This window comes from Notamacropus eugenii, chromosome X (assembly GCF_028372415.1).
Source record: "Notamacropus eugenii isolate mMacEug1 chromosome X, mMacEug1.pri_v2, whole genome shotgun sequence".
Lineage (NCBI taxonomy): Eukaryota > Metazoa > Chordata > Mammalia > Diprotodontia > Macropodidae > Notamacropus > Notamacropus eugenii.
The window spans coordinates 37508878-37580966 of record NC_092879.1 but is presented as its reverse complement, the minus strand read 5'-3'; the positions used below and the strand labels follow the sequence as shown (position 1 = coordinate 37580966).

The 72089-nt window shown below is 39.4% G+C and overlaps 1 pseudogene; it reads right to left on the bottom strand.

Moving 5' to 3' along the window:
• Nucleotides 1-47357: 47357 nt before the first annotated feature.
• Nucleotides 47358-48209, bottom strand: LOC140515401 (small ribosomal subunit protein eS6-like; annotated as a pseudogene).
• Nucleotides 48210-72089: the final 23880 nt, after the last annotated feature.

Here is a 72089-nt window from a genome sequence, read left to right as displayed (position 1 = left end):
GCGTGGCTGAATCAGTTCATAATTCCACCAACAATTCATTAGTGTTCCAATTTTCCCACATCTTCTCCAGCATTTATAATTTTCCTATTTTGTCATGTTAGTCAGTCTCACAAGTGTGATGTGGTACCTGAAAGATGTTCTGATTAACATTTTTCTAACAAATGTTTTAAACAATTTCCTCTTTTTCTTCTACCTGATTTCAAAACAAAATGCATTAAATGCCTCCTGTATGCCAGTAGTCAAGTAATTTCGCTTCAGTCTCTGTTGCACCAATCATCACTCTCCCAACGTCAATTTTCTATTATATGCAGTCACTACTGCAATGGATGATGTCCTTTGTTTTCAAAGAGGATCAAAATCACATCACCATGAAAAAGCGAAGTGTCAGTGTGTCTGGCTTTGCCTGACCAGACCAATACGAGCCCAGAATGCTCTATCACAAGTTGGGCACAGAAAATCCGTGTGAATATTTGGAGAGAATACTCCAAATTTGCGCAATCTACTTTACTTTCTGTTATATCAATTCTGCTTTGCTCCTAGAGCACAGGACCCTTTCTGATGTGAGCACATCATACTGACTGGTCCTGTGCCAGTGACTCCCTTGTTGCACAGTCAAATCCAAAATTCTAGAGACACTGAGAGTGTCCTTGTGTCCCTTCTTCTCACCTTTATGTGATCTTCTGCCCTATGTGAGTTCTCTATAAAATAGCCTTTCCATCATCAGTGATGATGGTGCCACATTGATTACAAACTGTTGCGAGGGTTGGTTGAACCTTAACTCCAGAGCCAGAACTTGATCCAATCTCAAGCTCACTCCTTGTGACTCTCATCTGCACTAGGGACATTAGCATCATTTGACCTAAGTGACATCATATTGGAGCCCACTCTCTCTTCCTAGGACATAGAACTACATAAACTTTAGAGTGACCATAATCATCCCTCTTGGCTCCAAAGACTGTCAAAGTGACAGTAACTGGATAATGAGTTTCCCTAAGGATTTCAGTCAGAAACTTGGCGGCGATGGTCCACAAAACCACCCTAATGACTGTCTCTAGCAGACCACCAGCACAGTGGTCCAACCTCATCCATCCCTCCCCAGCAAGCAGGATCCCGGGAAACAGACACTAATCGGGGGACAGAGCCAGGGATGAGATCATTGGAACTGTGTCAAACCCATCCAGTCCTTACTTTGTGTGATCCGGTCCAAAATTCCGAGTGTTTGCGCGCTCCATGATTCAGCAGGCAGTCTGCAATACCCCAGCAGAGAGGGCCTCAGTCCTGGTTATGCGTGGACCTCTCAAAGTAATCCTCAACGCCCCCTCCCAAGCTCGGACCTGTCCCTCAACACGGACCCCTTCTGCCAAGAGCCTCCCTGACAGTACCGAACCTGGACTGGTAACCCTAGGAGCGAACCACCCAACTTACCCATGGTCTTAGTCATGAGTATGGCTAAGGCTGACTGGACCCTCCCGCCACCCTCTTCCACCTCGGGGTCAGCAGAAGGACGGTCACACGCTCCCCAGTCTCACTTCCCTCAGCAGGCTGGGGCTGGGGTCAGCAGTGCTCCCTTTGCCCCATCTGGGCTCCCTACTCAGTGGTGGCTCAGATTCCCTCCCCTTGGCTCCAAACTAGATCCAAGTGCCGGGGAAAGGGCAGGTCTGGGGCGTGGGGAGAGTCCAGGGAAAGTCCGTCAGACAGGAAGCGGGGTGCACCAAAGAGGGTGGGGCTGGGGGGCAAAAAGGGTCATTCTCTTGTCCAGAGAAAAGGAGGGGCCAGAGCTAGCCTTTCCGACGCTGACAGGACAGACTTGAGTTCCCGGGACTTTCTGTAGTCCTTAGCGGGTCTGGTGGCCACCTGGTCAATTGTCAAACTCACTGCACTCTACAGAAGCTCCGGGAAGTTTGCCTCCTTGGGGCCAGGAGAGCCTGGGAAGGAGACTTGCAGAGGCCAGGAGGGCCAGGCAGAGTATCTAAGGATGGCGGTATCCATTTTGATGGGAAGGGCGGGAGCAGGGCGAGTCCTGCTTCCCTTTGTCTGAACTGAGTCGGGAACGTTGAATCCACCAATCCCAGCACCTCTGGTGGTCTCTATGACAACCACAGGCGCAGGGGCGGGGTGAGAGGAAAGTGGAGTCCAGGTTGGACTGTGGAGGCGGAGTTTCGGCTTCCAATCAGCACTCAGGAAGGCTGACTGGCAAGCCTCCTCAACTTGGAGCCCCTGAGTCTGCAGACAGTATCCGAAGAGGAAGAGCTTGTGGCTTGGAGGGGCATGGCCTCATCGGGCCAGTCGGCTGTGCCCAGGCATCGGGAGGGCTTTGAGAACTCACCAGTCTGGAGAGAGGGATTCGCAGTCTGCCCTTGTGGAGGTTTTCCCGAGGCTGCTCTCTCCTGCTTCAGTCAGACAGAGAGACATCCTTAGTTTGTTGACACCCTCCCTGAATGCAAAAGTAGGCAGGAAATTCATCCCAGTCGTGCTCTCTAAAATCGTGGGTGTTCCAGAGGTGCTCCCACCACCCACTGGAGCCATTCAGCAGGATAGGAACAGAGGGCAGTGTATCGTCAATGCTATATGAGCTACTGCTCTAAATTTCTTCAGACATTTGTGTATGTGTGTATGTATATATATTATATATAATATTATATGGGCACATTTATTAAGGATCTAATAGCTTAGTATAGTAAGCAATCTTCACTCAAAACCAAACCATCACATCATTTATTCTGCACCCAAGGACAATATAAAACCTCAATATAGAAATATAGAAAAACAAAGCTTAACAGAATAATGCAAATATTTACATACATCACCTGATCTGGGCACCTACTTCTGAGTTCTCCTTCACAGGAGAGGAATAAGTAGAGGAGGAATCTTGATACTGGCTACTAAGTGTTCCTAATAAGGTAAATCGAAAAGATTTCAGGTGAAGCACCCTTCCCCTCTGTGAGCCCCCAGCAAAATCAATCTTCAAGAATATATACAGTTTTCAAAGAAAGACTTGGCACCTGATTGGCTCAGTGCAGAAAGACTTGAAAATCTACTTATCCTGGCACCCATTTTGCTTAATGCCAAAAAAGTGCAAGTGCCTACCTGACTCAGTGCCTAATTGACTCAAATTGACTCAGCACCTGATGTGTAACAACTGTGAACTAGACCAGAGGTCAAAGGACTAAGACTTCTGTGATTGATGGGGCAAAATACCTGTGTACCTTTACGCCTGGGAACACACAAGGGAAGATATGGAGTCACACAGGCCCATTAATGTATAGGGAAGATCTTTATATTCCATTAACCTTTCACCCAGTCCTGGCCAGTGCACAGCCTCCACTGGTACCCTGGGCGTTCCTGCAAGGATCACTTGGTACCAGTGGTTCCCCTCAATGCTATCCTGGAGCAACCATAGCATTCAGAGTATGAGCAATCATAGGAGGACCAAGATGGAAAAAAAAAACAAAAAAGTTGTCAGGGGAGGCTGGAGAATAAAGTATTGGAATGCTTCCAAAGGCACAGTTAGGTACCACACCTCGTCCATGCCTGGCCTAGAGGGCATTAGCTGAGATGAGCCCAGAGGTAGGGTATGAGAGGTATTACAAAAGTCCTTTCCCTTCTATTTATCCAGCCTGAATTAAGACTGACAAAGAAGAGTTAGGGTGGGAACTTAGTGTAAATGACTGGGCTAACAGGGACACACATTCCTTCCTTTGTTCTAATATCGATCTTCTGCCTTCTCCTCCTAATACTTACGCTTTGCAAGAAGCCATCTTACACCCACACGTCAGAGAAAATGTTCACAAGCATCAAGAGCAAGAGCCGTTTTGGGAACTATAGATGTAACTGGATTTTATTTATCCTATACTTGTCTCTGAGTATACCTAATAAGGAAGAGAGAAACACTGGTTTTTTCGTGTTTTATTTTTCTCTAAGATATTTCACAAATGCATTCAAATTGATGAATGTCATTTGCATGGCAATAAGTTTTTGTTTGCTATGTTTAAAATTCGTACTATTATGATAGTATTATGATTGATTTCTTCCAATATTATTTTGGAAAGCGTTATATAAGAAATAGAACTAACTGGAGAGAACGGTACCTGGAGTGAAATGGCTTTTTTGGAGGTTAGCTGCTGTTTGGATCTGAATGCTGAATACACAGTTGTAGTTCAAGGTTATCCTTAAAGTAGAAAGGGTATGCTCTGGTCTGTATATTTGAGTAGAACTGGTAAATCTTTTATCTAGATAGCCAGGTTCTCCCCTTACCTCCATCACATAGCAACCTCTCCTCCTTTGAGATTAATGAAATATTATAATATATATATAAATTGAATAAATAATCAAAATCCTCTTACCTATTGTCTATAGTCATGCCCTTGGGTCTAACACCCCAACTAGGTCATTCCACTTCCTTCCTCATTTCAGTTCACTATCTGCTTCATAGTCTTACTCTCCTCACCAACTTCTGCCCTAATTCTATGGGACTTTCCTATGCGTGTGTCTGTCTGAGTCTGAGTGTGCATGAGTAAAATTATTATTTGTTTTCTTTTTCTCTCAAAAACTCTACCCATAGAAGGAGGACACTTTCCATGACTCCACCCCACTTCAGCCATACACAAAGATGATCAAACTTGTGATATTGCCATCACCCACAAATACATGACCTCCCTATTCAACAATTCTGAAATGTCCTTATCTTTCACCCCTCCCACTACCTTCCTTTACAAAACCCTACTCTTGTTCCGCACCATGACCTTTATTTCCTTAATTATCTCCGAAACCATTTCCTTTGCTCTGGCCATTGCATCTTGACCCCTTGGAAAACCAATTCAACCATACATTCTTCTTTTCTCTTGAGTCCCTAGCCTGGATCATCCTTCAAATATTCCCATCAACCACTGCTGCTGAATGAAGTTAGAGAATATCTGGAAATCATTTTGACTGGGGCTACTGTAAATGTGTTACCAACTTCCACTAAGCTAGGTGACCCTTTGACCCCTTCTTTATTAACTCAGTCTCACTCTCTCCACAGTGGCTCTTCCAAAGAATACCTCTTCAACCCTCCCAAGGCTCCCCCTCCTCTACCCTATCAACTCAGAATGTAGCTTCATATTTTACATAAAAAATAGAAGCCATTTGCCATCATCTCCACCTTTTTCTCTCTTTCCATGGCCTATCACACAGATGCTTTCTGCTATTATCTCTTCCTTTACTCCTATCTCACACGAAGAGACAAGAACAACCTTCTACCTTCCTTCTGTGTATCCTTCCATACCATCTCCTCCAACATATTGCTCCCTCTCTGTCACTTACGTTCAATCTCTCTGTCTACTGGCACATTTCCTAATGCCTACAAAGGTGTCATGTATGAAGTCAAGTAAGTTATGAAATCCTCCAGAGTCAATATGAAATCACACCAAATCATCCACATCAAAACTGCCAGTTGTGTTATTGTCACTGTCAAATCCGATGTAGGATTTGGCTCCAAACCAGTGGAAATGATACTGAGCTGATTCCTGTCTGATGTGAAGCAAAATTATAACAGAAATATGTCAAGTTTGACTGAGACTTAGCCAGTGTTAGAGCAGACATGGAGGGGAACATTTTTCTAGTTGTGCAAAACTTATCAAAATTTTTACCTCGCTTTATTTTGGAATACTCCAGGATGCAAAGTAACATATTAAGTGAGGTTACTGCTATAGCCATTGTCCTTGGTAGTCAATTTAGGTTTCTCCTCTGGTGAGAACATTCTTCATTTTCATCGAAGAAAGAAGAAAGCACTATACACTCTCTGACATTTTAAATTCATTGACCTATGGGCAACTCAATCTTCACAAGTTCAAAACAGAATTCATTATCTTTTCCCCATATCAATTCTCTTTGGACTTTTCCTCTCAAGGATACTCCATCCTTCCATTCAACCAGTATCGCAGTCTCAAAGTCATCTTCCGATGGATGACATACTCTCACTTAGTCTTGCATGAAATCAAATCTTTGCCTCATTTCCCAGTCGCCAGCTCTAAACCACCCTGCTTCTCTTCCCCATTTCTAGCTTCTCTTTACGCATTCCCCTCACTGACTAGAGAGTGAACTCTTTGCGGGTGGACACTTTCTCCTCTTACTTGTTTGCATTTTTGTTCTCAGTGCTTAGCAGAGCATCTGGCATGCAGTAAAGAGTTAATCAATGTGCACTGCTGTATTAATTCCCTCTCCTTCCCCCGTCCTTCCTCTCCTTCTTTTGATCATTCCATCACTTGCACCTCCTCCCCATATTCAATCAGTTGCCAACCCCTATCATTGCCATCCACACAATATCTCTGACATCTCTGGCATTCTCTCCACTCACACAACCTCATCACTTTTCATCTGGCATACTGGGTATTCCTGGTGACCTCCCTGCCTCTGCTTCTCCCTCTCTAATCCATATTACTCTCAGCTGCAAAAGGGATGTTCTTAGAGCCCATGTCTGACTGTGTCCATTCCCTGCTCAGTGAGCTCCAGAGGCTATCTAATAATATATCCAAGATCACATAAAAACTCCTCAGTCCTTTAATATGATCCAAATCCTGGCTATGCCCTTCCTTTCTAGCCCTGTCCAATATTATTCCCCTGCATGCAGTCTGTAATTCAGCCATATTGGTCTTTTTCCCTGTTTCAAATGCAAAAAAAGAAAAACTGCCATTTAGCGGCCTTGGCAAAGGCTGTCCCCTATGCTTGGAAGGCATTCCATCCTCATTTCTGACTACGAAAGTCCTGAATTTCCTCAGTGCCACCACTTATGTGAAGCTTTTTCTAACACGCCAACACCCAGTGGTTGGATCTCTCCTACTTCACATCTGCCTTCCCTCCACCTTGCATTTTGTTTATGTTTTGGATCTGTTTCTACATGTACCTGCCGCATCCAACACTGGGATGTAAACTCCTTGAGGACCAGGGCATTTTGCTTTTTGGCTGTGTGTCCCCAGCACCTATGACAGGGCTTGACATGTACTAGGGGTTTAATAAATATTCTTTGACCAAGTCTCACAAATACTGGAGTATTTGGTCGATATCTAGAGGCTATACTGGATATTGCAGTTTGAGTTTTTCCCTCATCTCATTCAAGAACTGCAGAATCCCACAACTAGAAAAGATTTCCAAGGCCACTACTTCTATCTAAATGAGAATCTCCTCTAGGCTATCCCCTAGGAAGTGGTCAAACAGCTTTCGTTTGAGGACCTCTAGTGATGGGAACACTTACCCCCGTCTCCCAAGATAGCTAATTCCCCTTTGAGACTGGTTACTAGGTATGTGACTCTCAGAAAGTCACTTCACCCTGTTTGCCTAAGTTTCCTCATCTATAAAATGAGCTAGAGAAGGAAATGGCAAAACACTCCAGTATCTTTGTCAAGAAAACCCTAAAAGGGGTCAAAGAGAGTTGGATACAACTGAAAATGAATAAAGAATAACAAACTTTATAAGGTAGTTTGAGGTCTGGAAGGATTTTTACCCATTTTCCATTAACCCTTATCATCTGTTCCCTTGGTGTTCTCCATCCCTTTTTCCAAAAAAACGGGTTTGTGTTATTATTTGCCAAGGTTTTTTTGAGGGGTCAACAACCACTTTAAACAAGCACATTTATCATTGATTTAGGTCATGGTAAAAAGGCGGCACCCTGAACTTCAGAGAAAATACAGCGAAATAAAGATAACAGACTAGGCTTCCAACTGTGTGACCATAAGCAATACATATATAGTTAACAGAAAGAGAAGCACCAACCTTTTGGTTATCAAAGACAGGGGACTCCTTAGCTGCCTCCCAGAGTCTCATATGGCCAAATCCTTGCAATGTCTAAGCTAAAAAACACAGCCTTACCTCAGAGTATTTATACACTCTGACTTAGGGTGCCATTAGAAATTTTTCTTATCATTTTTTATTATTATTTCTACTTTATTTTTTAAATTTATTTTCAATGTTCTACAATCACTACCATGTAGCTTAGATTTTTTCCCTCCCTTCCTCTTCTTCCCCCCTACCTCCACCCTCCCTCCCAAGACTGCATACAATTTTATGTAGCTTCTACACATGCATTCCTATTAAATACATTTTCACCACAGTCATGTTGCACAGAAGAATTAAAATGAATGGGAGAAATCATATAACAAACCAAAACATAATACAAAGGAAAATGTTCTGCTACATTCTGCAATTGAATTCCACAGTTCTTTCTCTGAATATGGAAGGCATTTTGCCTTAAAAGACTATTGGGAATTTTTAAAGTCCTTGCATTGCAATGAAGTTCTAAGACTACCAAAAAAAAAAATCCTCGAACATTGTGGTTGTTGGTGTGTACAAAGTTCTCCTGGCTCTGCTATTTTTACTCACCATCAGATCATATAAGTTTTTCTAGGCCTCTCTGAAGTCTTCCTGTTCATTTTTTCTTGTAGCACAATAGTATTGATTGCATTCATATAGCACAATTTACTTAGACATTCCCCAGTTGATGGGCATCCTCTTTTCCAGTTTTTGGCCAACACAAAGAGTGCTCCTATAAATAATTTTGTACCTGTGCTTGGGGACATAGTCCTAGAAGCTGTATTGTTGGGTCAAAGAATATGCACATTTTTGTAACCCTTTGGGCATAGTTCCAAATTGCTCTCCAGAATGGCTGGATCAGCTCACAGCTCCACCAACAATGAATTAGTGTTCAAACTCTCCCACATGTTCTCCAACATTTATCATCTTCCTGCTTTGTCTTGTTCGCCAATCTAACAGGTATGATGTGGTACCTTAGAGTTGTTTGGATTTAAATCTCTCTAATCCATAGTGATTTAGAGCATTATTACATATGACTATAGATATCTTTAATTTCTTCCTCTGAAAAGTGCCTCTTCATATACTTTGACCATTTGTCAATTGGGGAATTTGCCAAGGTTTTAAAGCATGCCTGTGATAATTTGATCGACATACTATTAAAAGTACAAATTGACTTTGGTACTACATCGAGGATCTGACTAGTGTGAAAAATGAATGTCAGGCAGTTGTGTGTCTTGGAATTTGCACCATTTGAAAGTACAGTGATGTAAAGTATGTTTAACTGGTCCCAGCTCAATCAAATATGCGATGCAAATTCACAGAATATGACCACTTGACCAAATTCTTTCTTTGTAATAATCTGGACCTAAGTTACATTGTCATTTTTTTAGACTGCTATAGGTCAGCCATGAGCATGGAAAGTTTCTCCAATTATTTCCCCTCGTTCTTTATATCTTCAAGGATCATTTTGTAATTAAATCTATACAAATCTTTCCTGTGCTTTGGCAGATTGATTTTCAGACATTTTATACTTCTTGAAGATATCTGGAAGGAGATTTCCTTGAAATGGCCTCCGAATTATTATTACTATTTTAAAATGTTGCTCATATTTGAGTGTATATTGTGTAGTCCACATCTTTGCTGAAGCTATTAATGGTCTCTTTTTGTATCTTTGCTGATTCTCTAGGATTTTACAAAGAAACTGTATGGTCATCAATTCTCTGTTCTGGCTCAGAAGGAAGTCATGGGCTCCTTTTCCTCACATGTCAAGGGACCAGAAGGAGTCAGAATAGCTGCAAGCAGAACGCTTTCATTGCATGTCATCACGCCTTTCTATAAGGAGTCTCTCCAGGCTCTCCCACATGTACTGACAGCAGGCAGAACATGTTGCCCTAGGTTTTGGAAGGAGTTGCCACTGGCTACCACCCCGGTACGCTAAGATGGAAGATTAAGAACAATTGATTTTTCAAAATCCATATCCATATCTCCTTATATTGTGGTTGTTAAGTCATTTTTCAGTCTTATCCAATTATCCCCATGACCCCATTTGCGGTTTTATTCGGTGACATAATGGAGTCGTTTTCCATTTCGTTCTCCAGCATACATATGACTGTGTGTGTGTGTGTGTGTGTGTGTGTGTGTGTGTGTGGGGAGAGACAGCGAGAGAAGTCAGAGGTGGAGATATGTATTTGTATGGATAAATATGTATATATGCGCATACATGCTTCCTGACCAGAAACACGTTCTCTCGTGAGTATATGCAGAGGCAGTGGAATGAGGGCTGCAGGTTAGATAGTACGTGTGACAAAATGAGTCATTACTCCCAGCTCTTGGTTGCTGGAAGTTTTTTCTTCCCATTCGTAGGAGCCTAACAAATTTTCCTGTGGGAATTCTATAGCTTTCTGCTGGGATCTTTGTAGATTCTTGAAAGTGCTTTTTTGTAGAGTATCTACTCTGTCTTCAATATGATTTCATATACACTTCATAAGGTTTCAGGGCAGATGTGGTTTTGGGCACAAATCTTTCCTGACCTTGAAATAAGGTAAAAGGTCGTATCTGATCTATCAAATATGAGGGTAGGAATGAGATATAGAGTCTCTCTGCCCCCACAAACACTTCCCTCTTAGAACTTTAGCTGAACATTCTCTACCAGCAGGCTGCCTTACCACTGGTATGCTGGGTTCCATACTATCTTGCTGCTTTTATCCAACCTCCATAGGGCGGGATCAACTTTTCTATCAGTTCCACTTTCCCCTCCCTAGCTTTGCATCTACCTTAAATGTTTGATTGACTGGTTCAATGGAGTTCTGGAGCTTGTTCATGCCTCTGACTGATTGGCTCAGTGGAGAAGCGTTGTCCTTCTACATTTGACTGGAGCAGGGCGTGTGGAAACCTTTATAAGAATATAGTGAAGAAAATCAGACTTATTTCGCGTTGTTCACTCCCGAAAATATTTCCTCTTTCTGGATGTATAGGACATTACTTCTTTGGCAAGAGGCAGAAAGCATATTTTATCATCAGTCTTCTGGAGTTATCATTGACCATTGTAATACATATGTGCAATGGGTTTGAATTTTGTTGCCAATTTTGGGGTAGGAGATGGGGTAGGAGGAGGGAGAGAGAACTTCGAACAGTTAAAAAAAAAAGAATACAAGAAAGTCTCAATGCTTTAAAAATAAATGTATAAAAATATAATGCAATGTATTTTAAAAGGAATTTCTAATAAGGTCAAGGATGAAACAAGGATGTTCATTATCACCTTTGTTTTTCAATATAGTACTAGAAATGTTAGCTTTAGAAATAATAGAAGAAAAAGTAATTGACAGAATTAGAATAAGCAAAGAAGAAACTAACTTATCACTCTTTGCAGATGACATGATGAGATACACAGGGAGACCAGAGAATGAAATAAAAACTAATAGAAATAATAAACAACTTTGCCAAAGTTACAAAATGAACTCACATAAATCATCTGTATTTGTATCTAACAAAGCCCAGTAGCAAGAGATAGAAAGAGAAATCCCATTTAAAGCTGTGGTAGAAACAGAAAAATATCTGGAAAACTGCCAGCCAAAACAAAGCCAAGGACTATATGAACACAATTACAAAACGCTTTTTGCACAAAAAAGTGAGATCTAAGTAAGTGGAAAAACATCAGTTGCTCGTGGATAGGCCAAGCCAATATAATAAAAATGACAATTCTACCTAAATAACTTACTTATTCATTGCCATATCAATCATACTACTAAAAAATATTTTCTAGATCTAGAAAAAAATAATATCAAAATTCATCTGGAAGAACAAAAGATTCAGACTATCAAGGAAAGTAATGAAAAGAAATGCTAGGGAAGGTGGCCTAGTAGCACTACCAGATCTCAAATTGTATTATAAAGCAGCAATCATCCAAACCACTTGGTACTGGTTGAGAAACAGATGAGTAGATTAGTGGAATGGGATAGGTACTTAAGACACAATAGTCAATGAATATAGCAGTCTCCTGTTTGATAAATTTTGGACTCCAGCTTCTGGGATAAGAATTCACTCTTTGACACAAATTGCTGGGAAAACTCGATCATAGTTTGGTGGAAAATGGTCACAGATCAATGCCTGACACCATACACAAGAATAAAGTCCAAATGCATACATGATCTAGGTATAAAAATTTATACTATAAACACATTAGGCAAGCAAGGAATAGCGTATTTGCCAGATTTAATGAAAATGGAGAAACAGAAGACTAAAAAGGGATAGAGAACATTAAGAAATGCAAAATGGATAATTTTGATTACATTAAAATGAAAAGATTTCACACAAAGTAACTCAATGCAAGAACGATTAGGAGGGAAGCAGAAAACTGGAAAAGCATTTTTGCAACTAGTGTCTGTGATAAAGGTCTCATTTCTAAAACATATTGCGTTCATCCTTCCTTTTCAAAGAAGACCATGATATCAGAGAAATTATAGTATGACTTGGACTTGACTTGGTTTTAAGTGAGGGAGTACTATGCAAGGTCACTAGCCTCACTTTCTCTTCCTGAGTCATCTGGATCCAGTGACAAGATATTCATCACAATGACTGGCGACAGCCCAGGATACAACGAGAGACTAAAATATCTATCCCTGTCTTCCAGAATTTCACAATTTAAAGAGGAAGGTAGCATGGAAGTGAGTATGTAAAGAGAAGACACATAAAAAATAAGTTAAAGATAATCAACGGTAGGAAAACCCAAGAATTAAGCAGGAATGAGAAATGCTTTCTGTACAACGGAAAATTTTAGATGGCACTCCAGGGAATCGTGCAGGTGAGAATGAAGCAGAGAATTGCAGCCATGGGGAACAACCTGATAAAATGGCCAGGGAAACATATATGATATATAGATAGTATACAGAGAGAAATATTTTTTGGCTTGCTCTCTCAAGATATTTCAATATTTCTTTTACAAACTAGATGTCAATGAAGAGCTGCAATTGTCCTCAATGGCAAAAAAAAAAATGCCAGTTTTAGGTACAGAGGTAGATATGTGTTAAAATTGTATTTTATTCTGGTCCCCTGACCACCATCCCTTTTCTACTCAGTATAGTAAGTTTCAGCGAGAAATTACATGGCAAAGAAGATCCCAGAAGTCACATACAAATCATCCCAAAGATAAAAGGAACATAATCTACAAACTTTTTTCACATATTAACTAAGTTTCACATCCTGGTGAGATGCACTGAATCATGGGAACCCATCGAAGTTTTCCTTGTCATGGCTTCTAGTCCCAAGATAGGTAAATTCCTGACAAAATATAGAACTCAGCTTCAGACCAGCAGTAGTTTCAGACCCTCATGACACCAAGAAAGTGCTGATAACTTTGGAAGGATGACTTTAAAATTTTACTGATGACTGAGACGATTTAGAGATGATGCCCTAAGCCCAAGGTGGCACAGGAAGGTATTGTTATGTTTCCATAAAAAGGTTTATAAAGGTGAGACTTAATTTTATCCCCCTTCCCTCCCCCAACACTCTTCCATCTCCATCAGGTCCATGATGCCCAGTGGTCTCAACTCTAGTTCCATGGCTGATATTCTCTGCCTCTCTTCCTCCCTATCCAATTCCCCACGCTGCCTGCTTTCTTCACTATCCCATTCCCTGTCCTCTGCTGCTGCCTTTCTCTGTACTGCTTTTTGTCTCTGTTTCTGGCCATTTTTAAAGGGTGATTGCCACTCAGCTTCCCAATACCAACAGTGATCTTTTTGAGCAAATAACCAAAGAACCAGGAGTGTTGATCCTATTCCATAATTTAATTATCAGCTCAGGTGGACAGATAAAAATGTAGTGTTTTGGAATTTATTGAGTGCTTAAGTTCTGTAAACAAAATGCTGAGTTTAAAAATACAAGAAAGAAAAAAACAGTTCCTCCCTAAGTGAATTTTTATTCTAGTGAGGAAGACACAACTCAGTAGCACTTCTACTAAGAGAAGAGAAGGGTTTAGAGCTGGTGATTGGAAGGTGAAGTGGAGGCTTGGTTCCAGGCAAGATGAAGTGTAATCTCCTCTATCAGAAGACATCTTTGAAAGCACAGCTCTGGGTGGATAGAAGGGTGCTGCTGTCGTGGACAGTGACAGGGAAGTTCAGGAGAGGGATGAGCATTAGGGGAAAGATAATAAGTTCTCTTGTGAATATGTTGAGTTTGACGCATTAATTTCAAACTAGCAAGCAGTCATTTCTTTCTTCTTAACCTTCTTTCCTTCCATTTATAAGGAAGTGAAGGAATTGTTCATATTATAGAACATTCTCATATTGAGCAAAGTTAGTGATATCATCCTAAATATGATATGAAAAGCAAGCTCAGTTCTAGGCAGAATGAGCATCCCATGGGAAGGTGGTCTTCTCCAGGATCACTTTGAATTGGTATGAAGGGCTTATTTCAATTAAGACTAGATCCATGTAAGTAATAACATTGATAATATTAATACCAACAGTAGTCATAGGTGTAGTAGGAGTAGTAGCAGCAGAAGCAGTAGCAGCAGCAGTAGTAGTAGTAGTAGTAAGAGGAGGAGGAGGAGGAGGAGAAGTGGCAGTAGTAAAGGCGGCAGCAGCAGTAGTATGGTGAGTGAAAGATTAAACGACTCAGGAAACAAAGGTTCAAGCTCCTAAGAATATCAACTCATTAATCACTACATTATAATTACTTAGCAGATGAGTACCAGTTATTCTTTATCTTTGGCAGTGGGCCCTGAATACAGGGGAAGACAGATTTTTATGAATTAAAAAGAATTAGTAAAATTAGACCAGTTAATTAATAGAAAACAGTTCACAAGGACACAAAATTAGGTAATCTAATTTCTAATTGGAGGAAAAGGTATGGACTTTGAAAGTTTGGAGGGAGAGACTGAACAAGTATATTCCCTCAAATCAGAAAAAAAGTGGTGTTCTACTCCACCCCCCTTCAATTCTACCAAGTGTCTGTATTCAATCAAAGGAATGATGGATTGCGGGCCAGTTTTCAAATAAGATATATGGGTTGCTTGAGGTTTATAACTGTGAGAAAACTCCTTGCAGCAGCATAACCTAGTTCCATGGTTAAGGGCCCCTAAGCATCAGCTAAAGGTGGTCCAGCTTCCCAGTCATGTAGGATTTAGTTCAAATAATGCAATAACGTTTTCTGACAGTTCACATAATTGAATAAACTTTTCTCAGAAGACACAAATTCTCTAGACCCAAGAGAACTGAGTCACTGTGGAATGTGTTCAAAGGTGGAGTCAATGTGGTTTACTTAATTTCCACTGTCACTTGCTATTCTAATAGTAGTAGTAGTAGTAGTAGTAGTAGTAGTAGTAGTAGTAGTAGTAGTAGTAGTAGTAGTAGTTGTTGTTGTTGTTGTTGTTGTTGTTGTTGTTGTTGTTGTTGTTGTTGTTGTTGTTGTTGTCATAGTAGAAGTGGTACTGATAATAATGATGGTAGTGGTGAAGGTTCTAGTGGCAGTAGTTATGAAAATGTTTGTGGTTCATATTTGCATAGCATTTTAATATACATAAAGCTCTTTGCATGGTAACTCTTTTGGTCCTGACAAAAATCCTCTCATTCAGAGGATTTTATTGCCCCTATTTTATAGATGACTAAACTGAGGCACAGAGAATTCAGGTGATATCCCCTTGTTTGAACAGTTAGGTTGTGCCTGAAACAGGACTCCAGCTTAACTTTTTCTGATTCAAAGTCCTATGCCCTATGCATTCTACAGTTTAGCTGCTTCCTGTGTTTTAGAAATCTAGACATACCTAGTGATTTATTATTAGTATAGCATTCATACATGTGGGTGTTCCAAATTAGATTTGCATCTCCTTTTCCCACATTTTTTGTCCCACTTTATGCTTCATTCCTCAATGAAGGCAGACTATGAGTCTCCTTAACTTTTCAACGAATCTTGATGAAGACCAGCACTACTCATATCAAACCACCAAATTTTCTCTGATTATACCTAGATCCTGAACATATATACAAGACTGTGCAGGGAGAGGGAAACGTGTAATCCTAACTAGAAAGAAAATGGCAAAAATGAACTTTGACAGTTTTCACTATATCTGGTGACTTCAGACCTCTCTCTCTCCTCTTCCTTTCTGCTATGTTCCTCCATGTTCAGTGAAAACAGCAGAATGAGTAGCAAGCATCCCATCATTTCTGACTTCCATCCTCCTCCAACTGCATTGTGCCAGAGTCCCAGAAGGATAGGAGAGTCAAGATGTACAAATCAGAGTTGGCTCTATCCTGCCAGGGGAACTCCATCCTGCATGGTGCAAGAGGCAGGACACAGATCTTTCTTCTGATATTTAATTCCAAAATCAGGACCCTCTATCTTTCAGCTCCTGGCATTTCTCTGGCTGTCCCCCATCCTTTCAATGATCCCCTTTTTCATCTCTGTCTACTCACGTCCCTGGCTTTCCTTAAGTCTCAACTAAAATCCCATTTTCTGTAAGAAGCCTTTCGTAATCCGTCTTAATTCCTTTGATTAATTCTTTCCTACTTATTCTGTACATAAGTTTGTTTGTGTGTATTGATTTGGTGTCTCTCCCTTTAGAGTTGGAGCTACCTGAGGTCAGGAATGGTCTTTTGTTTCTTTTTGTATCCCCAGCTCTTAGCACAGTGCCTGCCACATTGTAGGCAATAAATGTTTGCTGACTAACTGGATTATTATTGAATAATACAAAGTAAAGGTAGGATGTAGGCGGGGTTGGAAGGACTTTAAGTGAAAAGCAGAGGTGTCTGTATTTGATCCTAGATGTACTGGGGAGCCACTGGAACAGATTGAATGACTGTTGGAATATCCTTTTGGCTGGTGAGGGAATGATGGATCAGTGAAGCGAGAAATCCTAATAGAAGTCCAATTAGGGGATTATAGTCCAGGTGAGAAATGATGAGGTGACTGACTGGATATGGGGTTTGAGGAGAGTGAGGATCATGAAACAGAGGTAGAGGCCAGCAGGGAGGTGGAGGCTGGTGTCATGCAAAATTGGAGCAGACGTGGGGTGATTCTTTGCACTGCATAATGCATTCAGCAACTCCAGAATGTCTCAAAATGTTCTGTTGACTCTCTTAAACAAATAGGGCATGGGAGGACATGGACAGATGAACAACAACCCAGACAGGGATAGAGTCCCATGGGAACATAGACCAGGAACAAAAGAGAGGTCCCTCAGCATTAACCAAGGAGGTCTACACAAGAAGGTGGTATTAGAACTCTGACTCACTGGCAAACTTCTGGGACAGTGTCAGCAGCCTATCCTTATTACAAGTGGAAATAATTAAGCCTTAAATCTACCAGCCTTGAATAACAGGAACCATTCCAGCTTTGGAGCTGGGAGGGAATGCTAGTACAGCACAAGGATAGCATCGAAATTCTGGTGCTAATTTTCCCCAAGTATGTGCTCAAATCTCACCTTCTTTCCAGTTCACCTTTCACTCTCCACCATCAGGGTGTTCCCTCCGTGATTTCCTGCCATTTGTATGCAGTGCCTATATTTTCTATGGCCATGGTAATTTGCCTCTTGTCTCTCCCACCAAAATGTGAGCATCTGAGGGAAGGGATCCTCTTTTCCATTTTCTTTTTGTCCTGAGTGCTTAGCACAGTGACTGGTATGTGGCAGATCATGGAAGATAAATACCTGTTGACTGACTGCCTGATGAAGGGCAAACACAGAAACCTTTTCAGCCACAGCCTCCTTTTCTGTAAACGGGGTTTACAAAAGCACCTACTTGTCAGGATTGTAGTAAGGATCCAACTGAGATAGGGCTTACACAGTTCTTTGACATCTTCAAGAGCTCTATAAATGATGGTTGTTTTGATTATTGATAACAACAATAAAACAGAAATAGCAGCATTTGAAACACCACTTTTGGGGGTTGGTGAGGGCAACACAATCCTTCCTATGCCCCTCCAAGATGCTTTCAGGTTTTTCTCATGAGTGTCACATCTAACCCTCCTGCTTCCTCTTCAAAGGGCAGGGGCATGTTGATTGGTCTTTTCTCACAAAACCGTCCCTTCTGGCCTTAAAACTAGCCCCTCACCAACCCCAGCCCTTCCCCTTGGTGACCTTAGTCCTTAGAAGGGAAACTGGCATTCTAAGAGCTGGAGCTGATGTAGGAGGGCATTCTAGATTTGGGGACTTTGTTTGTGCCAAGGCATAGAAGACAGAGAAGAGACATGTGTGGGGAGTAGCCAGAATAGGAGTTTAACTGGAATGGAGAGCATATGAAAATAGGCTCCAGCTTGCGGAGAGCTTTACTTGCCAAGCTCATGGTTGTGTAGTTAATCCCAGAGGCCACAGGGAACCAATGAAGGTTTGTGAGTAAGGGAGAGACAGTCATCAGATCTGGCTAAGGAATGATCAGTTTGGGATCTGGGTAGAAGGTAGATTGGAGGCTGGAAGACTTGAGACTGAGAGATCAATTAAGAAGGAATTGGAAGAATCTGGGTATGAGAAGCGGTTAGGGCTTGAATCAGCGTGATTTCCATGGGAGTGGAAGAACTGATGCAAGATAGGTTTTGCTGGTAGAATCAAAAGGACTTGTGAACTGACTGGAATTGGGCCTGGGGTGTGAGGAAGGAGGAAGAACTGAGGATGATCCTGAGGGTCAGACAGTGCTGAGGTGGGAGTAACAGGACCTGAGTTTGAATCTGGGATCTGGTACCACTGTGACACTGGGTGAGTCACCTCCACTGCCTGGGCCTCGCTTCCCACAAACGTAAGATAAGACGGTTGCTACAGGGATGCTGAGGACTGTTTGAGCAGTTCTGCCTTCTCAGTACCAGCTGTCAGTGTCCCACGTGGGCCCCTTTGAGCATTCTTGTGCGCATTCAGCTCAGATCAATGTCTTTACAGAGACACACAATAGAGTCATGTGTCCTAGAATTTTGTTGACAGTCAAAGCCATGCTCAGTGGCTTGGGGTTTAAAGATGTTATTCCCTCGCCTTTGTACAAAATCACGAGGACCTGTGGCCTTCTCTAGTCCTGGGGTATCTCTCCTTTTCTCCAGGAGCTTTTCGACATGACTGACACTTGGCTGTTAAGCCATCACATCTGCTCATTCTTTCAGTACAGAAGGGCAAAGAATGCCCTGTGGAGTAACTGGCCCTTGTGGATCCCTAGTGCCTCAGTCTCTCAGCTCTTTTTCCTTCCCTGCCATCTTCTCCACCCCACCCCATGCCACCCCTCTCCTCTGACAGCAGCCCACATCTGGCAGTGCTTTCCCTAACTATATTATGGAGTTTACTTGGGCCAAGTGACCTGACTTCATCAAGAACTCCTTGACACTCTTACCATCTTCTCACTTGGTTTTCTTTGCTGCCCCTTAGAACCATTTTTGGTCTGTGCTTCCCTGACCAAAGGCTATGTTCCTGGGCAGAGAAAATGGAATAACAGTCAAGGAGTAACTTCTGCATCTTCCCTTAATTATCACTATTCTATTTGTACTGGGCTGAGGTCTTGGCTTTTCTTGTTCTTCCTTTTTGCATAACAGAGGGTAAGGAGATTTTATTCACAATTTCTTAATTATCTGATCAGCCTCAGCTCCTTCTGAACTCTAGGGGGTCTGCCACTGTTGTGACAGTATGCTGACAAGCTTTGACACTCATCAGACAGTGTGGGAAGTCAGAAATTGCGCTGGACCTGAGATCAGAAGAAAGGTGTGTCTGAATCTTACCACAGACACATTGTCTTTTGAACTTTTTGGGCTGCAGTTTCCATACATGTAAGATGAAGCTAACAATATAGTAGCTGCTAACTTCGTGGATTTTTGTGAGGCCCTCAATCAGAGAAAGTCTGTAGATAGTTTAGATACATAACCCCTGACATACCTTGTAGCTTTGAATCTAAAATCTTGTGCATGGGGGAGGGTGGGGTGGTGGCGGGACTAAGATGGCAGAGTAGAAAAACTAACATGTAGAAGATTCCCCACATAGAGTGCAAAATACTTGTAAAAAATGACTTTAAACCAATTCTACAGCAGCAGAAGGCAGAACACGACAGTATGAAAAAGATTGTATATGTATATACGTATACATACACATATTTACATGTTGCACATATACACATATACTTAGACAGATAGACAGAGAGATTGACAGACAGTAGAGAGAAAATTAGATAGGTAGATAGAAAGATAGAACAGACAGACAGACAGACAGACAGACAGACAGACAGACAGACAGACAGACAGACAGATAGATAGATAGATAGATAGATAGATAGATAGATAGATAGATAGATAGATAGATAGATAGATAGATAGATAGATATACATAGAGGTCACAGGGTGAGCTGAATATGAAGGTAGTATAGCTAAAAAAATTAAGTGTTGAAAGGAATGCACGGGGAGAAAGAAAAAGGGGAGAAGTAGAATCAAGTGAATAATCTCACATAAAAGAGGCAACAAAGAGCTTTTACAATGGAGGGGAAGAGAGGAGAGAGGAAAAGTGAGCTTTATTCTCATCGAATTGGGCTTAAGTAGGGAATAACACACATTCAGTTGGGTGTGTAAATCAATCTTAACTTGCAGGAAGTCAGGGCAGAAGGGGACAGGAGAGGGAAGATAATAGAATTGACAGCAGATTGGAGAAAGGGACAATCAGGTGCAAAATCTATTGTGAGGGAACAGGTCAACTGAAAGAATGAAATAAATGGAGGACAGGATAGGAGAGAGGGAAATGTGGTTAATCTTTCATAATGTAATTACCATGATATGTTTTGCAAGGCTACACATAGTGAGAGAATGTGGAGCTCCAAGTCTTAAAAATGAATGTTAAAAATTATTTTTCACGCAACTGAGAAATAAGTGCTACAGGCAATGGGGTATCCATATATGTCTTGCCCTACAGGAAAGTAGAGAGGAGGGGGTTGGGAGAAGGTGGGATGATAGAAGGGAGGGCAGATTGGGGAAAGGGGTGTTTGGGATACACGCTGTTCTGGCATGACGGGAAGGAAGAAATGGGGGAAAATTTGGATTTAAAATCATATAGAAGTGAATGTTGAAAGCGGAAAATAAAGTATATTTTAAAAAGTGCTGGGAAAACTGGAAAATAGTATGGCAGAAACTAGGCATAGACCAACATTTACATCATATACCAAGATGAAGTCAAAATTAGTACAAGATTTAGACATAAAGGGTTATAATATGAGCAATTTATGACCAAGCAAGAGAAAGAGAACATTATGAAATGCATAATGGATTATTTTGAATCCATTAAATAGAAAGCAATTGCACAAACAAAGCCAATACTACCAAGATTAGAAGGAAAGCAGAAAGGTGGAAAACAATTTTTTCAGCCAGTGTCTCTGATAAAGGCCTCATTTCTAAAGCACATGGAGAACTGGGCCGAATTTATACGAGTACAAGTCATTCTCCAATTATAATTAATGGTGAAAGAATATGAAGCGGCAGTTTTCAAAGGAAGAAGTTAAAGCTATCTATAGTTATATGAAAAAATGCTCTAAATCACTACTGATTAGAGAAATGCAAATCAAAAGCACTCTGAGATCTCACATCACATCTATCAGGTGGCTAACATGACAAAACAGGAAACTGGTAAGCTTTAGAGAAGGTGTGGGAAAATTGGAACAGTAATGCAATGTTGCTGGAGTTGTGAAGTGATCCAACCATTTTGGAGAGAAATTTGGAAATATGCCCAAAGAACTATAAAATTGGACATACCCATTTACCAAGCAATACCACGTCTAAGTCTGTATCCAAAAGAGATCATTAAAATGGGAAAAGGACCCACATGTACAAATATAATTATAGCAGTTCTTTTTGTGGCAGCAAAGAATTGGAAATTCTGGGGATGTCCATCAATTATGGAATGGCTGAAAAAGTTCTGGTTTATGAATGTAACGGAATACTACTGTGCTGTAAGAAATGATGAGAAGCTGGACTTTAGAAAAACCTGGAAAGATATACCTAAACTGATGCAGAGTGAAATGAGCAGAAACAGGAGAACATCGTACACAGTTACAGCCACATTGTGCGATGACTGACCTTGATAAGTTTATTAACCATTCTAAGCAATGCAAGTATCTAAGACAACTCCAAATGACTAATGAAGGAAAATGCTGTGCACATCCAGAGAAAGAACTTTAGAGTCTGAATGCCGATGCAAGCATACTGTTTGGTCTCTTTTGTGGTTTTGTTTTGCTTCTTCTTTCTCACGTTTCTTCCCATGAGTTCTAACGCTTCTTTATAGTATGATTAATGTGAAAATATATTTAAAATGAGCGAGTAAGTAGAACTTATGTTAGATTGCACTTACTAATTTACTTATTCAGTGCCACACCAATCAAACCATCAAAAATTTCTTTTTTGGACTTAAAAAATAAATCATAACAAATTCATCTGGAAGAACAAAAGGTCAAGAATATTAAGAGAATTGATGAAAAGAAATGTGAAGGAAAGTGGTCTGGCTGTATGAGGTCTAAAACTATTTCATGAAAGCACAACCATCTGAGCTGTTTGGTATTGGCTAAGAAATCAAATGACGTACCAGTGGAATAGGAGAGGTATACAAGCCACTATATATAGTTATTGGCTATAGTAATCTACTCTTTGATAAAGCCAAAGCCTGTAGCTTTTGGAATAACAACTCAGAATCTAACAAAAACTGCTGGAAAAGCTGAAAAACTGTACAGCAGAAAGTAGGTATAGTGTATACAAAGATAAGGTCAAAATGGGTAGATGATTTAGACGTAAAGCGTGATACCATTACCAAATTAAAAGAGCAAGAAACAATGTATTTGTCATATCTATGAAAAAGGAAAGAATTAATGATCAAAGATGAGATAGAGTGTTACTGAATGAAAAATGGATAATTTTGTTTAGGTCAAATAAAAAAAGGATTTGCAGAAACAAAACCAATGCAACCAAAATTGGAAGGAAAGCAGAAAGCTCTAAAACATTTTTTACAGCCAGTGTTTCTGATAAAGACCTCATTTGTAAAATATATGGAACTAAGGACAAATTAAAAACAAAAGTAAAAATATGATTTTTACTTGTAATTGGGGGAAAATAAAATACTTAGTAAAAACTGTAAAACAATATAAGTGGACCACTCTTCAAAATCTTTATTAATATGAATTTACCCATGGATGTGGAAACAGGCAGGAGGGAGGAGGAAAGGGACTGCACTAGCATGAGAGCGGGACTGGCACATGGTTGAAAGACACATGGGGGCTGAGCACAGAGAAGCAAGAACAGAACAAGGCTGTTGGGGCCAGGCGCATGAAAGTCTGGCTGGAACTGAAAGGAAGAACACTCCAGCAGGCAGACGCACGAAGGCAGGGCACAGTAACATTCAGAAGACGACACACACATGGTACCCCAATATGCAAGTGCCAAAATGCCAAAAAGCAGGGACCAAACTCTCTGGTGCGTAGGCGTCTGACACCAAGGTCTCTTCTCTCAGCACTGGACTGCTCAAGCCAAGCCCTGATCCAACAGTAGTGGTGGCTGTTTCTCTGCAGTTCAGTTCCTCTACTTTCACTTGGAGGATTTTTAAAAAGTTTTTTTCTGGGGGTTGAGGGCAGAAACAGGAAGAGATCCCAGTACAGCATGATAAAGTTTACATCGGTGTTTTTTGCGAAATACAGATTTCTTATGGAATTTCTTACGCTAAGTTCAATTTGCAAAATGTGCATTTACATAAACCAAGATTAAGAGGGAAGCAGAAAACTGGGAAAGAATTTTTGCAACTAGTGTCTGTGATAAACGCCCCATTTCTAAAATACATACGGAACTGAGTCAAATGTACAAGAATGCAAGTTATTCCCCAATCGATAAAGGGTCAAAGGCAATGAACAGGCAATTTTCAGAGGAAGAAATTAAAGATATCTACAGTCATATGAAAAAATGCTCTAAATTACTACTGATTAGAGAGATGCAAATCAAAACAACTCTGAAATGCCACATCACACCTATCGGATTGACTAACATGACAAAACAGGAAGATGATTAATGTTGGAGAAGATGTAGGAGAGTTGGATCACTAATACATTGTTGGTGGAGCTGTGAGCTGATCCAATCATTCTGGAGAAGAATTTGGGAATATGCTCAAAGAGGTATAAAGCTGTACATGCCCTTCAATTCAGCAATACCACTCCTAAGCCTATATCCCAAGGAGATCACAAAAAAAGCAGCAGAAGGACTTATTTGTACAAAAATACTTGTAACAGCTCTTTTGTGGTGGCAAAGAACTGGAAATTGAGGGGTAGAGCATCAATTGCGGAATGGCAGAAAAAGTTATGATTTATGATTATAATGGAATGTTACCATGTAATTTGAAACGATAAACACCCACAATATTAAATCTATTAAATAAGAGATTGATAGTGGAACATCTCTGAGTTACCATACTAAGCCTAGTTATATATTTCTCTATAAGTTAAGGTGGTTTATTTACTCATAATGGCGTGGGAATTATTAGGTGAAAGCCTTATGAAACCAAGATACGATTCTGTTAATTTAGTTAATGTCACAGCCTTCTCAATTGTGTTACATTTAATTGTCTTAGAAGAAGAATGGCTTGTGGTCTATCTTGTAAATGCCTTAAAAGAAGCATCCACCTTAATTAAAGGCTATTTATTTGAATATGGCTAGAAGCTGGAAATATTTTATTAGAAATAACTTACTTGATATGCACTGCTTTAAAACTGATTACTCAAAGTAAGTATGTATACCACTGCTGAATCTTTTGCAACACGAGTTAATCTGGCAAATTTTAAATGAATTCATTTATGTATTGGAGTCCATCTTCATATAAAAAGTTTTATAGTGGAGTCTCATCCTCCTCATGGAGGAATGAATAATGCTAAGGACAAAAACTGGGTTCTGATTTTTCTGTTTTTCTTTGAGTTTCTTAGGTATACCAACATGACAAGTAGCCAATATAAAAATGTAGACAATCTGGCCTCAAAGTTTCCAAATTTGACTTTATAACAATGGACACGTAAGACTTGACTGTGTTCTAAGACTTTAATTCTCATTTTTTTTGTCCTACAATTTTGGTTCAAATTTTGAGACCTGAGACCAATTCTAATTCTGTGACCAAGACTTTAATTCCAGTTCTGTGTTCGAGGACTAATTTCTCTTGGCTTGTTCCACAACTTTAATTCTAATTCTGAATTCTAAGACGAAGTCTAACTCTGTGTTCTAAGATGATTTCTAATTCTGTATTCTATGACTTTAATTGTAACTCTGTGTTCTCAGACTAAGTCTAAGTATGTGTTCTAAGACTAACTTCAGATCTGTGTTTCAAGTCTCTAATTCTAATTCTGTGTTCTAAGATTTTAATTCAAATGTTTCTTAAAACTTGAATCCTAATTCTGTGTTCAAAGACACTAATTCTACTTCTGCATTCCATGATTAACTCTAATTCTGTATTCCAAATCTTTAATTCGAATTCTGTGTTCTAAGACTTAAATACTAGTTCTGCTTTTTTAGACTATTTTAATTCCGTGTTCTAAGATTTTAAATCTAATTATGCGTTTTAACGCTTTAATTTTAATTCTGTGTTCTAATATTTGAATTCTAATTCCGTGTTCTAAGACTTTAATTCTAATTCGGTGTTCTAAGACTAATTGCAATTCCATATTATAAGATTTTAATTCTAATTGTGTCTTAAGACTTTAATCTTAATTTTGTTTTTGAAGAAGACATTAATTTTATTTCTGCATTCTATGATTAACTCTAATTTTGTGTTACAACACTTTAATTCTAATTCTGTGTTCTAAGACTTTAATCCTAATTCTGCTTTTAGACTACTTTTAATTCCATGTTCTAAGATATTAAATCTAATTCTGTGTTTTAAGGTTTTAATTCTAATTCTGTGTTCTACGACTTTAATTCTGACTCTGTATTCTAAGTCTTTAATTCTAATTCTGTGTTCTAAGATTAATTCTAATTCCATGTTCAAAGACTGAAATTCTAATACTGTGTTCTAAGATTTTAAATCATTTTCTGCGTTCTAAGACCTTAATTCTATTTCTGTGTTTTAAGATTTAAATTCTAATTCTGTCCTCTAATACTTTAATTGTAATTCTGTGTTCTATGACTAATTCTAATTATGTTTTCTAGGACTTATTCTGATTCTGTGTTCTAAGAATTTAATTCAGTTTCTGTGTTCTAAGACTTTCATTCTAATTCTGTGTTCTAAGTGTAGTTCTCCTTCTGTGTTCCCTGATTTCAATTCTAAATATGTATTTTAAAGCTCTAATCCTAATTCTGTGTTCTAAAACTTTAATTTTCGTTCTGTGTTGGAAGACTAATTCCGATTCTGAGTTTGAAGACTAGTTCTAAATCTGTTTTCCAAGATTTTAATTCTAATTCTGTGTTTTTAGATCTTAATTCCAGTTCTATATTGTAAGACTTCAGTTTTAAATCTGCTTTCTAGGATTTTAATTCTAATTCTGTGCTCTGAGAATTTAATTCTAATTCTCTCTTTAAGGATAATTCTAATTCTGTGTTCTAAAACCAATTCGAATTCTAATTTCCTCCATATTATGCATGTAAACAAGCATCCCTGAGCAGAAATCAGTTTTGTCTAAGTGACGCAGCTTATATCATTTGACAGGTCTGCCATGCAGTTAGAAAATAATTCCGTTATACCATCATTATGGTTTTATATTGGATATACAATAGAGGTTTCCACTTTCCACATGATTAAACAAAAGAAAATACATTTTATCTTGATATGCATAATCACAGTCATAATTCCACCTGTTCTAAGAGAGGACAGCCAGGTTTCAGTAACATTTGTGTCCTAATCACCACAACGCTCTCTTGTTCTGGTAAATTATGTGACTAAAAAGGTTGAAACAAAAATGAAATATTTATAAAAGTTATTCTCAATGGAAATACATATTACTAGTGAAATTCTTTATCACCTTCCACCCCAAAATATAGAATACACTGTGACACAAATTCATAAATTTCTCCAATGGTTAGAAAGCTTTCATAATATATTTCATACCTCTCACTCATACACCCTGATGGTATACTTTGGAAGGTTGAAAATTAATGAATTTTATAGAAAGGAGAAAGTATATTTGAGCAAACAAGTAAATATTTTTCATAACACAGATCTCGGTTTCATGGCCTGACATGAATTTCTTCTAAAAATATTACTCTAATATTACATCCAGTGTGCAGATGAAATCCTAGACGTATTCGTTGAATAAGGAGGGGCTTTCTCCATTAAAGTCCTGCTTCCATAATGCATCATGTCACAGAAGTGACCTGGATTCTTGAAAGTTACATCAGCAGAGAGTACGTTCTGACAGGTCCTACAACCAAGCAAGAAAAGCTTCTAGTTCAGCCCCTGCGATGCACTGTCATCACCATGAGGCCCAGCCTAGCTATCTGAAAGGCTCATCATCAGAAAATCAGCCACCAGGTGATGACCTTCTTGGCCACAGCAAGTCAAGAAGCCATCTACTGGACATGAAAGAGTTGAATAATGGACATACTCACACTGATGAAATCACAGCTCTTTTGATGTACTGAAAAAAACAGCATTCCATTACACAGACCTCTTGTTAATCTATCAGTCCCGTCCAAAGCCTGCCTTTATAAAGATGAGCAAAACTGAAAATACACACTATTTTCCACCTAAATAGATTGTTTTCAAATTCATCCTCACAACACTCCTGAGAGGTAGGCACATTTTACAGATGAGAGGACTGAGGCACAGCATAATTCAATGACTTGCTCCATGTTTTACTGTGATTTACTGGCAAAACAGTTATGTTCTTACCATCCATGGTCATATGGGTCAACGGTATTGTTCATGAAACTGGCTTTGATTTTTAATATGTATCTTAATTGCAAGTATCTAAACAAAGGATAAATTTTACAACTCTACAGAAGGCAATATGTATTTTTTAAAGACAGAAAACCCTTAATTAAATTAAATCTGCGATCTTATGATCTTAAGTAAAACAAAAAACAAAAAAAAAACCTCAAAGATCCTAAAATATGATTTACTTTTCATTAGTTATCCACTGGATTGGTTTAGAATTTGGATAGTTTTCCTGAAAAAGAAAATGAAACAAAGAGAGCCAGAAAACAAAAATAGTGGCAAAATCCCACCATGCTATTCAACTAACATTTATTAAGTGCCTAGATGTGGAGATTTATTAAACCTGAATCAATGAAGCCACAAATGGATTTGTTTTGATAGGAAACACGTGCTACCTGTGTGCTTTTAAACAAGAAAATTCTATCTACTACAATACTAATTTCTCTTGTATAGGATTATCATGAGCAATAGTAAATTGTAACACATGTCATTCTATAAAAATTAAGGTAACCTGAAACCAGAGTCTAGGTAATAAGGTTTCAGAACAAAGTTGGTCCAAAATGTTATTCAGTAAGATACATTCCAAAAACAGAATTCAATGTGATTTTATGCAGCAGGTTCAAAAATTGAATTACATGTCATTTACCATACTTAAGTTTTTAGCAACTTCTTCATTTCAGTAAATTTATCTTGATATGTTGGGTTATTTAAAAGAAAGAGTAGCATCTGTTCATGTTTGTCCACCTATAAGTATAAAGGACAAAATTATATTCACTATTACTCAAATCTTGTGAAGGTCTTTTTCACTTTAATGGGATTTAGCTTCATGTTTCCTTAACTCTATGGGGCAACAATTAGTCTGTCCTATCAGGAAATACAAGAAATACGAGAAACTATTGGCAAACCAATAAAATGTGCTGTAATAGCAAAAATAAAATACTCTGAACACAGATACATCTTCCACTTCAACTATTTCTACATTTAAAAAAAGTTCTGAGAGGTATTCAACTTAATTTTTCCTAACAAATGAATCTCAAAGTACAATTTGAAGCTTGGGGGACAATTACTTTCTGTGTTTGGCCAGACTTTCCATCTCTAGCTCATTAGGTATGATAATAGTACCATTTTCAGAGTGTTTTTCAACCGACATTGCATGGATCGTCTTAATGATATCTTGTACTGAAACCATGACATTCTGATTCAGCATGAGGTTTTTTTTTTTAATTGCTCTATTACTAATGGAGACCACCCCCCATCCAATTCCATTATTCCTGTAAAACAATATAGTTACAATAATTAGGTGACAAAAACGACAGCCTTTCTACATTCTCTTATTCTCTGAAGCACGATCCTGATTATAAAACTGATGAAATCTGGGTAATTTTCTGAATCTACTCATGATGTTTAAAATAAATTGACATCTTTTCAGCTGATTTTATAAAGCTGCCTCCATGTACTATATTCTTGCTTAAGAAAATGTATTAATTAATTTAACTTCTTTCAAAAAAAATTGTACTCTGAACCAGCCTAATTTTATATAACTGGATTCATAACTAGAATGTCAAAAATAATGAATTTTACTTGTGTGCATGAAATAAAAAAAAACTTTATTTGTCTCATTCAAATGTTCACTGGCAAGGCAAGTGCCTTATTATAACATACTGTATGTAACACTAACACGTCTGGAAGATTCGAAGAACATCAGTTCTAACATGTCAACAATGTGGAATAAACTTGCAAAAATTTGCATTTGGAAAAGAGCTATTATAACCTTACCTTCAAATGAGCACCTCATTATTAGAAAAGGAAGTTCCAGGAAGCTGGTGTTGATTGACTGAACCTGAGAAACAGGCAAGGTTTCAATGTTACCATAGTCAGCATAGAGCACTTTTATCTCTGATTCTGAGACCTTCAGGATGAGAATAGAGTACTAATAATTGTCCTCTAAAAGATGAAACCTCAAATAAGAAATTACATTTAATATTCTCATCCCTTGAAAGCTGGCCAGTACTAAGTTTAAATCACTCAAAATTTTTCAGTCCATACATATGAAGAAAGGAAAAGTGCTACGTATCTTCTTACTCTTAATTTGCCATACTAAAACAGTTTCATCCTCTGTAATATTACCAAATTTGTAGCCTGCTATGGCAGACAATAGGAAGTTGAACCAATAGGCATACAAGACTTTTTGCCCGTACTAAAGTTTGAGAGATTAGCCAATCTCTGTGTTTCTGTACAAATACATCTATAGCTCAGAAGTTTAAAGATTACACTCATTTTATTCCAAATTGTTTATTTTATTTAAAAAAACAAATTTAAGCATAACAATCATGGACTTCTATTGTTATCAAGCCACTAGGTTTTTTTTTTATCATCATTTTAAACAATAACACCAAATACAGTCAACAAGCAACAGTGTAACTTAGAATGCACTATCCACTTATTAAAAACATCAGCATCATTTTGATTGTCATGCTACAACATTTGTGATACCCAACACATTTGCTCATGTAAATATGGTTATTTAGATTTGTTTATATGTCTCTACTTTTTCAATCTTTTTAAATAAGATCAACTACTTTCCATTGTGCACAGTATGACATGGAACATAATTCATTGTTTACATGCACATAACTTGATATACAAATATGATATTTCTCATCTACTATAAACAGGGCATGGACAAATTACATTTCTAGGCATTTTGATGGGTTTGTACAAATCACCTTATATTCTTGCCCAACGTCCAACCGTGACCAAAGGCACAGGTTTCTGCAACAGCAAGCCACAAAACAGAGATAAAAAATTTTGCAAAATTAGAGCCACACCCATGACCTTGACCTTGTTAATACTCGTCAAAAGAACCTGTGTATAAGTGGATGGACACAGAGTCCCTTACCTTCAAAAGCACAGCACTTAAAATATTTCAAATCTCTACTTATATATAAAAAGAAACATGCATCTACTGCTTTAATGAAAAGATCCTTACTTGTCAATCTGGCACAGCACACATCTCGTGTTCTTGATTTAAAGAGTACTCTACTTTTCTGAGAGTTGCAATGTTTGGTTAAGCTAACGGCCATCAAAATTAATTTTTCTTGATCTGTTTAGAATATATAAAAAGTTATTCTGTGAGCTGGTTTAACTTGTACACACTACATTTTAATAAAGAGTAACAGGAATAGAAGTTAATCTATCATTTAAATTGTATTTAAACAAATATATATATACATATATATATATTTACATGTATATATATATATGTGTGTGTGTGTGTGTGTGTGTGTGTGTGTGTACCTGTGTGAATCTATGTTGTGCTCTGTAGTTTCTTTTAAGATATTCATTCTTATTTCGACTTCTGTTACTTCCAGGGCTGTCAGAATTCTTGGTCTCTAGATGTTTTGGTACAGTTGTCTATACAAAGTTAACATCAGTATTAGTTAAAAATATGAAATCAGGTACAGAGAAGATTTTACCTTTCAGGATGCTTCTAAACTTAAATTATATATGTTTTTTTAAAAAGGCCTTATTTGAGGCCTATTCTATGGCATTTTGAAAACAGCTCCGTACAACTTATAATTGTCTAACTACTGTTGACAATTTATTACCTCTTAATCAAATACTCAATTCTTCCAAACACAAATTTCCATGCAGAAAGGCATGAGTAGTAGTAAAATTTTCATGGCTAAATTAGAAAACATTGGCTTGAAACACCTAGATGCACTAAAAACCTTGATTAATCAGGAATCTTTGGCAAATGTCTTTTGATTAATTAGAAAATCCTTTCCATTTCAACCCTCATTGCTGAAAATATTTTTGAGATATACACCTGCCTTTCTTAGCATATTGAAAATAATTTAAAGTTTTTTTGATGAACTGAGTTTTCTGAACATTACTACTAAATGATATCATAATATACTACACAAAAACAAAGTTAATATGTTGATTCAGACAAAACCACAAGAGTTTGTTTTGCTCTATTTTGTAAACGAAACTACTGACAGGCAAATCAAAGGCAAATTTCTCTCCAAAAATCCAGGGCACAGCAAAGTTTTAAATAAGGAAAACAAAATAACTCAGGTTTTACTATGTGTGTGTGTGTGTGTGTGTGTGTGTGTTTTTAAGCAAACTTTCAGAAATACTAGGCTTTAAAATTTAGTTTCTTTCCTCTAGTCTCAATTGGTAATGCATAAAAAAAGCTTGAACTTATTTTATCTAGTATGTAAGCTGGTAGAATTTCGTCAACTAGAAATCCTATTGTCTTCCACTGCTCAGAGAAGAGGTAGCTAATAGGATAGAAAATGTAGTTCTTGAATTAAATCTATACAAAATGGGAATAAGAATGCAATTTATCAAAGGGGCTGTTGTTAGATGCTTAATGGCAAACATTTTGTAAGTACTGAGAATACAAAGAAAAAAAGACTAAAGGAGACTCTACTCTTATGGAGTTATATGCTGTAGTGTGAGAGAAACCAAGTACTTACTTTACAAGCTACTTGGAATACTCTCTGCTTCTAGATTGAGAGCCAATAGACTAGAAGCATATTTTCTTTGCTTCCTTGGGACAGGGGGAGATACGATGCAAACTGGAATTAATTTTGCCTGATTATACACATTTTAATGGGTTTTGGTTTTGTCTTCTGAATAGGTGGAGAAGGGAGAGAAAAGAGGAAGAGAATTTGAAACTGAAAACTAAAGAAAATGGAATATATATATATATATATATATATATATATATATATATATATATATATGCACATATATATATATATGTATATATGCATATTCCATTCCATTCCATGCCTCCAAAAGATCTCTCACCCTATATCACCCCCATTGTGTCACATATCTTTAATCTCTCCCAGTCTCCTGAAAGTTTCCTTATGGCTTACAGACACATCCATCCTTAAAAAACCCTCACTGGATTCAACCATTTCCAGAAATCATCATCGTCTGCCTTTCCTGTTTTATGGCTAAAGCCCTTGACAAATCCATATACAATCAATGTTTCCTGTTCCTTTCCTCCCATTCTCTTAACTCTTTGCAGTCTGACATCTGACCTTTCCATCCAACTGCAACTTTTTTCTCCAAGGTTAGGAATGAATTATTAATTGTAAAATCTAATGGCCTTTTCTCAATCCTTATTCTTCCTGACCTCTATGCAACCTTTGACACTGTCAATCTCCTTCATTTATATGATACTCTGTTCTCTCTAGGTTTACACTCACCTGGTTTTCCTTTTTTCTGACATCTCCTTCTTGGTCTCCTTTTGTTTCATCTTTATCAAAGAGATGATCACAAAGGTTCCCCCCTCCAAGCCTCTGTCTTGGGCCCTCTTCTCCTTCTATACTATTTCACTTGGTAATCTTATTAGTTCTCATAATTCCAATCATCTCTATAAAGATGATTCTCAGGTCTATTTCTCCCGTCCTAATCTGTCTCTTGACCTTTAATATCACATCTCCAGTTGCTGACTAGATATGTCAAACTGTATGTCCCATAGACATCTTAAACCCAACATGTCCAAAACTGAATATATTATCTTTCCCCCAAAAGTTCCTTCATCCTAACTTTTGTATTACTGTCGCAGGTACTACTAGCCTCATGATCACCTAAGCTTCAACCTATTCTCAACTCCTTTTTATCTCACCCAATATCCGCAATCAGTTCCCATGTCCTGTCGTTTCTAGCTTTGTAACAAATCTTGTATACACCATCTTTCTGCCTCTGACACTTCCACCAGCCCAGTGAAGACCCTCATCATCTCATGCCTGGAATAATACAATAGTGTTTGCGTTGAACTCCCTGTCTTAAGTCTCCTGACTCCAGGTGATCCTCCACTCAACTCTCAAACTGAAGTTCCTAAAACCCAAGTCTGATTGTTTTCTCTTTATTTCCATTCAGTAAAATCTAGGGGTTCCCTACTGCCTCTGTGAATAAATATACAATCCTCTATTTGGTTTTTAAAGCCCCCCATAACCCAAACTTGTCCCACCTTTCCAATCTTCTTACATTACTCCCACCCCTCTGGCATTATATGATCCAATAATGCTAGTCTCTTTGCTTTTCTTCATATATGAGGTGAATTCATCTCCCAACTTTAGGCATTTTCACTGGTTATCCCTGAAACCAGAATTCTCTCTCTGTTCATTTCTGCCTCCTAGCTTCCCTGTCTAAACTCTCACCTAAGAATAAGAGTGCTTTCTTAGTCCTTAATTTTAGTGCCTTTGCTCTGAGATCATCTCCAATATACCCTTTACATATCCTATTAATACATAGTTGTTTGCGTGTTGGCTCCCCTATTATATTGCTATTTCGTTGAGGACAAGGGCTGGGTTGGGTTTCTTTTTTTTTAACTTTGTTTGTATCCCAGTGCTCAACGCACTGCCTGGCACATAGTAGATGCTTAATAAATGCTTGGTGACTGATTGGAGGGATGAATATATAGATCTAGAATGATGACTGGACCCATGACAGCTGATGAAATAATCAAGTGAGAATATATGGATAAAAAGAAGTCCTAGGACACGGACTTCAGAGAATAACCACAGCTAGTGAGGGTGACATGGGCGAAAATGTAGCGAGTAAGGAGAATGATAAGTGGCCAGATAGGCATAGGAGGAGAACTAAAAATCTGTGTCACAAAAACCCAGAAAGGAGAAATTATCAACATTATAAAACGATGTCAAAAAGGATGAGATTTTGAAAAGATCATTAGGTTTGGTAGTTAAGAAAACTTCACTAGTAACTCTGAAGAAAGTAGTTTCAGATGAGTGGGAGATCAGAAACCATGTCGCAGACAGTTGATAAGTGAATGAGAAAAGTAGTGACAGAACTCACTACTTCTAACAGATGTTTTTTTGAGGTCAGCTGAAAAAGGAAAGGGATAATAGATGATTATCTTGTGGGCATAGTAAAGTCCAGTAAGCACAAAAATGCATTGTTCAAATACCATGAGAATCACACAGATTTTAGTTCATGATTCTGAAGACCTGTGTTACCTTTATAAAAATACTAATTACCATTATTTGATACTGTAAAAGAAAAAAAGTTCTGGTTATCTAAGCACTTTGGTCTTCCCTAAAATAGAAATTGACCATATTAGTATTTTTCAGTCTTACAGCATGAAAAAAAGATTGTATCTGGTACTTTCAAGCTTCTGGACCTTTATACAATGAAAGTTTTAATTCAGTTTAAAATACTTTGTTTATTTCAAAAGAGAATTCAGGAAATTTAATTATTACGTATAAAAATAAGACAATAACTCCATAATTCAATGCCATATTTTGACAAACAGGTGACTCTAGGTTTCCAAAAACTATTTCAGCAGAACACAACCAGGCAGATTCTTTTATACTTAAGAGACATTTGATTGACTATTTCAAATATAACTAAAATACTCTAACCCTCTTTGCTAATGTATGCCTCCCATTCGCCAACTCTCCATTTTACCTTTTATCTCTCTTTTGCATATATGCATGTTTGCCCCATTAGAATACAAGCTCCATAAAGACAGGAGTTGTTTCACTTTTATCTTTCTGTTCTCAGCACCCACCACAGCATTTTGTTAGATAGTCATAGTGAGAAAGCAAATATCAAAAGACATAAGAATATAAAAGACCGAGTAAGAGAAAGTAAGAGACATGTACATGTTAGGAGCCTCTTATGTAAAATTATAGATATGGGTAGCTTCATAATCTTATAAGGCCCATGAAAAAGATAAATATAATAATGTATTTCTTTTTTTAAAGGAACCAACCGCAGGCAAAGTCCCTCAGTCCTAAGCAGTTGGCATACCCAGAAGTTCTAAAGTATAGTCTGAGAAAAATGAAGTAGAGGTAATGCTTCAAAACAAAAGTATAAAAGGGAAGAAATAACACAGTTGGACTGTATCCATTTTTTCCTCCATATTCTTGTGCTTTTCCATCAGGCCCAAGAGGTGTGTCCTCTGCAGCAGTAGTGTAAAACACAAGTAGAAACAGACTCCTGTGGGCTATATGTTGACTCTGAAAAACCACATATTAACATTATCTATGTTATACTGTATTTTTATTTATTTTGATACACATTTTTCAATTGCACCATGATTAGGTTCAGAGTTTGACACCACTGCTCTGGAGAATTTGAACTGTAGACCTTGAGTAATCACAGGCAACTATGGCCCCTCATCAGGACAAGGCAAATATAGGACTTCTATTCTCGCAGAGACATTCTAGGCTGTGTCATTATTTTTGTGCTTTCCATTCTGTTTATATGGAAATCCAAACTGCTCAGAAAAAATAATATCTACCTATGGTATAGATCTCAAAAGTAACAGGGATTACCCTCTTCACCTTAGTGAAGACAGTGCTTATCACTAGCCAGATACTATGAATAAGACTATTTTAAAACAAGATGGTAACCTTGGTGGAATGAGTACTTTGGGGATGAGGTCAAGCATTCATTAGCTGTCTATATGACAGACAATAATGACTTGTGCAATGACTAGAAAGAACTAGGAGTGTGTGTGTCTGTGAAACCGACAATTATTAACCATCACAAACATCTCAAACAAAATAGGTAAGGGAACCATAAAAGAAATTATGATCTGATCACACACACGATAGGGAGATAATAACAAAACGCTTAATTTACCCCGATAAGTTTAAATCCCTAACGTAGATATCTACATCTTAGAGTACTGAAACAACTAGAGAATCACAACATTAAGCTAAAATGGTCATTATAGCCACTAGAGAGTAAACAGTGGCAGGACTTTTGTTGAATCATGTTGGGAATATCTAAAAGATCAGGGAGAAAGGAAGAAATCTGTGAGATTGGATAAGTGCAAATGGAAAGATGGGGTAGCCCTCTACAGTAATAGGGGAGGCCTATTTATTAATGTATTGTAGAAATTGTCTTGAAATTGAAAGCACACTCATTGGTTTTTATTATCCTTTGTTGACCATTAAGACATTGCTTCAGTACCTAAGATGGAGATCTCAAAGGGAGAATAGAATTAAAAGGAGGAGGAAATAAATGCTGAGAATTTGAAAAATGTACCTAGAGAGTGATGTTATTGTGTTTTTAGAAAATTAACTTCTACTATAATTTGGATGCTGATAGATTATTAATTGAGCTGTTAGAAAATTTGGGCATAACTTGAAAGTTAAGATTTTTTTTTGGTTAACATTTTAACTGTGAAGCTCCTTGGGGACTTATCAGGTTCCTTGGGAGTTTCTGTTTGGGTAGGATCATAAAATTCCATCAGCCTTTCTGACAGCATGTTGTAAAATTCTAAACAGGGATGAGGAACCCGCAACCTCGAGGTCACATGTGGCCTTCTAGGATCTCAGATGCATCCTTTTGACTTGGACTGCAAGTTTGACAGAACAAATCCTTTCATTAAGGGGATTTGTTCTGTGAGGTTTGGATTAAGTCAAAGGGCCGCAATTGGTGTCCGAGAGGGCCACCTGTCACCTCAAGGCCACAACTTCCCCACCCCTGTAAAGCAATGAAGTGGGTTAATGAGAAATTAGGACCTCTCACAATTGATATGAGAGGACTTACAAATTTGATTTCTAACAAGAAATTTTTATCTGAGAGACTGGCCATTGCTTATACAAATTATGAAATTGTATCTAGAACAGTATATATTAAAGCAAACTAAATCTTAGTAGACCCCACATATAAAGATTTTATATTTACCTTATTAGGGGTTAGTATGTAATCTCTTCAGATATGAATATGTGTCAGCATGACAGCTCGTAGGAGGTCGTAGTATTTTTGAGTTTTGAGCGAACTCTCAAGTGCGTAATTATACACACTGTATGTGTGTAATTACAGAACGTGACTACTTTCTTAATTTCTAATGATTATGCTTCAGGATGGATTTAAACTGGAAAGGATGAATGTATGTCCTTATATGAGTAAAATAATGGTAATTGTACCCAATCCTAATTTGGAATGAGATAAAATCTTTTGAAAATATATTTTGTTATATTTTTCTGAGTTTTGATTTCGGGTATGATCGTCTGAATTTTCATTAAGTCAATAATCTATCACTCAAGGGAAAAGACATGGGCTGCTCAAAGGGAAATCAGAGAAATGCTACAGCTATGTGCCTGGTGAACACTGAGAGGATGACTTTGCATAGGCAAATGTAAGAGCGTTATGACTCAGTTTGCCCATCTTGCTATTTCTTTTCTGAAGAGGAAATTTTTCCACCTGGTTAATCCTGAGATGGGCTGTAGCCGGGGAAGATACTACATTTCATATATATTATATATTCTGTGAATAATGTAGAATTTTGCTACATGATTCACTGATTCAATGTTATCTATGACTCTTCCACAGAAACAAAAAGCGTTAAAGAAATTTTATCCTGCTATGTTTATGTCAGGTCAGTTTGTGCCCTCAAAGGGATAGTTTTGATTTTCTTATAACCATGTCCTTCTCCCTTCCTTTCACAGCAAATTTCCATAACTAGGGCAGGTGACTTGCACAAATTGTTGTTGTTTCTATATGATTCATCTTATTGTTGCAATACTCAAACATCTCTCAGTGAGTATAATAGGATGTAAGTATGAAAAAGATGAACGTTTTTCATTTTCCTATTCTGAATCTGTGGTCACTAATTTCTTTCCACTTCCTAACCTAAGCAGCTAGATAAAAATCCTTAGGCTTGCAGGCCATCCCTTGGTTATTGATTATGCATTAGGATCAGGTCTGCACAATATCACCTCTTTTCTGCGTGGTGTAATAAAATAAATAGAGAGATAGAGAGATAGATGGATGGATGGATAGATGGAAGGATACAGATATATCCTAAAAGTGGACATTAAAACAAAAATTTGATATGATCAAGATGTAAAAAGAGGGTATGTTTCAAATTTTATGTAAAAATGTCCAGTTTTAATGGAAGAGTAAACTTCACTTTGAGAAAAGCAACAAAATTGGACTGTTTTTGAGAAATACTATATGTGTGCATGCATATACATACATATGTCTGTATACATACACACTCACTATATGCATGTGATTGTATTCCCAAACTGTTTCTACTAAGAATAATGACAAAAAGACAAGTAAACATGATGGATGATATATTTTAAATATTTTTTTCTTTTGTTCCTGAAGGTAATGAAGAAGAAAACCTAAAAGGTATTGAAAAAAGTGACAAACGTCCTTCAGGTTCAAGTGAATATACATAGATGAATTTTTTAAAAATTTTCTTCTTTCTTTTTTCTGGAATCTACAGATTTTTATCATATTTTAGCGATAAGTTCTCAAAATTGGATTAAGTATTTTACATGCAAAATCGCATTAATAATAATTAAATACAAATTATGTATAATTTTAAAATATATTTAACACATAATACAGAAAAATATATATAATTACATATGATATATATGTTATATATATTATATACTATAATTCTAAAATATATATAATAGTATAATAATAAAAATAAAATTATAAATTGTATTTTTTTCCTATTTACAGGCAGACTAGTATTATTGGGTAATATTAAGAGACAGAAAGGGTTATTTTCCAAGTCAGGCCCTCAAGGATCCTTTTTAAGACTCTTCTTGCATCGCATTAATGGCACTGTCCATATCAGGTACAGGGTTCAAGAAAAGACAGAATGAGCAAGCGTGTAAAACTGAAATTCTCTGCCTTTTCAGAAAAATTCTGGGTTGCTGATGATTGTAATGTTCTTCATGTAGCTTTGTTGTTAATAAAATTATCCCAGTAATATTTAAGCTGGATTTCACCATATGAGCTAATTACTGGAAAACCAAATTTAGGAAGTCATATTAGGCCTTGCTAAATTGTCGTAAGTCTAATCACTAGCAGATTTTAGCAACCTTAGCCTGACAACCTCTGCAAGTGAGTTAGAAGTAGAGAGGCAGATCTACTAGGAAGAACCCCTGTACCTGCCCTGGTGATGAGGTCTGTTTCAGAATTGCTAAAGGATAATGTTTTCAAGCACTAGGGGGCGATGTAGTGTTTCTTCGACAACAATTCTAAACTGATGAAATGCGCATTTGGAGTGAGGTACCAGAAACAAGCTGATCAAGGAAACCTTGCGTTACTTAATATGGATAATCATTATATGACTTTTGTTTAATGTGTCCTGGTCTTCTGTTTACCTGCAGAGGTATATGCCCGTAGTCAAATGTGAACATATCCATAAAAACAGGGGAAATTGTGATAGGAACTCATCTTTCATTTGCTATTACTAATTATCTACGTTATCTGTCCACCAGTCTATGTGTCTGTCTCTTTGTTTGTTTGTTTATTTATTTATTTTTGGTAAGGCAAATGATTTGCCCAGGGTCACACAGCCAGTAAGTGTCTGAGGCCAGCTTTAAACTCAGGTCTTCCTGACCCTAGGGTTGCTGCTCTGTCCATTGTGTGACTTAGCAGTCTTTAAAAAGAAAAAACCTTTTACATCCTAAAAGAATGTATAAGATTATGAAACGTAAAAGAATTACTTCTCTGTCACTGGCATAATTTCATCATTAAAAAAGGCTCTTTAGAATCCTAATTTTTTCTAAGGATAATTTTTCCATCTCCTGAACCTGTGCTTAAGCCTAATAAAACCTAAGGTTTTATCTCTGTAATTTCAACATTGTAGTAGATTTATTTCAGCAGTAGTAACCTGCCACACAGTCTCACAGCGCTCTTTTCCCCATAACAACATACACAAGATCTGGATATATAAATTAAGAACAAGCAGGTGAGATTTTATTTTTTTTTATTTTTTTTTATTTTTTTAATGTTTAACAATCACTGCCATACAATTGCGATTTTATCCCTCCCCACCCACCCCCCACTACCTCCCTCCCTCCCCACGACTGCATACAATTCTGTATAGATTCTACATATACTTTCCTATTGAGTATATTTTCACTATAGTCATGCTATGTAGTCAGACTAAGATAAATGAAAGAATCCGTATAACAAATCAGAACATGATACACAAACAGATACACATACACAAACATGATCTGCTACATTATGTGAGTGACTTCCATATTTCTCTCTCTGAGTGTGGAAGGCATTTTGCCTTGAGGTCCACCATTGGGATTTTTTTTTTTTCAGAAGTTCTTGTGTTATTACAAAAATCTAAGTCTACCAGAAAAAACTCTCACACACTGTGGTTGTTGCTGTGCATAAAGTTCTCCTGGTTCTGCTCCTTTCACTCAGCATCAGGTCATATAAGTCCTTCCAGGCCTCTCTGAAGTCTTCTTGTTCATCATTTCTTATGGCACAATAGTACTCCATTACATTCATATACCATAATTTATTCAGCCATTCCCCAATTGATGGACATCCCCCTGACTTCCAGTTTTTGGCAACTACATAGAGTGCTGCTATAAATATTTTTGTACATGTGGGACCCTTTCCCATTGTTATGATCTCTTGGGGATATAGTCCTAGTAGCGATATTGCTGGGTCAAAGGGTATGCACATTTTTGTAGCCCTTTGGGCATAGTTCCAAATTGCTCTCCAGAATGGTTGGATGCGCTCACAGCTCCACCAACAATGAATTAGTGTTCCAACTCTCCCACATCCTCTCCAGCATTTATCATTTTCTTGTTCTGTCATGTTTGCCAATCTTATAGGTGTGATGTGGTACCTCAGAGTTGTTTTGATTTGCATCTCTCTAACCAATAGTGATTTAGAGCATTTTTTCATATGATTATAGATAGCTTTAATTTCTTCCTCTGAAAATTCCCTGTTCATATCCTTTGACCATTTATCAATTGGGGAATGACTTGTATGATTATACATTTGGGTCAGTTCTCTATATATTCTAGAAATGAGGCCTTTATCCCCGAGCTTAGCTGTAAAAATTTTTTCCCAATTTACTACATCCCTCCGGATTTTGGTTGCATTGGGTTTGGTTGTGCAAAAACTTCTCAGTTTAGTGTAATCAAAGTTATCCATTTTGCATTTCATAATGCATTCTATCTCTCCTTTAGTAAAGAATTCTTCCCTTCTCCATAGGTCTGATAAATACACTATTCCTTGCTTCTCCAGTTTATTCATGGTATCAATCTTTATACCTAAATCATGTACCCATTTGGACTTTATTCTTGTGTACGGTGTCAGGTATGGGTCTATGCCTAATTTCCGTCACACTGTTATCCAGTTTTCCCAGCAATTTTTATCAAACAATGAGTTCTTATCCCAGAAGCTGGGGTCCTTGGGTTTATCAAACAGAAGGTTGCTATATTCCTTGCCTACTGCATCTTGAGTGCCAAGTCTATTCCACTTGTCTACCTCTCTGTTTCTTAGCCAATACCAAGTGGTTTTGATAATTGCTGCTTTATAGTACAGTTTAAGGTCTGGTAGCGCTAGGCCACCTTCCCAGGCATTTCTTTTCATTAGTCCCTTTGATATTCTGGACCTTTTGTTTTTCCAAATGAATTTTGATATTATTTTATCCAGCTCTAGAAAGTAATTGTCTGATAGTTTAATTGGTATGGCACTAAATAAGTATATTAATTTGGGTAGAATTGTCATTTTTATTATATTAGCACGGCCTACCCATGAGCAACTAATGTTTTTCCACTTACTTAAATCTGAGTTTATTTGTGCAAAAAGTGTCTTGTAATTGTGTTCATATAGTCCCTGGGTTTGTTTTGGCAGGTAGACTCCTAAGTATTTTATACTGTCTACCCTAACTGTAAATGGGATTTCTCTTTCTATCTCTTGCTGTTGAACTTTGTTGCTAATATATAGGAATGCAGAAGATTTGTGTGGGTTTATTTTGTACCCTGCAACTTTGCCAAAGTTGTTTATTAATTCAAGCAATTTTTTACTTGAATCTCTGGGATTCTCTAGGTAAATCATCATATCATCTGCAAAGAGTGATAACTTAGTTTCTTCTTTGGCTATTCTAATTCCTTGAATATCTTTATCTTGTCTAATTGCTACAGCTAACATTTCTAGTACCATATTGAATAATAGTGGTGATAGTGGACAACCTTGTTTCACCCCTGATCTTATTGGGAATGCATTTAGCTTATCCCCATTGCATATAATGCTTGCTTAAGGTTTTAGATAAATACTGCTTATTATTTTATGGAAAGTTCCCTTTATTCCTACGTTCTCCAATGTTTTTAGTAGGAATGGATGTTGTATTTTGTCAAAAGCTTTTTCTGCATCTATTGAGATAATCATGTGGTTTTTGTTAGCTTTGTTGTTGATGTGATCGATAATGCTAATAGTTTTCCTAATATTGAACCAGCCCTGTAGTCCTGGTATGAATCCTACCTGATCATAATGTATTAATCTCGTGATAAGATGCTGTATTCGTTTTGCTAAAATCTTATTTAAAATTTTTGCATCTATATTCATTAGGGAAATTGGTCTATAATTTTCTTTCTCTGTTTTGTCTCTTCCTGGTTTGGGTATCAAAACCATATTTGTATCATAGAAAGAATTTGGGAGGACTCCTTCTTCCCCAATTTTCAAGAATAGTGTATGTAGTATTGGAATTAACTGTTCTTTAAATGTTTGATAGAATTCACTTGTGAATCCATCTGGCCCTGGAAATTTTTTCCTAGGGAGTTCATTGATGGCTTGTTCAATTTCTTTTTCTGAGATGGGGTTGTTTAAGTATTCAACTTCCTCTTCTGTTAATCTGGGCAATTTGTATTTTTTAAAATATTCATCCATCTCATTTAGATTGTAGAATTTGTGGGCATAAAGTTGGGCAAAGTAATTTCTAATTATTGTTTTAATTTCCTCCTCATTGGAGGTGAGTTCGCCTCTTTCATTTTTAATGTTAGTAATTTGGTTTTCTTCTTTCTTTTTTTTGATCAGATTAACCAAAGGTTTATCAATTTTATTAGTTTTTTCATAAAACCAACTATTGATTTTATTTATTAATTCAATAGTTTTCTTTATTTCAATTTTATTAATCTCTCCTTTGGTTTTCAGTATTTCTAATTTGGTATTTACTTGGGGATTTTCAATTTGTTCTTTTTCTAGCTTTTTCAACTGCAAGCCTAAGTCATTGATCTCCTTTTTCTCTATGTTATTTATGTAAGCATTCAGAGATATAAAACTTCCCCTAATAACTGCTTTTGCAGTGTCCCATAAGTTTTGGTATGTTGTCTCACTATTGTCATTCTCTTGAATGAAGTTGTTGATTGTTTCTATGATTTCTTCTTTAACCCAATCCTTCTTTAGAATTAGATTATTTAGTTTCCAATTGATTTTTGGTTTCTCTTTCCATGGCCTTTTATTACATGTAATTTTTAATGCATTATGATCTGAAAAGGATGCATTGATTATCTCTACCTTTCTGCACTGGATTGTGAGATTTTTATGTCCTAGTACATGGTCAATTTTTGTAAATGTTCCATGTACCGCTGAGAAAAAGGTATATTCCTTTCTATTCCCATTTAATTTTCTCCAAAGATCTATCATATCTACCTTATCCAGAGTTTTATTTACCTCCTTAACCTCTTTCTTGTTTATTTTGAAGTTGGATTTATCGAGTTCAGAGAGGGGGAGGTTGAGGTCCCCCACTAGTATAGTTTTGCTATCAATTTCTTCCTTCAACTCCCCCAACCTCTCCTCTAAGAATCTGGATGCTATACCACTTGGAGCATACATGTTTAGTAATGATATTGCTTCATTGTCTATGGTGCCTTTTAGTAGGATATAGTTTCCATCCTTATCCCTTTTGATTACATCTATTTCTGCTTTTGCTTTGTCTGAGATTAGGATTGCTACTCCTGCCTTTCTTACATGAGCTGAGGCACAGTATATTCTGCTCCATCCTTTGACCTTTATCCTATGTGTATCCCCCCGTTTCAAATGTGTTTCTTGTAAGCAGCATATTGTTGGATTATGGCTTTTAATCCATTCTGCCATCCGTCTCCGTTTTATGGGAGAGTTCATCCCATTCACATTCACAGTTATGATTACAATCTGTGTATTTCCCTCCACCCTCTTTCCCACCATTTGTGCTTTTAACTCTCCTGTCTCCCTTCCCCTCCTCAATAGTATTCACTTTTCTCCCCCTCCTCCTGCAGCCTTCCCCTCCTTCTTTTAGCCCCCCTCCCTTTTAGTCCCCTTTACTCTTATTGCTTCTTTCCTCCCTTTTAACCACCCTCCCCTTTCTTCCCCCTTCCCCTCCTACTACCTATAGAGCTAGTTAGGATTATCTGCTTAAGATTATTGTTCCCTCCTTTGAACAAATCAGATGAGAGTACCTCTCAAACAATGCTCATCTCCCTCCCCTCCTTCCCTCTACTATAGTTTTGTACTTCTTCCTGTGATATAATTTGCCATTTTCTGCTTCCCCCTTTCCACACCTCCTATTACATTCCCTTCTCATACTTAAATCATATTTTTGCCATGACATCATTTATTTTATGCCCGTTCCCTCTACATATATCCCTTTTATCATAATAGCTGCACAGTTCTCAAGATTAACAGGTATCATCTTCCCTTATAGGGAGGTAAACAGATTGCCCTAATTGAGTTGCAAGTTTTTGTTTTTGTTTTTTCCCCTCTGTTTACCTTTTTATGATTCTCTGGAAACCTGCATTTGAAGATCAAATTGTCTATTGAGTTCTGGTGTTTTGGTCAGGAAGCTCTGGAAATCCCTTATTTCGTTGAATGACTTTCTCCTTGCCTGAAATGTTATGCTGAACTTTGCTGGGTAGTTGATCCTTGGTTGGAGTCCCAACTCCTTTGCCTTACGGAATATTGGGTTCCAATTCTTTCGATCTTTTAATGTAGAAGCTGCAAGGTCCTGTGTGATCCTGACTGTGTGACCTTCATATTTAAATTGTTTCTTTCTGGCTGCTTGTAGTATTTTCTCCTTCACTTGATAGCTCTGGAATTTGGCAACTATATTTCTTGGGGTTTTGAGTTTGGGATCCCTTTCCGGTGGGGAACGGTGGATTCTTTCGATGACTATTTTGCCCTCTGAGTCTAGTACTTCTGGGCAGTTTTCCTTGATGATTTCCTGGAAGATATTGTCCAGACTCTTTTCTTCATCATGTGTTTCTGGCAGGCCAATAATTCTTAGATTTTCTCTCCTGGATCTATTTTCCAGGTCAGTTGTTTTTCCAATTAAATATTTTAGATTTTCTTCTATCTTTTCATTCTTTAGATTTTGTTTGACTGATTCTTGTTGCCTCATTGAGTCATTAGTTTCTACTTGCCCAATTCTAATCTTGATCGTATTGTTTTCTTCAATTAGCTTTCGCATCTCCTTTTCCATCTGGCCAATTTTTCCCTTTAAGGAGCTATTTTCTCCATTTAATTTTTGTACTTCTTTTTCCATTCGACCAATTTTCCCAGTTAGGTTTTGGGTTTCCTTTTCCATCTGATCAATTTTCCCTATTAGGTTTTGAGTTTCCTTTTCCGTTTGATTTACTCTTCCTTTTAGGGAATTATTCTCTCCAGTTAATTTTTGAACTTCCTTTTCCATTTCTTCAATTTTCTTTTTCAGATTGATGTTCTCATCAGTGAATTCTTTTTTTATAGTTTTAAAATCATTGGCCAGTTTTTCTTTTATATCCTTCTTCAGACGTTCCAGGTAATCTAGTTGTGCTTGCGAGAAATTCATAGTCCCATCTGAGGTTTCAGGTGGAAGTACAGTCTCAGCTCTGACCTCTTTGGTGTTTGTGTTTTGGTCCTTATCCCCATAGAAAGATTCTATGGTTTTTTCACTTTTCGTCTGCTTTTTCCGATTCATGATGTTGGCTGAGTGTTGTAGCTTTTGGTTCTTTCAGTCAGAAGATACAGATCTTTTAAGTTGAGTTGATGTTTGTCTAGGCTAAAAGCAGGCTTTTTGTTGTTGTTGTTGTTGTTGTTGTTGTTGTTGTTGTTGTTGTTGTTTCCCAGATCAACCCTGGGGTTAGCTTGATAGGTGTGTGGGAGGTGTGGTCTGGTCTCAGGATATCTCCTCAGCTGGCCTGAGGCAAAGGCAAGGTCCGGGGATTGTGATCCCAGCTTCCCTATTGCCTTCCCTTTCCCCTGGAGGGCTGGGGCACGCCTAGAGGCTAATGCGTGTTCCCGCCCCTCCTGGGGCTCGTCTCCCGGGCTGAGGCTTGCTTGGGTCTCAGTGCGAATTTTCTCTGCCCTGGGTCGTCTGTCCCTCCAGATAGCCTCCACCACGGTGGGAAGAATCCCCCTTTGCCACTTTTCCAGCCTCTGGTGTTATGAGACCACCCGCCCCCTTCTGCTGTTCCCACTGATCCAGGATTAATCTGGGGAAGAATTTTATGGTTCCCTCAAGGTCATCGGGGGGGGGGGGGGAGGGGGAGAGCACTTACTGATCACTCCGGCATCCCAGCTCCTGGATGTTCAAGTAGTGACCCACTGAAGTCCCGTCTTTAGGCTGAAGATTTCAAAGGCTGTTGCGCTGATATCGTTGGCTCGGCCTGGCTTATCTCCTGCTCCGCTGGTCTCGCCCGCCACTCTCGGGCCCCTCCGGTCGCCTCCGCCCTGCCACGCCGACCGCGCTGCGCTGTGCGCCGGGGTCTTACCCCCGCGGAACAGATCCCTCCCGTGGACCTTCCAGTCCAGCCTGGGCTCCGAATCTGTCAAAGTCCGTCTCCCACTGGATTCTACACCTCCAAAGTCTGGTCAGACTCTCCCCCCAGAGATATCCAAAGGAGTTTTTCCAGGAGCTTAGGTGAGTCGTTGCTTTCACTCCGCCATCTTGGCTCCCGCTCGCAGGTGAGATTTTAACCCAGGCCTCCTGCACCTAGGTCCAGAACCCATTCTATTTTTTTTTCACTTGACAAAAGTTATTTATTTATTTCTAGCACAGTTTTAGAAACTTTATTTTTGACTGGACTCAGATTTCGAGGTGGAGGCTCTCAGGGAAGACAGACGACGTCTTTTCATGATCTGTTCTTGTCGTTTTTCTTTAGCCTCCTTCATTCTCTTGGCCAAAAGTTTAGCATATTCTGCTGCTTCTTCCTTGTTCTTCTGGGTACATTGCTTCTTCAAAGCAATGCGTCTACCTTTGTGCTGCAAAACACGGGGAATCACCAGATGCTGAATTTTAGGAGCCTTGGTCCTGGGTTTCTTACCTTCCTTGTTGAGGGGCTTTCTCACAATGTACTTCCGGACTTCATCTTCTTTGGACAAGTTGAAAAGTTTTCGGATTCTGCTAGCTCTCTTGGGCCCCAGGCGACGAGGCACAGTGGTGTCTGTCAGTCCTGGTATATCCTTCTCACCCTTCTTCACGATAACCAAGTTGAGGACACTCAGGTTAGCATCTACAATACAGCCCCTAACAGATTTATGTTTTCTTCCTCCAGTTCTTCTAGGGCTATAGCAGGAATGGCCCTTACTGAGCAGCAGGCAGACACGTCCATGAGCCAAAACACCCTGCTTCATGGGGAAGCCTTCTTTGTCATTCCCACCACTGATTCGGACCACATAACTCTTCCATTCATCCCCCAGAGCATCAGCAGAAACTTCAGTGGCCATCTGATTCTCATAAAAGGTTTACAGCTTTCTCTCATCACGGACGTCGATGAGTTTCTGACAGCCAGTGGCTGGGAAAGAGATGTTGAGCTTCATCTTTGCACAGCCGCATGCTTCAGACTTGCCACGGGAAAGAGCCAGAACCCATTCTATGACATCACACTGCGTGTCCTAGGTCCCCCAGTCAGCAGGGTTTCTCTTCTCGAATACAGCAGCACTCAGAAAAGTATTTAGTGTAGGAGAAGGAGGTGACTGCCAGCTTCTTTTCACTTTTTCATTGGGTAGCCTACTCCAAAGGGTTCTTAGTACCTTTGACAGCTGCATCCTACAGGGCATGGAGTACCAGGCCTGGAGTCAGGAAGGGCTGAATTCAAATCTGGTCTCAGACACTTAATTAGCTGGTGACCCTGGGAAAGTCGCTTAACCTCTGCCTGCCTCAGTTTCCTCAACAATAAAATGGGGATCATATTAGCACCTCCCTCCCAGGGTTGTTGTGAGTATCAAATGATACAATGATGATAAAGTAATTATCAACACTGTCAGTGCTTTATAAATGTTAGTTGTCACTACTATTACTACTTTGTGGTTGTTCACTGCTTTACAAATGCTAGTTACTACAGCTACTTGTACTACTACTACGACTTTTGGTTGTTCAGTCATTTGGGGTTTTCTTGACAAAGACACTGGAATAGCTTGCCATTTCTCTCTCCAGCTCACTTTTCTAAGCTTGGAGATTTAAAAGCACAGAACCACCAAAATATGCATACCCTTTTTGGGCAGGAAAATCAACGCATTTTTGGACACTTTTAAAAGCCCTCTGAAGGAAGAACTTTGCTATACATCCCTCAATTCAGGTGAGTGTTTTTTTTCTCTTACTATCCACTTACTCGTTGGAATTTTACCATGGCAAATCTCAGACCAGTTCAGTCACTGGAACATAGAGATAAAACACTTGAGAGAAAAATAGCCACGTTATAAAAGGGGCAGGTAACCAGCCCATGTCAGTATCTTTGACACTAACAATCATCAATCAAGGTTGTTGGACACTGAACTTTCCCATAGGTCCTAAGACCTGGAGCCATCAGAGTGCAAAATCGACAGTGTCCTATGTGGTCCTCCAGCCAGGTGGGAATGGTCTCACTTGGCATCCCAGTCTCTATGGCCATTGCTGCAAACACTAGTGACTGTTCTGCAAGAATAGGCTTCCTCCACGGAAGTAGTTAAGGTAAAAATTAAAGAAGTAAACATCAACCCCCCAAAGCACGTTATAGGAACAGATCATTTCGGCAAGATATTTGCTAATATAGCCAATGAACTGGCTCCAGGAAATGCTCATGCAGCAGGAGCCCAAACCAACATGACTTCATGCAACTACTTTCAGGTTCTCCTCAGAGGCCGGCTGGGAGTTGCTGGCATCAAAAAACAGCAGGGAAGGGTTGTCGGCAAGATAATCTAGGAAAACTTGCAAATGGCTCAGCAACACTTTCATGCTGCTGTCATCCAGAGCAGCGCAGGTGAGCCTTGGGCCCAGATGCTTGAAGAGGCACAACAGGTGGATACCTCCATAGAGCTCGTACATCTGGCTTGAGGGGTAGTTGACCACCAGTTCATCATATTGTGGCCTCTCGAAATCATAAAGCAGCTGGGTGCTTAGGAGTACATTAAAGTATTCCTTGAGCACAGCTACCAAGCCCCAGACAGCTCAGTTGTGATCTCTGGTGTGGTCCTTCAGAGGGAAGGTGGCATATTCAAAGAGGATGGCATTGGCGCTGACCTTTGCTGGCAGGTTGCAGAGCATCTTCCTGAGGGTCACCATGTTCCAGTCTAGCACGAGCAGGGGCCTCAGGAATGTGGGCGAGTCGACCTGGACTTCATGTCTGCCTGGGGTTGCATCCTGTTGGGCATCCTCAGCAACAGCTTGGCAGCTCCCTCCCCGTGATCCAGGCTGTCATCGGACCCTTTCAGGGCGGCTTCGCTTGGGGTGGGGGAGAGGCGGCATCATTCCAGAGGTGCTCCCTTCACCTGGGTCTTGGTGGCCGTGACCACAACAGATGCGGGAGCGTCTGCCCTTGAGAACAGCCTATTGCTGCTATTTCCTGGCAGCGGACAAGCGGATATCGTTGTTCCTATCCTGCTTCAACTGATCTCGAGAGTAGCGGAGCACTTGATTTTGGGGGATCCACTCGTAGTCCCAGCCGCCTAGTGGCTCTTGGGGGGTTCTTCGGGAGCAGAGGATTGTGGCCCATTGTTGCTGGCTCCCCCCGCTCCCTGGGGAATGGGCCCGCTGCTCTGGCTTCTCCCACAGGGGGCCTCCTGAGCCATGGCGCCCCCGAGGGGGCTGCCTGCTGGTGCTACTGGTGCTGGTGCTGGTACTGGTGCCTGATCGTTTTCTGCTGGTGCTGGTACTGGTGCTGGGGCCTACTCAGCTGCTGGTCGTGCTGGTGCTGGTGCTGGTACTGGTGCTGGTGCTGGTACTGGTACTGGTGCTGGTGCTGGTGCTGGTGCTGGTGCTGGGGCATGCTCGGCTTGTAGTGCACTTGGCCTTGGCATTACACACTACTGACCCAGGCTCCTGGGCTGAACGTGGGCCACAAGAATGGTGGGCCTTCCGGGGTTTAGCTCAGAGGGAGCTGGTCACAGTCGCTGGGCTGTCCCAGGTCCCACTTGGTTAACGTAGCAAGGTACGTTATTTCACTTCCTTGTCTTCTGCAGTCACTCAGATACAGTGGCCCTGGCTCATGGTCGGGCCATGGAAGGTCAGTGCCAGCTCCTCTTCTGGGAGCTCCTGGGTTGTCTCCCTCTCGGCTGTGGAAAGCGTCATCGCGCCTCGCAGGTGCGGGTCTGGAGCACTGGGGCTATTGGTGCAGCTTCAGCAGGAGGGCTGGACAGGAGGCGGGCCGGACAGCGGGTAGGCTAGGCTTGCACCTCCTCAGGTCTCGGGACTGCTGACCCGACCGGCTGGAAGACAGCTGCTCCTTCTTGGCTCCAAGTGGAAGGCTTGGGCGCTCAGGGCAATGAGACTGGCGGCCGAGGCCCACTGTGGACAAGCTCCCAGAGTGTGGCTCTACCCAGGAATGTGACTGGGAAGAGGAAGGAGAGCCGCTGGAGGCTCCTCTTATGGGCAGGGGAAGGAGGCTGCGAAAGGGGCCAGCCAAGCATCTAGCGCTGCTGGAGGCGGGGCGGGGGGGGGGGCGGGGTGGAAGGGGGGAAGACTGAGGCCAGGCTGCGGGGGAAGGGCGTGTAATGGCCTGAACATCTGGTGGGGTGGAAGCTCCTCTCTAAATTCGAAAGTCAGTTTCCTGGTGGAGACATCCCCTCCCCCACCTCAGTTTCCCCACCTTCGAATGGAGGTACAGGGGCCATCATGTTGAAACCACGCCCAAGAGCCGAGCCAGAGACAGTCTATCACTACGCAGTGATGGGGTAATCCAGAGTAATACTTTTCTCCTCTTGAAAAGTAGGGGCCATCTGGGGGGCAGAGCCAAGATGGCAGAGTAGAAACACACAAATACGCTAGCTCCGAACCCACAGCCCATGAAATATCCGTAGTAAAGAGCTGCCAATAAATTCGGGAGCAGGAGAAGCCACATAACAGCGGAGCAGATAAGATTTCTGTTCCAGAGGGACCTGCAAACCTCTCTCAAAAGGTCCGTCGCGCTGCGGACACGGAGCCCAGCCCAGCCCTGCCCTGGCCCCGAGAAGAGAAGATCCGAGCAGACTTCAGGGACGGGATCTCCAGCGGCCACGCGGGTCCCTCCACCCACAGGTAATGGGGGTCGGTGAAAAGGTCTCTTTGGTGGGTCGAGAGGGGAGTGGGGTGCCCCCATACTCAGGCCCCCTAGGGAGGCAACAGTGGAGGCGGGAGCAGACCGAGGCTCCGCAAGCAGGCAGGAGCCCGGATCCATTGTTGAAGGTCTCTGCATAAACCCCCTGAGGGAACTGAGCCCTTGAGGCGGCCCTGCCCCAACCCGGGCAGCTGAACTTGATCTCACACTGAATAACAGCCCTGCCCCCGCCCAAAGCCCTAAGGCTGGGAAGCAGCATTTGAGTCTCAGACCCCAAGCGCTGGCTGGGAGGATCTGGAGGCGAGGTGGGTGTGAGGAGAATATTCAGAGCTCAAGTCACTGGCTGGGGAAATGCCCAGAAAAGGGAAAAAAAACAAGACAATAGGGGGTTACTTTCTTGGTGAGCAGGTTTCTCCTCCCCTCCCTTCTGATGAGGAAGAGTGGTGCTCACCATCAGGGGAAGACACGGAAGTCAGTGCTTCTACATCCCAGCCCACTCAATGGGATCAGTTCTGTGAAAAGGTCATAAAGAGCTCAAAAAATTTTCAAGATTATGTTAGAGAAGTGGAGGGAAAACTGGGAAGAGCAATAAAAGACTTACAAGCAAAGTATGAACAACAGATCAGCACCCTGCTAAAGGAGACCCAAAAAATGCTGAAGAAAATAACACCCTGAAAAATAAGCTAACTCAATTGGCAAAGGAGGTTCAAGAAGCCAATGAGGAGAAGAATGCTTTCAAAAGCAGAATTAGCCAAATGGAAAAGGAGATTCAAAAGCTCACTGAAGAAAATAGTTCTTTCAAAATTAGAATTGAACAGATGGAGGCTAATGACTTTATGAGAAACCAAGAAATCACAAAACAAAACCAAAAGAATGAAAAATGGAAGATAATGTGAAATATCTCATTGGAAAAACAACTGACCTGGAAAATAGACCCAGGAGAGACAATTTAAAAATTATGGGCCTACCTGAAAGCCATGATCAAAAAAAGAGCCTAGACATCATCTTTCATGAAATTATCAAGGAAAACTGCCCTGATATTCTAGAACCACAGGGCAAAATAAATATTGAAGGAATCCACCGATCACCACCTGAAAAAGATCCAAAAAGAGAAACTCCTAGGAACATTGTGGCCAAATTCCAGAATTCCCAGGTCAAGGAGAAAATATTGCAAGCAGCTAGAAAGAAACAATTCAAGTACTGTGGAAATACAATCAGGATAATGCAAGATCTAGCAGCTTCTACATTAAGGGATCGAAGGGCATGGAATAGGATATTTCAGAAGTCAAAGGAACTAGGACTAAAACCAAGAATCACCTACCCAGCAAAACTGAGTATAATACTTCATGGGAAAAATTGGTCTTTCAATGAAATAGAGGACTTTCAAGCATTCTTGATGAAAAGACCAGAGCTAAAAAGAAAATTTGACTTTCAAACACAAGAATGAAGAGAAGCATGAAAAGGTAAAGAGCAAAGAGAAGTCATAAGGGACTTATAAAAGTTGAACTGTTTACATCCCTACATGGAAAGACAATATTAGTAACTCTTGAAACTATTCAGTATCTGGGTACTTGGTGGTATTACACACACACACATGCACACGCACACACTCATAGAGACAGAGTGCGCAGAGTGAATTGAATAGGATGGGATCATATCTTTAAAAAAAATGAAATCAAGCAGTGAGAGAGAAATATATGGGAGGAGAAAGGGAGAAATGGAAAGGGGCAAATTATCGCTCATAAAAGAGGCAAGCAAAAGACTTTTTTAGTTTGGGGAAAAAGAGGGGAGGTGAGAGAAAAACATGAAATTTACTCTCATCACATTCCACTAAAGGAAGGAATAAAATGCACACTCATTTTGGTATGAAAACCTATCTTACAATACAGGAAGGTGGAGAACAAGGGGATAAACAGGGTGGGGGAGACGATGGAAGGGAGGGCATGGGGAGGAGGGTAAAATTTGAGGTCGACACTCACAGGGAGGGACAGGATCAAAAGAGAGAATAGAAATAATTGGAAGCAGGATAGGATGGAGGGAAATATAGCTAGTCTTATACAACACGACTATCATGGAAGTCATTTGCAAAACTACACATATTTGGCCTATATTGAATTGCTTGCCTTCCAAAGGGAGGGGGTGAGGGGGGAGGGAGGAAAAGAAGTTGGAAGTCAAAGTTTTAGAAATAACTGTCAAGTACTGTTCTTGCCGCTAGGAAATAAGAAATACAGGTAAAGGGGTATAGAAAGTAATTTGGCCCAACAGAACAGAGGAGAGGATGGAGACAAGGGCAGAGAGGAATGATGGAGGAGAGAGCGGAGTGGTGATGGGGGCAATTGGAATGCTCGGTGTTTTGGGGTGGGGGGAGGGGACAAGGGGGGAGAAAATTTGGAGCCCAAAAATTCTGTGAAAATGAATGTTAAAAGTGAAATAAATTAATTAATTTTAAAAATAAATAAAAAATAATTAAAAAAAAAAAGAAAAGTAGGGAAGGTCTCTTTGATTCCATATTTAGGGTCCCACTCCATGGCTTATACTATTGTTTGTGGAGGGATTTTAGCAAATTTTCAATTCATGTTGCATTTCTGTATTTGTTTTTCTTTCTTTGGGAATTGATTTACGTCTTGCTAAATTTCTTGCTACACTGGGTTGTTTTAGTAATCTAATTCTCTTTTTGTTGAACTGGGTATTTTATATTTTCATAAGTTTGCATGCATTTCCTCTAATTCGTTATGTTAATAAATGACTGCACAAAATAGATTTTTAATTTTCTTTGGAATTATTGTGAGTCTTTCTTTTGCAATTTCGATACGAGCAATTTGATATTCTTCTATTTGAAAAAATCAGATGACCCAACCACTTTTTTATTCTATAATTTTTCAATTTCAATTATTTTCTTTTTTCAGTAACCAGTACTCTAAATCCGTTTGTCTCTCCCAGTACCCTCCCTTCCCACCTCCCAGTTGAGTAAATACTGAAAATGAAAAACGTGTTCCTCACTGCATCACTACACTGTCTGGCAAAAAAAAAAAAAAAAAAAAAGTTCCACCATAAGCCATGTCTAAAAATATATTCCTCTTTTTACACTTTAGGTCCATCACCTTTCTGTCTGAACGTTAGTTGCAGGTTACATCTGTATTCATTAGTGGTTTCTCATTTTGTCATCAAAAACTCTTTCTATGGGTCCCATACGTACCTTGTTCCTTTGTCCTAATTTGTTTATACTTTGACCTTTTACATCTGAGTCATGCATCCATTTTCAGCTCACCTTGGTGGATGCTATGAATGTTCGTCTACAGCTTAGTTCTCTCAGATTACTTTCTAATTTTTCCAGTAGTATTTGTCAACTATTGCGTCCTTCCTCCCATAACCTGGGACCTTTGGGTTTATCAGACAATTTGTTTCTGTAAGCTCTGTACCTAAACTTTTCTGCTGATAGACCTTTTCTTAACCAATATCAAATTGTTTTAATAATTACTGATTTGTAATAAAGTTTGTTATCCAGGACAGATAGGCCTCCTCACTTCCCATTTTTCTATTATTATGCTTCAGATTCTTGACTGCTTTGTACCTCCAGAGTAATGGTTAAGTTATTTTTATAGCTCTGCAATCTATTCTTGTGGGAGTTGTGTTGGTACAGCCTGGAATAATTATGTTAGTATTGTCATTTTTATTATATTAGGTCTACCTACCCTTGAAGCAATTAAGCATTAATACTGATTTTCCTGGCAATTGTGATCCAGAAATTAAACTTCTGCTTTGACCCTCGTGCCAGTCTTTTCTCCTTGTCTCACCTAGGATCCCATGTTCTTACTCTTCTTTTTAACCCCACCCTTCATGTTCCCCTCTCCAGCATTTCAGTTTATTTTGCATTTGATTATTCTCTTATCTATCCTGCCCTATCTCTTAAAATTACTCTCTGATCTTCTCTTGTCACTTACTGTTTTTCTTTTCAGTTCATTGTATTTCTGTACTGAGATCTGTGTGTGTATGTATGCTTGTGTGTGTGTGTGTGTGTGTGTGTGTGTGTGTGTGTTGTGTTTGGGGGTGGGAGGTAATTGTGTTTAACTCCCTTTATCGATTTCAGATGAAAGTGAAGTTTCTGGTACACACTTTTCTCCCTCCCTTTCCTCCATAATTAAATACTTTTCATCTCATTCTTCTGTTGTATACATGGTGGTGATTTCCTTCTCCTTTCCTTCTAAGTACAATCCCCCCATTCTCTCCTATTTTTACCCCTGAGACCATCAAAACAGAAGAAAAACATTCACAGGGCGTCTGTCTTATTTTCCTTTCTTATGACCACTAAAGATATTAGTATTCTGAGAACACATTTGTTTCCCATCCCTTCATCAGCATACAAACAATTCCTCCTCACGTAATCTCCTTTCAATTAAACAAATATGTGTACCTTTTTATGTTTCTCTTGACTCTAATATTTCAATTTCACAATGTCTCCTTGGGTGTCAAGACTTTTTGAATCATAGTCTTCAGATGGTCTGATATGTCTTAGATTATCTTTCCTTGGCCAGTTTACTTGTTTTTCATATTGTTTCTTACATTTCCTTATTATTTGTTTCTTTTTATTATTCATTTATTTTTACATATGATTTATTTCTTATTAGTTACTCCAGTTAATGTTTTTGTTATCTTATTTAGTCATTGTTTTCTCTTTGATCCGTTGTAATTTCCAGGGAATCTAGCTCCTGCCTAAGTTATCAATTCTCCATGGCTTCTAGCCTCTCTATAGATTTCATTATACATCTCTTCTTTTATTTCTTCGAAATACTATCACAGTCCTTTGGGCCAAGATACTTTTCCCACTAACATTTCACTTGCAGAGACATCACTAGCCTTCCTATTCCTTGGGTTGACCCGTTGGGCCTCTCTGCCTTCAAGGTGTTTCCTTACAGTATTCTGGTAAGTGGGTGGGGTTGGTTTGCTTGTCTGAGCATCCTCAGTGCCTAGGCTGTAGAGGAGGGATGTGGCTATGCTCAGGTCAAACTTCACACCAGCGTAATGGAACGTCATGAGCAGGCATTGCCTGGTTCTGAGTGTGGTCATGAAGAGGCGTTTGCTTCAGGGCACTCAGGGCTGCTCCTGTGCTGGACTCTGCCTAGAGACAGAATCCTTATGCCAGACGGCTGACACTCTCTCTCATTCTACTCTTCTTCTGAGCTCAGAGGTCAGCCTACTGCTGAGTTCTTCCTGGGGCCTCACACTGTAATTGTTTTTTGTTTTTTACAAAAGCTCTGTGCTTTATTTTCCTGTGCTTTTAAGCTTCTTATCCATAATTTTTGTTTATTCACTACCCTTATTTCTGAATGACTTGCTTTTGACAGAAGTAAAGATTTAAGCTTTTAGGATTAGAATTCAATATTTGGTAGAAATTTTGGGGACAACTGGAAAGCAGTCTGGCAGAAATTGGTCATAGACCAGAATTTCCTATTGTTCTCAGGAAACAGAAGAAGTGGTCCCATCTCATCTCAGGATGCTATCCCTTGTAACAGTGAACAAAACCAACTGGATAAAAATGTTTGTATAGCAAACTTAATATACTAGTTTAACAGGAGGTTTGAAGGGGATAAGTTTTATACAGCACCTACAGGGTGTCAGGCACTTCAGTGTTCCACATTCATAGTCTATGGCTTTTGCAAAAAAGAGATGGAAATGGATTTTCTCATCCCTTCACTAGGGTTAAGCTTGCTCATAATTATAGAGCTCTTTCTTTTCTTCTTTCCTCTTCCATCACTGTGGTCATTATGTATATTTTTTTTCTGGTTCTGATTTTTCCCTCCACATTTACTCCCATAAGTCTTCCCTTGAAAGGCTTGAGATCTATGATCACTTCTAGATGTGTCCATCTTGGTCCCTCCCCAACAAAAAACGACACACTCCTCACTGTGAAGCACCTGACTTTCACCTGCCAAAAATGGGTCAAGTAAGAGTGGGGAGAGTCAAATTATTTTTTATAACTAGAAAGTGTAGTAGTGTATGCATATTTAGGACAGTTACTTCGAATGGTCCCTAAACTGTAAAGGGAAGCATTTCTACATTATCTACTATGTGCCAGATACTGTGCTAAGAGCTTTCCAGTTACCATTCCATTTGATCTTCACAGCAACGCTACTAGCTGGGTGTTATTATTATCCCTATTTTACAGTAAATGAAACAAAGGCAGACAGGGGCAAAGTGACTTATCCATGGTCACACAGCTAGGAAGCTTACTGTAATCATTTGCTACTGTGTGTTGCATGTCTACTCTGTGCCACTGATTTACCTTTCCATTTCTTTGCCAGTACCAGACATTTCTTACAATTACTGCCTCATAGCGTAGTTTAAGATCCAGCACTGCTAAACCTACTTCCTTTACAATGTTCATTAATTCCTTTGGTGTTCTTGATCTTTTGTTCTTCCGAATGAATTTTATTATCATTTTTTCTAGCTCAGTAAAATAATTTTCTGATTACTTTATTCAAATTTCATGGAATAAATAGATTAGTTCAGGTAAAATTGCAGTTTTTATTCAAATGCTTTCTTGCAATTGCTTTGATTTCATCTTCATCAGCAGCATATATACTCTTTTCATTTTTAGTATTGGTGGTTTGTTTTTTTTCTCTGTTTTACTCATATTAACCAATGTTTTATCTATTCTTTATCTTAAAACCAAATTCTAGTTTTATTTATGAATTCAATGGTTTTCTTACACTCAATTTTATTAGTCTCACCTTTATTTTTTAAGATTTATCATGTTTAATTGGTTTTTTTTAACATATTCTTTTCCTAGTTTTTTTTTATTGTATGCCCAATTCATTGGTCTGCTCTTTCACAATTTTTTTTTTATATAAGCATTTTGAGAAATAAATTCTCCTTCGATTACTGTTTTTACTGCGTCCTATAGGTTTTGACACATTGTCTCATTGTCATTCAGGAGATCATTAAAGAAACAATCTCTACTCCAGATTAAAGCATTTTTGTAAAAAAAATATAGGTCATAAATACAGTTTTTGAAGTCTTACAAAGTTGAAACTATAATGCAGATTACCCAGTGGAGATGTCTTCTCACTTCACGTTTAAATATGATACATCTTTCTATCAGGGAAGCTAAAAGAAAACTATTTTAATTCTGTAAAGTAAAAAAATTGATGAAGGGGTAGGTTATATCATCTCATAGGACCCCTTAATCTCTCACACTTTGGTTCAAGACTGGCAGGCTCTTAGAGATAGGACACAGAGGGAAAGGCTGTTGCATTTGGAGAAAACAGGCCTGGATTTACAATACCCTGGCTGTGTATTTTTAAATCAGTCTCTTTCCATCTCAGACCTCAGTGGCATCCTCTCTAAAATAAGAGGGCTATGTTTAATGATCTCTAAAAGTACTTTTCATCATTCACATTCTATAATACTGGGGTCCCTTTGACATTAGCACATTCTGGGATCCTCCACTTGCATCTCCTTACAGTATAAGCTAGAACATGTGATTGGCATCACACGGTCTGAATTCCTACAAAGGCTCTGCTATTGTCTAGTTGTGCGACTATGGAAAAAACCCCATGGCAGGGTACAGAGGAGGGAGGGGAGAGAATAAAGAATTTATAAAGCACCTACTATGTGGCAAGCCCTATACTAAACTCTTAACGAATATTATTTCATTTGATCCTCACACCAACCCTGTGAGTTAATTAGTATTATCACCCCCATTTTATAGATAGGGAAACTGAGGCTGACAGCAGTTAAGTGAGTTACCCAGGGTCACGCAACAATTTAAAATCTGAAGCTAGATTTGAGCTCAGATCTTCCTAACTCCAGGTCCAGCCTTCTATCCACCGTCCCACCAAGCTGCCTCATGACTGCTCTGTATTAGATGACCTTTTATGTCCCTGCAAGGCAGAAAGGGAGGCAACCATTTCTGAAGCATGACTCTGATGTGCAAGGACAGCAGCCACAGAAGGAGAGCATAACCCAGTGGGAAATGGACATCTCTTACTGCTCCCTGCTCCATGGGAGGCAGGAGACTTGGGAGCCTGGCAGGATGAACACAACAATTCAAGGCCCAAAGACACTTCCTCAGGGCTCCAATTTAGCGATAGCTGTAGACAAAGGCCTGACATGGTGCTAAGAGATTTCCTGTCACCAGTGAAGCAAGGCTGTGGGATAGTCTAGACTAGAGAACATTAAATTCACAGCCAGGTGAGGCTATTCACCTCAGCTTTCTACACCTCAGTCTCCCTTTCAGGAACAGCAAAGGGTTAAATCATATGAGCTGACTGGGCCCTTGCAGCCTTTGAGTGATCTCATAACAGTCACTTCAGCTTAAGAGGTCTTAGTCTGACTTGCAGGGAAAACAGGGCTGAGTAGTCTGACTTTCAGTGAAAACAGGGCTGAGAAGTCCATTATGTGAGAGGGGTCTGCCAAATACTTCCTGATCCTACACCCATGACTTCAGGTTGTAGATGTCAGCTTCCTTTTCATTACCTTGCATGCTTAAAGTATGTGAACTGAGGGGGCCCATTCAGCTCATATAATTTAACTCCTTGCTGTTACAGAAAAGGAAACAGAGGCCTAGAAAACTGAGGGAAATGGAGTGATATCCCCCAAAGGGGGGCTGTGAGGGGCATCTCAGACCTTGGAGCCCAATCCCTCTTTTTACTGAAAAGAAAACTGAGGCCAAAGAAGTTGCAGTTACTGGTGAGGGATCACTCAGAGGGGGGGAATGAGGGGCATTTAAGACCGTGGAGTCTAACCCCCTGCTGTTACTGAAAGGAAAACTGAGGCCTAGAATGCTCAGGTGAATGGCATGATATCCCACACAGAGTGGCAGTGAGGGACATCTCGGTCCATGAAGTCCAACTCCCTGATGTTACCAAAAAAAAACCTCAGGCCTAGGAAGCTGAAGAGACTAGTATAAGATCCCCCATTAACTGGCAGTGCCTATGAAATCATAGTTTTCAACCTGATGCCATCACAGAAAGTGAAATGGAGTCTCAGAGGACTGAAGAGACTTTTAAGATCCTCCACAAAATGGTTGGCTCCTGTCAGATCAAAGGGTGCAACCTCTGCTTTAAATGAAAGAGAACCTGGTTCCTGGAGAGTTGACCTGGGAAACTGAAGCTACTGGATTGAAATCACTCAAAAGCTGCCAGGGCTCAATAAGGCCGTATCATTTCAAATTTCTTGTAAGAAATTAATGTTTATAGTTACTAATAACTAATAATTTAAGATACAAAATTGGCAGACATAAAATCAAAATAGTCTGCTCTTATTGAGACCCTTATAATTGGTCACTGGGTATATACACGATATTTCTCTTTACTTTTTTAGGTCAAATGTTCTAATAAGTTCAGGTTTTTTTTTTTTTAAACAAAGTCTTGAAAGTCTGACAATTCACTAAATATCCCATTTTTTCATTCAGAATTATGCTTAAGTTGGCTAAGTTTCATACTTTCGTCCAGAAACAGTGCTTTTACTTTTTGATATATAGTGTTCCAAAACCTATGATCTTCTAGTGGAGCTACCACCACGTCTTGTGTGATTACAGTTCTAGTATTACCTTTTGTAATTTTTTTCTTTTTGCTCGTAATGTTTTATCCTTGAGCTGGGAGTTTTTTTTCCTATGAGTTTTCCTCTCTCCTGTCCCACCCACCATCTAATCTATTCTCTCCTTTAACTTCTTCTCCCACCAAAGTGTTTGCTTCTGGTTACTCCTTCCCGCAATCTACAGTCGCTTCTACTGTGCCCGCTCTCTTATCACCTTCCTGCGTGCTTTCCTGTAGGGGAAGATAAACTTCCATCCCCAAATGAGTGTGGGTGTTATTTCCTCCTGTAACCAAATATGATGAAAGTAAGGCTCATTATTCCCTCTCATCTTCCCCTTCGTCCCCTCCATTGGAAAATCTCTTTCTTGCCTCTTTTATGAGACATGCTTGACTACACTCTACCTCTCCTTTTCTCTTTCTCCTAGCATATTCCGGTCAACACTTAATTGTCTTTTTTAGATATCTTCTATTCCTTTTCAACTCACTCTATGCCGTTTCTCTCTCTCTCTCCCTCTCCCTCTCTCTCTCTCTCCCTCTCCCTCTCTCTCTCTCTCTCTCTCTCTCTCTCTCTCTCTCTCTCTCTCTCTCTCTCTCTCTCTCTCTCTCTCTGCCACTCTCCCTCTCTTCATATATACATACGTATGTGTATGTATACCATATACCATGCACACACACACACATATGAAGTACCTTCCTTCCAACTCTTCCAATGTACCTAATACTGAGAAAGGTCTCATGAATTACATATATCATCTTTACATGTAGGAATATAAACAGTTAAACTTTAATAAGCCCCCTATATTTTCTCTTTCCTGTTTACCTTTCCACACATGTCTTGATTTTTGTATTTCAAAATTATATTTTCTATTCATTTCTAGTCCTTTCAACAAGAATTCTTGCAAGTTCACTATGTCACTGAAGTTCCATTATTTTTTGGCATTAAGCATTATACTCAGTTTTGTTGGATAGATGATTCTTGGTCTTAATCCTATCTCTTTTGAAATCTGGAATATCAAATTCCAAGGCCTCTGATCCCTTAGAGGAGAAGCTGCTTAATCCTGTGTTATCTTGATTGTATTTCCACGGTGCTTGAATTGTTTCTCTCTGGTTGCTTGTAATATTTTCTCCTTGACCTGGGAACTCTGAAATTTGGCTGCAATGTTCCCAGGTGTTTTCTTTTTGGGATCTCTTTCAGGAGGAGGTCAGTGGATTTTTTGCATTTCTTTTTTACCCTCTTTTTATAGACTATCAGGGCAGTTTTCTTGACAATTTCCTGAAAGAGAATGTCAAGGCTATTTATTTATCATGGTTTTCAGATGGTCCAATAGTTTTTAAATTATCTCTCTTGGATCCATTTTCAGCTCAGTTGATTTTCTTAAAGAGACACTTCACATTGTCGTCTATTTTTTTTCATTTTTTTAGCTTTATTTTAAAATTTCTTGATTATTTATACAGTCCATTAACTTCCATTTGCTCCATTATACTTCATAAGGAATTATTTTCTTGGTTGAGCTTCGGGTCTTCTTTTTCCATTTGAACCATTCTGCTTTTTAGAGCTTTCTTGTCCTCGTTGACTTTTTGGACCTCTTTTGCGTTTGGGTTAGTCTAATTTTAAAGGTGTCACTTCGTTCAGCATTTGTTTTTGGTGTCTTTTAGCAAGTCGTTGACTTTTTTCTCACTATTATCTTGCATCACTCTCCTTTCTCTTCCCAATTTTTCTTCTACATCTCACCCTTGATTTTCAAAACCCATTTTTAGCTCTTCCATGGCCTGAGACAAATTAGCATTTTTCTTGGAGACTTTGAATACAGGAGCTTTGGATCTGCTGTCTTCTTCTGGCTAGATGTTTTGATCTTCCTTGTCACCAGTGTCATAAGAAAATACCTCTTCATCAAGAAAGCAAGAATCTATGGTCTGTTTCATTAACGTCTTCAGACACAGAATTAAAATTAATCTTAGAACACAGAATTAGAATGAAGGTCTAAGAATAGAGAATCAGAGTTAGTCCTAGAAAACAGAAATAGAATTAGTCTTAGACCACAGAATTAGAACTAAAATCTTAGAACACAGAATTAGAATTTGTCTGAAGATACAAAGCTCAAGTGGAAAGAGGAACTCGTTGTTTGGAGTTAGCAGTCATCCCGTACCTCACCCCTCCCTCATTTTCTAGTTGCCATCCTTTAGCTTTCCCTAAAGAATGGAGGTTTATCTTATAAGCAAATTAAAATAAATCAACTTGATCAATACAAACTGGTTCCCTTTTCATTCTCCTTGATATTGTCTTGTTTCTATGTGTGAGGGGCACCAATCTATTCCATTTCTCTTCCTACCTATATGACAGCTCCTTCTCACTCTGCTTTGCTGCATCCTTGTAGGGTTCGAATTTTTTAAAAAAGCCCTAGAATACAGTAATTAAATTGAACATAAGGTGGATTTTAGTATGTGCAACGCCGATTTTTGTTACACTTTTTCAGATAATTTTCCCAAGATTTCTGGCCTGAAAAACAGTTTTACTACACTTCCACATTATTATGTGACCCTGTAAAACATAAACATTTTTAATTAAAGATATAAACATGTTCTGTTTGTGTGTGCTATGCTGAATTCACATGACATTGCTTAAATTTAAAGTTACCTTATGAAGCTACTCCTTGGCAAAATATCTTCTTTGGCTGTTACCCTATAAGTTAAGTCGACACATGCTAAGGGTCGTGGGTGTCTTTTCCACACTTCTCCTTGTCAGCTGCCATTCCTCCATTGCCTTTCTTTGGTGTGGTTGAATCCAGTGTGAACCTGCTTCAAGCTGACTTCCTGTGTTACACAAGGGAAAAGCCATAAAAATTTAAATTCTGTAAAAGGCGAAAACCTAAACTTGGGGACCTAATTAAATTATATTTTAGTCACTGAGTCAAAACTTTAGATACTATGATCCTCAAAAGTCATACAAGAATATCGCGACCCATACATGACAGGTCAATACTAATCAATAGACAAACGCATATTTGGGCGTAACATTGGCTCATTGACCAAGCTCATTACCAAGCAGAAAACCAAAAACGACCACCAATCAATAGCGTTGTGCTCTCTAGCTCCTCCTGCCTTTGTCTGTTTTCTATAATCGCCACAGCAATTCCGGGGTTCTTCAGTGGAGATTCACAGAATTGGTCTGGCTGCCATCCCCATACTGAGGATGATTAATATCTTACTTAATGTCTTACTGCCTCAGATGTAAGTAACCCCAATTGATTAAACCACTACCAATAATCAGTATGGAGCTCCTTGGCCTCTTCCTTTGTTATGTAAACAACATCCCACAGTTACAGGGGAGTACACAGTTCACCAGGTGGGGGAATTCCAGACCTTGCCTTTCTCCTCCAGATCATGCCCTCTAATTATAGATGACCTGGAGGGACCTTTCCTGGGTCCTCTCCTCTTCTCCCTCTCTGCACTGTACTCGATGCTCTCATCATTTTCCATGAATTTATTTCCTATGTCTATGTTAATGATCCTTGAACTGACCTATCCTTCATTAACCTTTCTGCTGACCTCTAGTCTCATATTTTCAACTGCATATCACACATCTCAAACTACATGTCCAGTACACATTTTAACCTAAAGATGTTCAGAATGGAATTCATTTTCTTTCCCCAAAACTCTCCCCTTACCACCACATTCCCTAGAGGGCAACACCATCTTCCCATTCCTTGTGCTCCCAACCTAGAAGTCATCCTGGATTCCTCCCTGTCTCTCACATGCCACCACACTCCTGCCCATATTCAAAATGACCAAGACTTGCTGATTTTAACTTTGTAACATCTTTGGCCCTCTTCTACATCTATACTTTTTCATTTGATATTCTCATCAGTTCCCACAGATTTATCTGTCATCTCTTCCTAAAACAATCGCCACTGAAGAAAAGAGGCCAGGCTAGCCATCTTTACGTTTCCCTTCAAGATATGCTGTACTGGGCTTCTATATTAGGCTGCCACACCACTCCCTCCAACCCCCCATGCGCTTTCAGCTTTCTTTTTGGTATTGTCTCCCTCTCCATTCAATTGTAAACTCTTTCAGAATAAAGTTTCTCTCCTTTTCATGTTTGTATCCTCGGGGATTAGCCTGGCACACAGTAGGCACTTTATATATTTTTATTGCCCAACTGTCTGTTCTAACAGTTCTCAGATCTACTTATCTAACCCTAACCTCTCTCCTGATCTCCAGGGTCACATTTCCAACTGAGTACTGGACATTGCAACCTGGAAGTCCCAGTAGGCATATTACACTCATCATCTTCAAAATGCAATTCATCATCATCCATGCAGAGAAACCCCCCTCACCCACTTAACCTCTCCCTTACTGTACTGAGTACCATCATCCTCCCAGTCATCTACTTGGGACCTAAGTGTTATTCTGGACTGCTCACATTCTCTCCCCTTCCTTTCCCCCAAATCTAATCTGATGCCATGGCCTGTTCCTCTCACCTTTGCAACAGCATCTCTCTAACTCCTCCCTATTCTGACATTGCCACTCCCCTGCTTCACGTCCTCATCACCTCACACTTGACCTACTGTATTAGTCTCCTGGGGGATTGATCTGCTTCAAATCTCTCCTCACTCTAGCCCATCCTCTGTTCAGTCACCAGAGGGATTTTTCTAAAGCACTGGTTTGAGCAGGTCACACTCCCACAACTACTCAGTAAACTCCAGTGGCTACCTACCATAGCCAGGATCAAATATCACACCCTCCACGGGACCTTTTGTGACCTTACTTTTCCGATCTTTTTATTCCTTACATCCAAACCTCCCTCTCCCCAACCCCCTAACCACATTATGAGTCGTCTAGAGACACTGGTCACCTGGCTGTTTCACAAGCAAGACACTCTATCTCTCACCTCATCATTAATGCTCTCCCTCCACTACTCTACTGACCTCCCCAGCTTCCTTTAAGTACGACCTAAAATCCCACCTTCTACAGAAAACTTTTCATAATCGAGTGTCTTCTCTAATTATTTCCTAGTTATGCTGTTTAGAACTTGTTGCTACACCATTATTTGCTTTTTGTCTCCACCTTCTCCAGTCTCCCTGGCCTTTCTTTGTGTCCCTAGTACTTATCACTGTGCCTGGCACGTAATAGGTGCTTCATAAATGTGTATTGACTATCTGACCAACTGCCAGTCACCATGTTAAACTCTCAAGGGAAAAAGAAAGGCAAAAGACTGCCACCTTTGCCCTCAAGAAGCCCACGTTCCAGTGGAGGGATAGGGGAAAGCAGAACATGCAAACCACTATTGCACACATAAGATATGTACAGTGTAAACAGGACATAGTCTCAGAAGGAAAGCACCAGGATGGGGTAGATGAAAGGGACTGTGGCAGAAAACGTCCTCTTGCAGAAAGTGGCATTTGAATTGAATCTTAAAGAAAGCGATAGTATTCAGGGGGCAGAGGTGAGCAGGGAGGGCATTCCAGGCAGGGAGAACAGCCATAGAAAAAGTCCAGCGTCAGGAGATGATGTGCTGTGTGTGAGTAACAGCAAGAAAACCAAGATGTTTTCAGGGAGGATAAGCAGCCTGGAAGGAAAGGAAGAGGCAAGATTACAAAAGGCTTCAAATACATCAAGGTGTTCTATGAGATCCTGGAGATAGTAGAGAACCTCTGGGGTTTATTGAGCTGATATGTTCACACTTGCACTTTACTTTTAAAATGCATTACATTTTATTTTTATACATTTGTTTTCAAAGCACTGAGACTTTCTTGTATTCTTTTTTTTTTTTTACTGTTCGAAATTCTCTCCCTCCTCCTACTCCATCCCCTGCCCAATGACTAGGCAATAAATTTCAAACCCATTACAGATATGTATTGCAATGTTTAATGATACCTTCAGAAGACTGATGATAAAATATGATTTCTGCCTCTTTCCAAAGAAGTAATGTCTTGTATATCCAAAAGGAGGAAGCATTTTCAGGCGTGAACAACGCAAAATAAGTCTGATTTTCTTCACTATAATCATATGAAGGTTGCCACCCACTCCCCTGCAGTCAAAAATAGAAGGCCAATGCTTCTCCACTGAGCCAATCAATCAGAGTCATGAACAAGCTCCAGAACTATGTTGAACCAATCAATCAAACATTTACACTAGATGCAAAGCTAGGGAGGGGAAAGTGGAACTGATCGAAGAGTTCATCCTGCCCTATGGAGGTTGGATAAAAGCAACAAGATAGTATGGAACCCAGCATACCACTGGCAAAAGATCCTACTAATGGAGAAGCTTCAGCTAAAGCTCTAAGAGGGAATTTTTTTGTGGGGAGAGAGAGACTCTCTGTCTCACTCCCATCCTCAAGCTTGATAGATCAGACACGACCTTTTACCTTATTTCAAGGTCAGGAAAGATTTGTGTCCAAAACCACATCTGCACTGAAAGCTTATGAAGTGGATATGAAATCATATTGAAGACAGGGTACACGTTCTCCAGAAAAGCACCCTTGTAGAATCTACAAAGATCCCAGCAGAAAGCTACAGCATTCCTATAGGAAACTATGTGAGGCTCCTACAAACGGGAAGAAAAAACTTCCAGCAACCAGGAGCTGGGAGTAATGATCCATTTTGTTACATGTACTATCTAACCTGTAGCCCTCATTCCACTGCCTCTGCGTATACTCACCAGAGAACATGTTTCTGCTTAGGGAACATGTATGTGCATATATACATATGTGTCTATAAAAATACGTATTCATATATATATATACATATATCTCCACCTCTGACTTTTCTCGCACTCTCTCTCTCTCTCTCTCTCTCTCTCTCTCTCTCTCTCTCTACACACACACACACACACACACACACACACACACACACACACACACTAATATCTGTATACTAGAGAACGAAATGGAAAACGACTCCATTATCTCACAGAAGAAAACCCCAAATGGGGTCATGAAGAGTTGGCTATGACTGAAAAATGACTTAACATCCACAATATGAGGAGATAAGGATATGGATTTTTAAAAACCAATTGTTCTTAATCTACCATCTTAGATCTAGGGTGGTAGCCAGTGGCAACTCCTTCCAAAAACCAAAATCAACATGTTCTTCATGCTGTTAGTACATGTGGGAGAGGCTGCTTATAAAAAGGCATGATGGCATGCAATGAAAGGGTTCTGCTTACAGCTATTCTGACTCCTTCTGGTGCCTTAACATGTGAGGAAAATAGCCCATGACTTCCTGAGGAGTCAGAACAGAGAACTGATTACAGTGTAGCTTCTTTGTAAAATCCTAGAGTACAAGCAAAGATACAAATAGAGACCATTAATAGCTTCAGCAAAGATGTAGGCTACACAATAAATACTCAATTATTAACAACATTTCTAAATAGTAATAAAAAGTCGGAAACCATTACAGGGAAATCCCATTCCAGATACATTCAAGATGCATAAAGTGTCTGACAGTCAATCTGCCAAAGCACAGAAAAGATTTGTATAGATTTAATTACAAAATGATCCTTGAAGATGTAAAGAACAAGGGGAAATAATTGGAGGAACTTTCCATGCTCATGGCTGAGCTATACCAGTCTACTAGAAATGACAATATAACTGAGGTGAAGATTAGTGCAAAGAAAAAAATTCGTGAAGTGGTCACATTGTGTGAATTTGCACAGCATATTTAATTGAGCTGGGACCACTTAATCATATTTTGCATCACTGTACCTTCTAATAGTGCAAATTCCAGGACATACAACTGCCTGACATTCATTTTTCCAACTAGTCAGATCCTAGATGTAGTACCAAAGTCAATTTATACTTTTTGTGCTATGCCGATCAAATTATCAAAGGCATACTTTAAACCTTGACGACTTCCCCAATTGATAAATGGTCAAAGGATATGAACAGGCAGTTTTCAGAGGAAGCAATTAAAAATATCTCTAGTCATATGGACAAATGCTCTAAATCACTATGAATTAGAGAGATACAAATCAAAACAACTCTGAGATACCACATCACACTTGTCAGATTGGCTAACAAGACAAAATAGGAAGATGACAAATGTTGGAGAACGTGTGGGAGAGTTGGAACACTAATTCATTGTTGGTAGAGCTGTGGGCTGATCCAGCCATTCTGGAGAGCAATTTGGAACTATGCCCAAAGGGCTACAAAAATGTGCATATCCTTTGACCCAGCAATACATTTTCTAGGTCTATATCTGCAAGAGATCATAAAAATGTGAAAGGGCCACACATATACAGAAATATTTGTAGGAGCACTCTTTGTGTTGGCTAAAAACTGGAAATCAAGGGGATGCCCATCAGCTGAGGAAGGGCTGAGTAAATTATGGTATATGAATGTAATGGAATACTATTGTGTTATAAGAAATAATGAAGAGCAAGACTTCAGAGAGGCTTAGAAAGACTTATATGATCTGATGGTGAGTAAAAATAGCAGAACTATGAGAACTTCATACACACCAACAGCCACAGTGTGCAAGGATTTTTTCTGGTAGACTTAGAACTTCATTGCAACGCAAGGACTTTAAAAATTCCCAATTGTCTTTTAAGGCAAAATGCCTTCCACATTCAGAGAAAGAACTATGGAATTCAATCAGAGAATGTAGCACAACATTTTCTTTTGTACTGCATTTTGTTTTGTTATATGATTTCTCCCATTCATTTGAATTCTTCCATGCAACATGATTATGGTGAAAATGTATTGAATAGGAATGTATGTGTAGAAGCTACATAAATTTGCATGCATTCTCGAGAGGGAGGGTGGAGGGAGGGGAGAAGAAAGGGGAAGGAGGGGGAAAAATCTAAGCTATATGATAGTGATTGTAGAACACTGAAAATAAATATAAAAAATAAAGTAAAAATAATAATAAAAAATGGTAAAAAAAAATTCTAATGAGACACTAGGTCAGAGTGTCCTGTTCTCTGGTTCTGAAGGGTGTATAAATACTCTGAGGTAATGTTGTGCTTTGTGGCCATATGAGACTCTGGGAAGCAGCTAAGGAACCCCCTAGCTTTGACAACCAAAATGTTGGTGCTTCTCTCTCTGGTAACTAGGTATGTAGTGCTTATGGTCACACAGTTGGAAGCCCAATCTGTTGATCTTTATTTCTCTGTATTTTCTCTGAAGTTGAGGGTGCCGACTTCTTACCTTGAACTACATCAATGACAAATGTGTTTGATTAAAGTGGTTGTTGACCCCTCAAAAAATAACCATGGCAAATAACACAAATACTTTTTTTTAAAAGGGGAAGGAGAACACCGAGGGAGCAGATGATAAGAGTTAATGGAAAATGGGTAAAAATCCTTCCAGACCTCAAACTACCTTAAGTAGCTTGAGGTTCTTTAATCATTTTCAGTTGTGTCCAACTCTTCTTGACCCTTTTTGGGGTTTTCTTGACAAAGATACCAGAGTGCTTTGCCATTTTCTTCTCCAGCTCATTTTATAGATGAGGAAACTGAGGCAAACAGGGTGAAGTGACTTTCTTTGAGTCACATACCTAGTAAGCTGTCTCAAAGAGGAATTAGCTATCGTGGGAGACGGGGGTAAGGGTTCCCATCACTAGAGGTCCTCAAACGGTAAGGGTTCCCATCACTAGAGGTCCTCAAACAAAAGCTGTTTGACCACTTCCTAGGGGATAGCCTAGAGGAGATTCTCATTTAGATTGCAATAGTGGCCTTGGAAAACCTTTCTAGTTGTGGGATTCTGCAATTCTTGAATGAGATGAGGGAAAAATTCAAACTGCAATATCCGGTGTAGCCTCTAGATATCGACCAAATACTCCAATATGTTACTCTATGGGACTTAGTCAAAGAATATTTATTAAGCCCCTAGTACATGTCAGGTCCTGTCCCGGGGTGCTGGGGATACACAGCCAAAAAGCAAAATGCCCTGGTCCTCAAGGAGCTTACATCCCAGTGTTGGATGCAGCAGGTACATGTAGAAACAGATCCAAAACATAAACAAAATGCAAGGTGGAGGGAAGGCAGAAGTGAAGTAGGAGAGATCCAACCACTGGGTGTTGGCATGTTAGAAAAAGCTTCACATCAGTGGTGGCACTGAGGAAATTCAGGACTTTCGTAGGCAGAAATGAGGATGGAATGCATTCCAAGCATAGGGGTCAGCCTTTGCCAAGGCCGCTAAATAGCAGGGGGTTTTTTTGTTTGTTTGTTTTGCATTTGAAACAGGGAAAAAGACCAATCTGGCTGAATTACAGACTGCATGCAGGGCAATAATATTGGACAGGGCTAGAAAGGAAGGGCATAGCCAGGATTTGGATCATATTAAAGGACTAAGGAATTTTTATTTGATCTTAGATATATTATTAGGTAGCCTCTGGAGCTCACTGAGCAGGGAATGGACGCAGTCAGACATGCGCTCTAAGAACATCCCTTTTGCAGCTGAGAGTCAGATGAATTGGAGAGGGAGAAAGTAGTGGCAGGGAGACCCACCAGGAATATCCAGTATGTCAGGTGAAAACTGATGAGATTGTGTGAGTGGACAGATTGTCAGAGATGCAAGAGATATTGTGTGGATGGCAATGATAGGGGTTGGCAACTGGTTGAATGTGGGGAGGAGGAGCAAATGATGGAATGAGCAAAAGAAAGAGAGAGAGGAAGGGGGAGGGAGAGGGAATTCATATAAGAGAGCACATTGATTAACTCCTTACTACATACCAGATGCTCTGCAAAGCAATGAGAACCTAA